A 72,089-nucleotide genomic window follows, 5' to 3' on the forward strand; every position below is an offset into this window, starting at 1 on the left:
TTTAATTTGTTCAAAAAACAAAACATTGGGGGCTGATTTTGGCCCGAAAAGCTGTTGCGCGAAGAACCTGTATTCGATAAAAAAAAAACAGATTTTGGATCAATTTTTTAGTCGTTTTTTATCAATTTGATTTGTATATTTTGATCATCAAGGCTTCATTTGTCCTATAAAATAGGTATGCTTATTTATTATTGAGTAAATATTTTTATATAATTTTTTTTCTTGCTCGATTTCACAGATCTGAATTTTTCACAATTTTTTCAATTAAATAAAATATAACGAATATTTTTTATTATGATTTTTGGTGTATTTGAAAAGATGTTCGAAGCCTTTACAGTAATTGTGTGTTGATTTGTTCGATTATCTGAATATTGATGGTTGTTTCTTGCTTGAAATGTTGCTCGATTTTAGAAGTTTTTACGAAATCGATTTTTTTAAAAAAATTATTTTGCTTAATGAAATTATTATTTTTGATAAATATTGAAGGTGTTTTTCTATTTTTCTTAATAAAATAATATTTTTGATAAATTTATTTATTTTTATAAAAATATGTTTTCATTAATATAAAACCTATATGTATCGGTCTCTCTACCTTGTGACATCTCGTCTTTTACCGATAAAATTCTAGATGGACATGTAAAAGTTGGTGGATCAATTTCTTTTTCATTATTTCTAATTGTGTTTAGCAATATCTTGAAGTATTGTAAAACTTGAAACTAGAGTGCGTAAATATATTAGTAATAAGCATAGACTAGTGTGATGTTCTGCAACACCTGAATATCTAGAGTCCATATTTACATAGGGGAAATACATTTGTGGTAAGGTTTTGTAAATGTATTATCAGACTTCATTCTAGAAAATAAAAAGATTTATGTGTCGTGCTTGATATCATGTACAAGACCATAGTATTCGACCATAGTATTTAAATATTAATTAATATAAAAAGTTGTTATATATATATATTTTTGTTAGAAAAATGTATGTAATAAGATATTATACACTTAATCTACATTTTTCTATTTCTTTAATTTTTATTTTATTTTTTTAGGGGTTTTTGACCTATTTTTTAAAAAATAAAATCTACTTGACTGGTTAGTTCGGTTAACAACACCGGTTAGTTCGATTCCAGTTCTAACCACTCCCAGCCCCATGTTCGATTAACCGTTTTGGTTCAATTTTGCGAACACTGGGTTGAATAATTCCCTAAACTACATAACCTTGTGTTTAAAAGCAGGAAATGAGAGATAGATTAGTATCGGGACATACTAGTCAAGAGAGAGAGAAGGAATATAGTAGCATTGTATTTAAAAATAGGAAATGAGAGGTAAAATAGTAGAGATTGTTTACAAAAAGACCATTTATCTTCTGTATAAGGAGGTCACAATTTTTATTGTTCTTTAGATTTCAAAATGGATAGTTGTAAGAGTGTCATTGATTAGACTGTTTTTTTAAAAACAAAAAATAAAAAACAAACTTGGATTTCTTAAGTGGGAATAGTTGCGACTTCCTTCTACAAAAGATAAATTATCCCTTTGTATACGATCCCAAAATAGTATGGGTGCTACTCGAGAAAGAGAGTATAGGATTGCTGATAGATAGTAGTAGACATATTCTTTAGTAAATATAAGAAAGAGAGAAGCTAAGAGACAATTTGTGATATTTTATGATTTGGTCGGATTTAATCGTAATTTACATCTAGGCAAACGGAAAATAATAAGACACACGAATGAGATTATTTAGGTGAAAGAGATGGAACCGAGTGTGAGAATATGAAAGAGATTGTTTACCAGAGTGGACCAGAGAATTGAAGGCTTTTCTTAATTTAAAAAATTATCTATTATTTAATGAGGGTGGTTTTCATAAATTTGTAACATTAAACAATCAAAGTAAGACACACCTACAGACTTTATCATAAGATGCAATTTTGTTGTTGAAAGTTCCTAAGGTACGATAATCTATTTTCATCGACAATTATAAAATTTTAAACTCCAAAAATGTTTCAAATCAAGCTGATATATAAACGGATCAAAATCTTGAAAATGGACGGTCTAGATAATTTGTTACAAAATGTACTATTTTTAGATTTGAAATCTTTCTTTTCTCCAGATCAATAATCTGGATGTCGAGATGATCAATTAGAATGTTTTTACAACATCAAAACATTATTTTTCGAAGGATTTTTGAGGTGCATCTTAATTCTACATTGTAAGGTGCCAACCTCATATAAACTTTTTCCTTATTTAATATGGTAACCTTTTTAGAACTATTCCAAGTTACAATATGTGGATTTTGATGGGCACCTCAAAATTAAATATAAAAAAGGTGTAAAAATGTTAAATAGTTAATCTCTTTGATGCATTTTGATAAAATTTCACTTTTGATATTAGAGAGATGATGAAGAATGAATGGCTGTGATTCTCTTGTATAGAACAAACAATGATTGGTTGTGATTCTCTTGTGTAGAACAAACACGCGTTCTAACACACACAAGATTCTCTCGTGTAGAACACGCAAGCATTCCAACACAAAAGTTTATGGGGACATTGCCTAAGTCCACAAAGGAAAATAATGAGAAATTTATCAAAGTCAAAAGATATTCTACGCCTTTGGAAGTATACTGCTCATTTATTCCCGGGCAAAATCGTATCTAGGATTAGTTTTGGGACCCCAAATTTTGGGAATAAAACCTCTTTAATACACATATTAACTTTTTCTTAATTCTACCTTCTAACCACTTGAAAAAAATAATGTCTCAATATTAAATACAAACTGTTCAATTTTTAGAGGGTGAGTTCTAAGTATTAGAAAACTCGAATTCCATTGTTTTTCTTTTTTAAGAATAATCATCTACTGCTTACCAAAATGTCAGATTGAAAAAATCCTTCTAAGTAGGTCATCTGACAGAGGGAGTAGAATTAAACTATGCTCCATCATATATGTGCTCTTTATCAAAATATAGATCACTTTTCAGCTATTTAACGTTTTATCTTTTTTCTCCTATTCCAACTCAAAATCTGGATATTTTGTAAAATTTTAAATAGTTAATAGCTTGAAAAATTTCTATAAAATAATTTTAGTGCGTGTACTATGTTCCCTTGGGAGCATAGCATACTCTTACTCCCTTGACCAAAATGACTATTTGGAAGTATTTCTAAAATTTTGGGATCCTATTAAAAATTAGTAGATAGTTATTTTCAAAACGAAAAGTTTTGATTTCAAGTTCTCAATACATAAATCTCACTCTTCAAAAATTGGATTTTTGCGTGTGTGCACATAGAGTGTGATTTGAGAATTTATTTCTTTCTTTTTATCTTTTCTTTTTTACTTTTTCTTTTATTTTATTTTTTTATGGAGATTAGTCACTAGATTGAAGAGGTTGCATCCCCAAATTTTAGGTCCTAAAAATAATCCTGGATTGGGTATTACCAGGGGGAATAACTGGACATTATACTCCCACTAAGTACTAGGGCCTGAAATATTTAGAAATATAGCATACCTAAATTCTGTGGTATAAGGTGAAAATTGATCACATGGAATGAAGAGGGCAATAAGGAGAAAGGGAAAGGAGAGAAAGAGGCAACAAACTTTCAAAATCTAATTGGAATGTTGGTTGACAAGCCTCCAATTGGAAGGGTAGATGAATTGAAAGAAACCCTAAATAAGTGTTCTTTTGGCTAGGCAACCCTATGACGGCTAGGCTTCTCAATAAAGAAAAATTTTAAAAAAATTAGTGAACTAATCCAATAGTTAATATGCCAAGGTGCAATACATGAGGCCCACTCACAAGAAAAAGATAACCTATTTTATGCAGGCTATCCCGTGATAGATAATTGGGCTTCGTTTTGTCCTCAAAAATTTCTTCATTGACCTTTCACTTGAAAATAAAACCCTGGCATTTCCATTCTTTCTCCAATTCTTCTCCCCAAATATTTGGTTGTCTCTTTTCGAACCAATATTGAAAAAAGAAAGAGAATGAAAAGGACAAAATTCATATATTGTTATTACTATTTGGAAAATCATAGTTCATATCAACATCTGACTTTTTTATTTTTGTGGATAATTCAGAGGTAGCGATCAAATTCGAGATGTAGCATTGCGAAAGCCAACCACTAACCCCTTGATCCCAAGTTCGATACCTAATATTTGTCTTTCAAAGAAATTAGTGAAGTTTTGTTCAAAACCTATAGTTGACCAAAAAAAATATGACATCCCAAGATTGAAAGAGACGTCCAATTTTTGGATTCTCGTATTAAAGTATTTAAGAACTCAAAATCCAATGTTTCATAAGGTCATTCGATAATTCTTACAAAGATTCCAAAATATTAAATTGAAACTGTCCTACTAACTAAGTATTTCAATCGAGGGAGTACGTGTACAATAATGCTCCCACGAGATTACACCATACATGCTCATTTTTTAAACCCCGTATCTCCTTCATTTCTAAAATTTGATTTAAATAGTATTTAATAACACCTTTTATATAAAGTACAAAAAAAGAAACGTAACATCAAGTTATTTGATTGCTTTCATGACAACTAAGAAGTCGTACAATAATTCACTGAAATAAGAGACCTTGGGCTATTCATTTGTGAGCTTGTGAGATCTGATGAAAACCCCTAAACTGTGTGGCTATAAAATGCATATCGGCTTGTGAAAGATGGTGTGCAAGAAAATTATTCGGCCCATCCCTTGAAAGACAATTGGGCCTTTAGAGATGGGAAGAAGGCCTTGCTACAGTAAGGAGGAGGGCCTCACCAAAGGAGCATGGACTGCCCAAGAAGATACGATCCTCACTCGATACATCAACACTCATGGGGAGGGCAAATGGAGAGCCCTCCCCAAAAGATCTGGTTCGCCCATCACCATAATTATCTCATATTCATCATTCATCACCACCATCACCATAAGTATCTCATACTCATCAGTCATGTAGACTTGGCGAGTCCAATTGGAAACGCTTGTGTTACTCGGACTCGGTAGGCTGCCGACTTCGAGATAAGAACCTTGGGAGCCAGTTGAGTCGAATCATCGTTATGCTGAAGCACCATAACAATCCATATCACAGTTCTTATGAGTCCACTGGGAACTCGGTCTTGACCGATTCGACCTCGCCTTAGTGGCCCTAAAAAATTGAAAAATTTTAAAAAAGATTTAAAAATTTGAAATAAATCTATAATTTTGATACTTTTGAGTATCATTTGGACTCTTTCATATTTTCTCCCATTTCTGAATATTTTAGAAACGTACTAGGTATAAATCGAACTTTTCAGTGGTCTACATTTTATAGTTTTTCATCTTCTTTAGACTTCTAATGGTTTCTATTCACTCTAAATACATTTCTTATTCTTTTATTAATTTTTAGAAATTTTTTAAGGTTTTTTTCGTTTTCTTACATTTTAAATAGGTGCTCGGCCATGTTACTCATGGCGAAGGGCTGAGTATAAACATTGCATAAGACAAATGATATCCATTGTCGTCATAATTATCAAAAGCAGTAAAAATTAGAATTTGATCTCTAAGCCCCCTTGTTAGGATCTCCTTTGATATAACCGAATTGTTTTGTAGGCCTCAAACGGTGTGGAAAGAGTTGCAGACTGAGATGGCTTAATTATCTGAGACCCAACATCAAAAGAGGCAACATCTCCTGTGAAGAGGAAGACCTTATAATTAGACTCCACAACCTTCTCGGCAACAGGTTCAACACGCACACACAAGAGAGAGAGAGAGTTCATCCCATACAAACATATAAAATCTCTTGAAGTGGGTCTCTTAAATTTTTCCTCATTTTCCATTTGTGCAGATGGTCTCTAATAGCAGGTAGACTGCCAGGCCGAACAGACAATGAAATCAAGAACTATTGGAACACAAATTTGGGCAAGAAGCATCAGAAAAACTCTACCAAGAATAGGCAAGGCAGTGCAAATGGGCAAGGATCAGTCTTAAAGGAGGAGGCCAAGCCCAACCCAGTTGTTGTGAGAACAAAGGCCTCGAGGTGCATTGGGATCACGGCCACAACGAGCCCAGTTGCACCAGAGGCTCCAACCATTGATCCTATGACGGAATCCACAGCTCACCACGACAAAACCGCATCTTCGAATGCTCCTCCAGCTCTATCAGTTCTCCCTACATTCATGGACGTTGACATTGGAGACCTTTGTATTGGCACTGAGTTTCTTCAATCATGTGAGAAGTTAGTGCTAGATAATAGTGAAGATGAGTTTGGCAGCATATCTCTCTGTTTCCAAAATAATTTCTCTCCAGATTGCAGAGATTGGATGGAAAATACTTTCCATGAGGGTCATTCTTCTCAAGAATCAGACTCCTTGGCCGCTTTCCTTTACTCCGAGGAGTAAAGCTTGGGTGCCGGCCTGGCCAGTTGGCAGCCCTAATCATCATCAAAGGCTACTCAAGATCATCCTGATTGTGTACAAAACAATAAATGGTACTCTCCAAGAGCCTATCATCAAAAATGAGTGCCACGACTGTCATGAATTGCACTATTGTTGATAAAATAACAGCTAGTGTGGATTATTTTGCAGAAAGATCACATTTGCTTCTTGTTCCCCTTGTATTTTGTCATTGCTAAGAGTAGAAATTCTCCAATACGGTTGCTCCCTTTGATTAGACTACTTTCATACATAGTTTGGGAAAATCATTTGTTTCGTGAATTTTCTACTGCATTTGTGCTTCCCTTCCCTCCCCCCGCCGGCCCCCCTCCAACTGCATTTCTACTGCATTGATGCTTCAACCGCCAACACTCCACACCAACTGCCCCCCCCCCCCCCCCCCCCCCACCAAACCCCACTGCCGGCACGACTCTGGAGTGTCCATTTTTTGGCAACAAGATCTGAATTTTAAGAGCTTGATATTGTTTCTTTTTATGTTGGAATTGATTGGAATTGATCTCAAGGTGAATCAAGTGCTGTTTGCAAATTTTCAGGTCCTATATGTCCTAATATGATTTTTAGAGAGTCCAAAGAAATAAACAAAATTTGCTCAGAGATTACCTGTTTCCTTTTAATTCTCATAAGCTAACACTGAAAATTGGAGAAGGAAAGAGATGGTCCATAACAGCAGTGATGGCTTTGAAAAGTATTTACCATAGGTGAAACTTATCCACATAAATGTTGAACTATTTAACATGGGCAAGCTTTCTATGCTTTCTTTACAACATAAAACTATATACTTCCCCTTATCCAACCGATCCATTATGAATGGAGAGCTAAAATTGTCCCAATCACAATGTCACGTCTCTACGCCATTTTATTTTTTAAGTTTTTTTCTATAAACTATTTTGACACCAAATTTTGTGCGTTCCATCCCCTATTAAACTCGCACCAGTGAAAAATATAAAATAAATATTTTCAAAAAATAAAATGATCAAAATACCCCTGAAAAATTCAAGGGGTATTTTGGTCATTATATTTTATCGCAAAATTATTTTTAATATTTTTTGTAGGTGTGCCCTAATGAGAAGATGACACTTACCACATTTCATATTCATACAATTTTCATAAAAAAAATTAAAAATAAAATACTTTGAGACATCGAAAATAAAATACTTTGAGTGGGAGCAAACTACTTGGATGCACCCTGTTATCGAAAATTGAAAGAGAAGTAGCTTCATTGAGGAAAATTAAAATGATAAGCTAATTAATGGACATTGCTTATAATCAGTATCCATAAAATTACCAATCTAGATAGGGATCGATGAACACCATGTCGATTCTCTTAAGCATATAATAGATATAATAAATTCCATGTATGCTGAACTATATTAGCTTAGTTGGCTAGCATACACCTTTTTAAATAAACCCCTTAAATTTTTTTCTTTTTTTTTTTCATGAAAGATCGCCTGTCTTGATCAACATTGATGAGTGGGCAATCCACCCCAATATTCCGTTTCTTAAAACACTGCTTATAATAAAGTGAAATGTGAAAGAATTGAAATCAAATATGATGGAAACGTTAAGAATCGAACATATGGAAATGATTGAAAGGGCACTCGGTCCTGTGGTGAGGTTTTGGTGCGTCAGCCGATTCATATGCTAATATGCATCCGCCATACAAAATGGTCAATCAATGCAAGTGTTTATATGCATTTCCCTTTTGAAATCCATCTTATAATGGAATTTGATTATAAAATTTTAGGGGTTGATAATCTCGATCATGGTTATCATGAATATGAAAGTTTAAATAAAGAGTAATGATCTTATGAGACCCTCCCACACTTATGTGTGTAGGGCCCTAAAGGATCACCATTGAATTTGGCACAGATTTTTAGAAAAGTTATCACATGGGTGTGGGACTTAATTTTTTTAGAGATTTGTGCCAAATTTAATGATGATGCTTTAGAATCCTACACACATGGGTGTGGGAGGATCTCATAGGATCATTACTCTTAAATAAATTGTTAAATTTAAAAATAAGATTTTTTAATTCTTTTTGCACCATCCATATTACTTCTTACATATCATCAAATATGCATCATTTTTGGAGAAATGAAAAACCTAGGTGGACTCCTGAGACGGAGTCTCATAGTAGACTTTCCCTTTAAGAATAGGTGAGGCTCCGAGGAGGTGGTTTACAAATTGTAAGCCAATGCTACTTGAAACTCATCCGGATCGAATTGAGAAAAATCAAAACTAAAAACTGTGAGAATGGAGGACTGGGGTTTGATTGGGCAGTCTACGCACCAATGTATCATCCTTCCACTGTCAAGAGCGAGAGGTAATCACTGCTTGATTATCATATAATATGTTTATGCTCATAATAATTGAATATTTTGAATAAAACGGCTTAAAAGACACAAGTTCCAACAAAAACCCTATCAAGTCGGGTTCCAATCCCGATTTTTAAACTTTGGTCCTCATAAAAATCCAGAGAAAATGATGAAAACCAGAGGTCCAAAACCACGGTCGTGGCCCATTGGAAACCTAGTGATTAGCAGCTCTTTCCATGTAACTAGGCCCCACTTTGGCTTGGTCACTATGGGGGCAGATAAACTTGGGACAGAGACATGATCTCTGCAATTTGCGCAAAAAGTATTTCTTGTTTCATTTAATAAAGAATAAACAAGGGCAACTACCATGGGTTTGGTAGCCATGGCCCTTTTCTTTAAAAGCTTTTAGTCTTGTTCCAGTCCCACCATTCGATGGCAAGCTTAGGAGTCATGGGAAGTCCAACCCTAGGCATAAGAATTTAATCCTTACAATTTCAAAAAACAAAATCCCTATTGAAATCTCCTATAAAGTTTGAATGAAGGATTGTCATTTGGTCCTTAAGATAATATGGGAGCACTTTGAACAATGTATTCCATGCTAAAAAATGAATAATAAAATCAAAATTATCCAAACACCTAGGAGAGATAAATTGTTTAAAATTCTGCTCATGTTTTTCAATTTTAAGTCAAAATACCATTTAAAAGGCATGTGATCATGGGGTGGAATAGTTTCAAATAGGTAAGATATTGCGTAGTTCATCTTTTATGGGTATTCCGATCATTCTCCCTCTGTCATACACGCACAGAGAATAGCACGTATAGGATGCTCCTACAAGAGCATACTGTACAACAAATCCCAAGGGCAAAAGAGCACTTGGAAGAACTTTTTAATCCAAAATTATGGGATCCATCCAAGTACCACCAAATGATTTTTTTTTTTAGGGTGTGGGCAAAAGAGCACTTGGAAGAACTTTTTAATCCAAAATTATGGGATCCATCCAAGTACCACCAAATGGTTTTTTTTTTTAGGGTGTGGGTGTGGGTGTGGGTGTGTGGGGGGGGGGGGGGGGGGGGGGGGGGGGGGGGGGAGAGGGGAAGAAACAGATTTTGAGTTATTGATGGATCCATCTAAGTATCACCAAAAATTTTGGGATCCATCTTAGTATCACCAAAAGTTGGATGGATCCTATTCACCTATTCAATCTTGGGATGTGTCAAGATCGGACAGGGACTGTCCAATTTTTTTAAAGGCAAGATCTAAGTTTTGAAGAACTTGATGCAATTCTTTTTTTTTTTTTTTTTGTGAAAATAATCATATGATGACTTTTAAGTTGATCCTAAAAGTACATAGATAAAATAAATAAATTTTTTTTTTAAAAAAAATCTCCCAAGTAGGCTTTTTCCTGAGGGTATTAATCTACAGTGTGTTCCCAAAAGAGATGCTACATGCGGTAAGCTATATATATATATATATATTCACTCTTTTCTTCTTTTGTCCATGTCATTAACTATTTGAAAAACGAGTGAGCTACTTTGGTTTTATTGGCAATAGGAAGAAATTGTTTTGTGTATGCAACATGCGCCTTTGTTGTATAGGCATATAACGCACAGTGTGAAGCAAAATGAACAGTTTTCAAACATTTGCAAGAATAAACACACCAACCCAAAAAACTACAAATAACTAGTGATATGCACGCATGTTTCACGTGGTCTGATATAGCTATAATTGGATAAATTTTTATTATTGAAATAACCGTTTAAAAAATACATCATTCAAATATCGAGGGAAAGAGAGGTCTCGTAGTATACAATCTTTTTATGAAAGATGAATGTACAATCTCAAAAAATTGAAACAATCTAACCAAGCGAGGTGATATTTCTATCTCTTTACCCCATTTTCAGGGATATGGGGCATAGCAAATTCTAGCGTTGAGGTCCAAGATATGGATCCCAGAGTAAGAAGTCATAGAACACGTCATTTTGATTGATTGGTCTTTAATTAATTCATTCAAATTAAGGAATTTCTAGGAGAACTTCTAATAAATTTGACTAAATACCTTATATTTTATTTATCTCACTTACAATATAGCCCATCATTCTTTTGATCAGATTTCAAATAGGAAAAATTGTTTCATGCGGGTTGGATCGGCATGACACATATGAGGTCCAAAAAGTGTAAAGCATTCATCTTAAAACAATGAATACTAACGGTCCAAATGTCTTCTTAATAGAACTATTATTTCTAGCTTTTAAAATTTACTTATTTTTTCATATTCATGATCTCCATGTTAGATATTATATGTCTTTAAAAATTAAATCCAAAAATCCATCTCAAAAATAGATTTGTTAATAGGCCCGCATTTCTACATATGCGAGTTTGGCTGCATAGAAACCGGGTCCTTCAAATAGACCATCATTCTTTTGATCAGATGCCAAATGGGAAAGGTTTCTATACTTCTCCTATAGCATAGAAGATCTATGTTTCCCCTACTATCCAGCCATCCAATTTTGATCCAGAGAGCCACTCACCGTTTGATTTTAGATCCGATGTCTTAAAGTATTTTATTTTTTATTTATTTTTATACAAATTGTATGAATATGAAATTTGGTAAGTGTCATCTTGTCATTAGGGCGCACCTACAAAAAATATTAAAAATAATTTTTGGATAAAATATAGTGATCAAAATACCCCTTGAATCGTTCAGGAGTATTTTGGTCATTTTATTTTTTTAGAAATATTTGTTTTATATTTTTCGCTAATGTGAGTTTAATAGAGGATTGGACGTATTCAAAGCACTAATATGTCAATTTATCATTATTTTTCTGTTTTTCTGTTTTGTTTGGTGATGTTAATATCGGATTTAGAATATTTTAACTATGTTTTTCAACCAACTTAAATAGATTTCCAAGTGTTGAAGAAGTATTCATGAAGATCGAAGAATTTCATGTGTTAGATCAAGACAAGTGATTGTGGAGCTGTTAGTGTCGGGGGATTATTTCAAAATTGTTACATGTTAAAATTCACGCAAAACACTCAGTAACTTCGGTTATTGTCACCAAGCTGCCCTTGACAAGTTTTCACCATGGTTATGGCAGGCGGGCAGCATTTTGACTATGGTAAAGTACAACTACTCCCACCAATCAGATTTTGACATGTCGGTCTTTTTAACCCTCTCACACTTGCTTCATTGTAGCTATAGTAGAACAACAGTAAAAATTAACCTTTATACTAGTTTTCATATTAAGGAGTATTATCATAACCAAAAGGGGTATTATTAATGGGTATTAAAAGGATTCAACCTTCTCATAGAAGTTCTATCTTCCCCTTGATCAAAACACAAGTAAAAATGAAACCCAAGACGTCACATTATGGCATATCTGTAGGAGTTTTTCCTACAATACGTTTGGGTCATAACACGTAAAAGGTCTATGCTGTCATTTTGTAATGTTTGGTTATGTATTGTAGCGCTCTTGGTCTTGTTTACTACATCCTAATAAAAAATTTACTGTCTTAACAAAATTTCAAGTAAATTAGAGACTATTAATAAAAAGTTAGTGTTAAATGCATATCTATGAATATTGGGTGGTCAAAAAGCAATATAGGCTTTGACAATGATAATGATGATATTTTGGTTATATGATTAAATTTATTCTAGATTGTTATATAATGACAATACTAGATTATATTTTGTATTGACAAAATTATTCATTATTGCTGCCCCTCAAGCTAATATGGTTGTGAGTTAAGCATCAACTTGTCCTTGAGAAAATCATGTCGCCTCCAAGAATTCGTGACGATTTTCAGTTCTATTCTCATATGGAAAGCAATGAAAACCTAGGGTTTATAAATTACACGTATTCTGGTTGGTACTGTAAACTAAGTGTATATCATTATATAATGGCGATATTAGCCAATGTTCTGTATATCCAATATTATCCATCATTAAAAGGATCGTCTGGCTTCTCAAGAACATTTTGAGGCTTCATGTAATTCATTGTGATAATTCTTTTGGGGGTGAATTAGTTCCATGTGGTCATTGACAGTTAGCCAAATGTTAAGTTCTTAAAGTTATTTATTGCTATAGATACCAAAACCATAATGAACAAAAATCAGTTGTTTAGTTGGCTGACTGGTGTGTCCACCTTTACTCGGCCAATTCCGAGTGGCCTCCGTAGAGTCGCAGAACAGTGGTTAAGGTAATTTATCACTATAGACACCAAAACAATAATGAACAAAAATCAGTTGGTTATTTGGCTGACTGGTGTGTCTATCTTGGTGAAGAATTTAGGACTTCAAACACATGTAAAATCATTGTAAGTCCATTTATTGCTCAAATTTAGGAATTGGGAGCTCCGAAAGTACTGCAGATATAATGATAATTGAGGAACTATAATAAATGGCATAAAAAAATACAAAAGGGAATTTTGGGGCACAAAATTCTCTTTTGTATTTGTTTCTTCATTTTATTCAAATTCATGATAATGGTGGTTTGGATGATCACCTGCAAAATAACGGACCCAAAATTCTTTATGAAGATAGATTCTGGGAGGCAGGACTCATTGTAATAAGTATATCCATGAATGCACGAAAATCCGACCGAAATAAGAAATGTCCCCAGTGTCAATAGTAAAACATTAGGCTAACGGTCTATAATCACAAGGGAAATTTGTCAAAATGCATCGGGATAATAATTATGTAACATTTTTTTTTATTTAATTTAAAAATACACATCAAAATAAACATGATTTTGAGTTGAAATAATAGAAAAAAAAAAAATTAGAATGCCATATATTGAAAAAAGAGATGTAATTTTATTGGGATATTACCCTACTCCTAGGGTGTCAAAATAAAAGGAAACATGTCGAAATAAAATATTTATTTCAAAATATCATATTGCAAAGCTTTTCACAAGCGTGCACGATGAATAGTAAGCCTAGATTAGCATAGCTTTGGGGTGAGTTTGGGGCCCAAAGGAATATGTCTTTTGGAATACACAGACTTTTAGGCCTACTGTATAATCATGCCCTTTGCGTAATAATGATTATACTGGATGATAAAAAAATGATTAATAAAAACAAAAAGACCATACTGTCGCTTCAAAATTATTTTTAAAGATGGATTTTGGATGGAAAAGTGTTTTTTGTTTGTCTCGAAATTGAATTCAAAATACTTTTTTAAGTTTTGACTTTTGAGACCTCGGAGTTTTGTTATTGACAATATCAATTTTACCCATGCAATTCTTGATAGGATATGGGACCCTTGCGTTTTTTAGGACATTGTTTCCGTGAGTGGTCGTATAGTAGTATAATGCAATCAATTTTCAAAATTATCTTAGAGGCATTTGTTAGACACGAATTTTTAAATATACATTCTTTTTATTTTGAAAAACAATCACAAAAGATAAAATTTTGAAAAATGCTTTGGAAAATTTTCATTCTAACCCAATTTATAAGCCATCCATTTTATTGAGATGGTTAGATATAGGCCTCAGAATGATTTTTTTATCCTCAAAATTTTTATATAGTGTTATTATCTTTAAATTAATAATTTTAAAAAAGGAAATATGATTATGAATTTGTTAAAGCCTAGATCTTGAAATTAACAAAATAATGGATGGTTGAGATTCATTGTTGGTTGGATACTAATTTCGACCATATCTAGGGTGGATTTTGAAATTTTCTTTTTCGTAGGATTGATTATGAGGATGAAGAGAATGTGTGTACAAAATTTGGGGTCATACAAATACTAAAAAGTGGTTTTATAAAGGTGTGGCTGCATTATACTACTATACAATCGTTGCATTAGATCATTTCCCTACAACAAATGACTTCAATCACAGGACCTATTAAGCTTGCCTGATATGATGAGGCCGAGAAAGGGTGAGCAATGGGTCAGGATCGAATACTATTTGGCTCTAAAATTTTGACCTTATTCAGACCCGTCGGGTTTTGAGTCTACCCATTGGGTCTCGGATCTGAGAGGATCCATTGCCACCTTATGATTATGAGCTTATTTTTTTCTTTTTTTTTTTTCCTTTTTTTTGACCATCATATATCTAATGATTATGAGCTTCTTCTTTTTTGCCAATATTACTGTAAATGTTGCCAATATTGTGACAATATGAATACCTAGCACGTACTTAAAGATACATAATTGGCCTCATAAACCTTATAACTACTGGTACAGGTTGGGTACAGATCGGCTCCGTCTGAACTCAAACATAAACCTGAATATTAATCAGGTCTAAAATTTAGACTCATACCTGACCCCGAGGTTGGGTACATCCATCGGGTCTAGTCAGTCCCCTTGCCACCCCTAAATAGAGAGAGTGGACATGACTAAGATGAAGTAATTGAAGTTGAAACAGGTCCTTAGCTTTTAGAGAGAGGGAGAGAGGGAGAGGGAGAGAGAGCTTACCTGATATGATGACGTAGGTAGTGAGAGAGGACATGACTGAGACTAAGTAACATACAAAATTTGAAGTTGAAACACGTCCTTAGCATTTAGAGAGAGAAATAGAGAGAGTGGACATGAATAACACGAAGTGATATTTAAAATATTGAAGAAACGTGGTTGAAACAATACTTATCAAGGCCGAACTCCAATCGGTCGAATTATCATGATTTTTGGCCAGTCAGGTCTAAAGTAAAACTGGATCTAGTTAAAAATCTCTCAAAACCAACATTGGACCACTTTTAGCTAGTCCAACAAGCGAGATTCAGCCATACGAACAAAATGGGCAATCTTTTTTGAATATGATATACATTTTAAATTATTATTTATATTTTTTTAATATTTTTAAAATCCGATCAAGTCGGTTTGATAGCAGTCCAATTGGTTTTGATTAGACCAGATCCCTCGATACCTCAGTAATCGATCCGATCTTGATAATACTGGCTAAAAGCTATCGGTGTAGGTTTCCATTCCCATTGAAGCATTTAAAAACCGTTAATTATTTCTAAAAAAAGATAGGGGACCGTATTCTCCACTGATTTACAAAAGATAAAAATAAAAAAATAAAAATGAATCCATCTGTTTTGGTAAGGATGAATCTATCTCTTTATCTATATAAAAAAAAAACACGTCCTTTAGAGAGAGAGAAGACATAAATAAATAAGATGAAGTAAATTCAGATTGTTGAAGAAAGGTGGTTAAGAGAGAGAGAGAAAGGACATTAATAAGATGAATTAAATTCAAAATATTGAAAAAACGTGGTTGAAAGTTGAAACACGTCCTTAATTACAAGAGGGCTGATTCAATATCGCTCCTTCATTAAGAAACCAATTCACAATACGTATTTTAAAATCTCAATTAGGCCTACTCAATTGTCCAATAATTGGTGCACTAAGTTCCAGTGATCTACGACTTAGAGACCTAGGAAAAGATAGTTCCTAAATAATTTTTAGGCTTGTTCTAAATTAAAGTTGCAAAATAAAAATAAAAATAAAATAAAGAAAAAAAGAACATTAGGGATCATTTAGTTCTTGATTATTTCTCGGAGGCCTAAAAAAGCATGTGATGTTTTTTAAAAAAGCTCTAGGGCTCAATTAATTATTGGTAATTTCTCAAAGACATATAAATGAATGCCACTAAAACATAAAATAAAAACCTTTGAGGCTGAATTAGTTGTTGATTATTACTCAAAGGCCTATAAAAGCATGTCATCAAAAAATTAAGGGTGTGGTATGTATTGGGTTGCAACCTTAAACAATCAAATTAAGGCGCATCTCTAAATTTTATCATAAATAAAAATTTTGGTGTAAAAAACTATTAGGATGGCTTGAGAATCAATTTTCATCTCTAATTATAAATTTTGAACTCTAAAAATAATTTAAATCAAGTAGATCTATAAATATTTGAAAATCTTGAAAATGGACGGTCCTAATAATGTGTTGTAAGATGCATTATTTTTAGATCTCGAAATCTTCTTCTTCTTTTTTTCTCATATTCATATATCTCGATGTCGAGATGATCAATTAGACGTTTTTCCAACATCAAAACAACTTTTTATGATAGATTTTTGATGTGAACCTTAATTGTACATTTTTAAAGTTGCGACCTTCTGTAAACTTTTCTTTAAAATAAAATAAAATAAAACCTTTGAGGCTCAATTAATTCTTGGTTATTTGTCAAACGATTAGAAAGGCATTTCATTAATAGCAAAAAAAAAAAAAAAAAACCACGTTTTTCCTCTTTTCATTTATTAATGGGTTGATAAGTCAAGCTGCTTAACTTTCAAATCACGTTTTTACTCTTTTCATTTGTTGACGGGTTGATAAGTCAAGCTGCTTAAACTTTCAAACCACGTTGTTCTTTCAAAAGAGAGAAAAAAAAAACAGTAACTTTGAAGAATATAGAATCAATTTTTACTGTGATTAGGTTTTAATGTCACATGGGAGGAATCAAGGGACCCTTTTTCCCTCCAGCCCCATGGGTCCAAATAACACAGAATCCGAGGCCGATATGCTATTCTCTCTCTCTCTCTCTCTCTAACATCTCTCTCATATGCTATTTTTATTTGGGTGTGGTTTGTTTAAGGCCGAGGCCCTAAACCATCAGAGTAAGGCTCGCTTTCAATAGTATCGAAAGATGTTTAAATACTGGAATTCTTTGTGATGGCTCAAAAATTTATTTTTATATCTAATTATAAATTTTAAAGCTTAAAAAATAGTACAGATCAAGTAGATCTATAAACACTTGAAAATCTTTGATTATTGACCGTCCAAAAATACATTTCAAGATGCATTATTTCCAAGACTTGAAATCCCTTTTTTTTTTTTTCATATATGTATATTTTGAGGTTGAAATGATCAATTTGAGGTTTTTTCAACATTGAAGCAATAGCTTCATAGTGAATTTTTGAAATGCGCTTTAATTTGATTGTTTAGGGCCTTGCCCTTATATTAGCTTTTTCCTTTTTATTTTAACACTCTCTTTCTTTGTATGCTATTATTTCCCTCTTTTGAGTGCTATTTTTATGTCGCCTTAGTTTTTTTTCTTAAAATTACTTTTCAGAAATAGTTTATAAACACTCAAATTAAGGCCCACCGTAAAAATTCACTAGAAAGGATTGTTTTAATGTTGAAAAACCATCAATTCGATTATCTCGACCTCAAAATATCTGGACATGAGAAAAAATAAATTTCAAATATTGAAAACAATGCATCTTGTAATATATTATCTAGACTGTCAATTTTCAAGATTTCCAAGTATTCATAGATGTACTCAATCTACACTATTTTTTAATCTTTAAATATTATAATTAAACATAAAAATAAATTTTCAGGTCATCAAAGGATTTATGATACAAGCCACACCCTTATTTTTCTTAACCAGCATTTTATTGAGGTAAATATTCTTTTGTTCCTTAATTATCCCCTCTCTCTACCTATTATCCTCCCTGTCATATGCTACTTTTATTTACAAATCTCTCTCTCACTCTCTCCTCCCCTCCTCTATCTCTCTCTCCATATGCCATTTTTATGGAATATCTCTCTCTACTTACGCAAAAATCTCTCTCTCTCTCTCTCTCTCTGAAGCAAAACACTAGACAATGCAATGAAGACCACGGCACAATCTAGCAGCTTGACAGCAACATAATTCAGTAAAATATTTCTTCAAGGATTGTCTTTATTTCATGTAAAGACTCCGAAGGTGAAGGAGCCTTAGATTTGGCCTATAAAACCCATGTTAGCTTCAGTGTTTCTCTTCACGTGTGTTTGTGAGAGCTCTTTCTCCTCATTTTTTTGTGTGTGTTGAAAGAATAGCAGGGCCTAAAAAGCCTTGGAGATGGGTAGATGTCCATGCTGCTCTAAAGAGGGTCTAAACAAAGGAGCATGGACTGCCCAAGAAGATAAAATCCTCACTGATTACATCAAAACTCATGGAGAAGGGAAATGGAGAACCCTCTCCCAAAGCACAGGTAAATGAAACCGCATCACCACCCTCATGGTCATCATCACATGCATCATCTTCATCTTCATCTTCATTGTATAAAGCATGAGTCCATGTCGTCAAACATCCAGTGTACAAAAACTCGAACGACACGAGTTACTCTGACTAAACAAGCTGCCGAGTCTGAAGGAAGTTCCTAGAATGGTACTCAATTATTATTATTATGACTCCAGAGTCTTTGACAAACTCGGCTGAGTTCTAAAATACTGTATCACCAAATCATTCCCCTCATCTAACTCTGGTTTTTTTTTTTTTGGGGAAACTTGTTTCAAATTTTAAATGCCTCATCATCCATATCATGATAGCTTCACATGCGTAGGTACATCACCGAAGTTATCATTAGAAATGATCTCTGATGTCAGACTCGCAGCCTGCTGGGTCCAAAAGAAAAACCATGGGACCCGGCTTATCCTCACAGGCTTCCTTGGTCTTAAGGTTAATCCGTTCTAGAATTGGCCGAGGGTTTGATGTTCAAGTCCATTTGTGTCATGGTCGAGCAGTCAATGGGTCATAATTATAATTTTAATTTGCATTTGTGGCATCACCATTGCAATTTTAGATCAATATCTTCATAACCATCGACTTTTTATTTATTTATTTATTTAGTTTTTGAGTAATTCAGTTCGAAAGACCAACCCCTACCTATTTTTTTCAATAGATTAGGAAGTTATATTTTTGGAGGTGTTCATTGAAAGTGTTAGCATTTATACCACAATGTGGTAACTGGGTGGGACAATGCTATACCACCACGAACAAAGCCCCTTTCCTAATCATCAAACTTCTTTATCATTATCATCGAAATCTTTCTCTCAATGAAAAATGAGTTAGAATCAATAGTGCACATCATCTCTTCCTTTAATTTCAGTAGAACTCTTTCTCTCACTTTCTATTTTCTCTCCAAAGCTCTCTCTCATTTCAAAAGTCGGTCTCATTCACTGTCTTCCATCTCTCTCTCTGTATCTTCTCCAAGAATTTTACATACTGAATTTTGTGGTATGCCTATTACACATTGGCTTTTTGTGGTATATGTATTATTTTCCTCTTACCCCACAAAATATGGTGTGTAGGTCTCAAACGATGTGGGAAGAGCTGTAGACTAAGGTGGCTCAACTATCTGAGACCCGACATCAAGAGAGGCAACTTCTCAGACCAAGAGGAGGACCTCATTATTAGACTCCATAAACTCCTCGGCAACAGGTTAAACAACAAATATAGATTCATAATTTCTTTCAATACTCTCTCTCTCTCACTCGCACACATTTACACACATCATATACATGCACACGACTGCACCATCACAGAACTGAGTGCAGGTTTTTGGGTGGGAGAGACAGAGAAACTCCTTTTTACTAAATCATTTGAAATTCCGGGTCTCTTAATATTAATTTTCCATTTGTACAGATGGAACGTGGTTTGCATAAGATTGTAAGCATAAATAATTAAAGTAAGGCGCACCTCCAAATTTTGGTATAAAAAATTGTTGGAATGGCTTGAGAATATATTTTCATATCTTATTATAAAGTTTTAAATTAGAAAAGTGGTTCAAATTAGAGTGATTTATGAACGAACCCTAAATGTTTTTCTAAAATACAAAATGCTTCATTTATAGTGAAAATTACAAATAAGGTCGATTGACCTGCTTTTTTTATTTTTTCAAAATTGCCGCTCGGTCCAAGGGCATCCTCGGACCAAATGTGATTTTATTTTTTTAGTTTTTCCGTTAGTAGGATATTGTCCTCAAGCTTGGGGCATTGCCCTACCAACAAAAAAAAAAGTCCTAAGGATATTGTCCTCAAGCTTGGGGCATTGCCCTACAACAAAAAAAAAAAAGTCCTAAAATTTGGACCTACGATTCCATCTTTAAACCGGGGGGCAATTTTGAAAAAAAAATAAAATAATGGGTTAATCGAATTTCTTTATAATTTATACCTATAAACATAGCATTTTGTATTTTAGAAAAAATTTTAGGATCCATATGTAAATCATTCTTCAAATTAAGTTGATCCATACCGTGATGCAACATGTACTATTGTTGAGGTGCACTTAATTAAGGTTGCAACAGAGAGAGAGAGAGAGAGAGTTCATCCCAAAGATATATATGGAATTTCTTAAAGTGGGTCTCTTAATATTGCCTCATTTTCAATTTGTGCAGATGGTCTCTAATAGCAGGTCGACTGCCAGGGCGAACAGACAATGAAATTAAAAACTATTGGAACACATATTTGGTCAAGAAATTTCAAGAGAGCTCAGCCAAAAACCAGAGAGCCAAGTCAATGAGGTCCGAAGAACCAGTCCTAGAAGAGAAGGCCAAGCCAAGCCCAGCTGAGGAATTCATCGTGGTGAGAACCAAGGCCTCAAGGCGCACAGGGCTTGTGGCCCCTCCCGCTCGAGCTGCGCCTGAGGCCCCAACTACCGAGCTCACTACTGAACCCATGGGTAACTATAACGAATCCATGGCTAATGACACCGAACCCACTTCTTTCAAAGCTCCAATTCTCATGGACTTCGACATGGAAGACTTCTCTATTGACAATGAGATTCTTAAATCATATGGGGAGTTTTTGTTACAGAACAAGGATGATGAGATTGATACTCTCTCTCTCTCCTCTCAAAAAACCCTCTCCTTTGATAGTGGCGAATGGGTGGGAGAGGAGTTTGAAGGGGAACATTTTTCTCAAGATTTGTACTCCTTGGGCTACTTTCTTTGATTCTTGAGGTGGGGTTCTACTTTTCATTCACATTTTCATTTGTGTCAAAAGCTCTTGGATTGGGGGCCTATTTAACCTTGTAGCGATTTTAGATGAATAAAAAGAAACAAAATAAGACCCTCAAGGGTCTACTACTTCCATAGTTATCAAGACCGGATTGGACGAGCTAGTCCAACTTCTAGCCTGTTGGGAAAGGAAGATGAACAACTCACAAAAATCGCAGCTTTAAGTGGGCGATGTCGTTGAACTACATATAAACGAGTGCCCAAGGTTTTTCCAAAATGATCGAGAATAGCTTTCTTTTTTTTTTGTTAATTTTTTCTCATGGCCATGAAACCTTATTTTAAGAAAGATTGGGGAGGCTGTTATCCAATATTACATTTTCTTTAATGAAATCCCTAAGAAGTGGCCATCAAATCTAAAAGATAAGGGAGTTATCCACTTACCTTAGGAAATATATTTTCTCACTCCAAAAATCCTTTTAAAGATAAATACTAAATAATATATACAAGATTTTTCAAAAAAATAATAATCAAGATAGATCAAATAAGTAAGTGCACATGTGTGGACTCCATAGCCATAAGAATACACTAACATCTCCCACTTGGTCATGAGGGCCAAATATAATAATATACTTTAAAGCATGCGTTGCTTAACGGATTTAATCTTTATGAGCTGATCATGAGGTTTTTCATGCTAGCGCAGTTTTACATCTCATGAATAAAAAATCAATCATAGGTATCATGAGATTTTCATGTTACTCTTCATCTCATGATTAAGACATGAAAAACATCCTTTAGGGGTGTTTCTGACTTAGATGTTACTAAGTCCCCTCAAAGCTACATGTTTTGAAAATATTTTAGCACTTAATCCCTTTGTCAAAGGTCTATGATTATATTAATTGATGGTAAATAACTTATAGTTATTTCATTCTTTACAATAATATCATAAATATAATGATATTCAATTTTAATGTGCTTTGCCTTAGAGCTATAGGCTTTATTTCTAATTAATAAGATGGCAGCCTGATTATCCCAAAAAAATTTAATTGGCCCATTGGCTATATCAAGCTTCACATACTTACATCCACCTTCAAAGAGAAATACATGTCATGAGGTTGATTTTTTGTTTAACTATTTTGGACAAACTGCTTTAGGATCTATATGGTTATATATTGTGGTTTAGCCTCACCGTTCAAGCTATTTTAGGATGACGATAACTGTTCTGGGCGGAAGCTCTAAATCGGATGGGTTGATTTTTGGCAAATAAATTATGAGAAAAATGAATCGACAAAAACAAGCAACAAGCAACAGACAACAAAAATAAAGCAGGAAATAAAGAATAGAAAAAGAACACCATGATTTACGTAATTAGCCACAAATATAACTACATCCATGGGCGAAGATGATCGATATTTTTCACTAAAACAAAAAAATATTATAAGGTTACTTGAGAGAACCAGGGACTCAATACCTTCTTTTCTACAATTTTCTCTCTCTATAAAACCCCCAAAAATTTCCCTCTAATTTTCTGGATCTTTTTCTCTGTCTAAATAACCCACCATATACAAAAAGGAAATCACGCAAAATAGGTGGTACGTGGGGCTCTTTCTTTTTCCATAACTTTTGGGCGTGTAAATTTATCTTTATCTAGTCATGTCTATCCTAACATAACTAGTACTAATCAAAAAAGATAAATTTTCTAAATAATAGGGACTACTAAAAAATACGAAATCTAAATAGAGGTCACGTGATGCCCTTATTTCCTACCAATTTAGGGATATCCAAAAAACATTCTCTTCTGAGTTTTGTAATGAGCAATAGGCAAGTTATAGACAATGCAATATTGTCAGGACCAAGTATATGAAATTATCTAGGTTTAAATTGCCTAAGAATTTAAGATATGCGTTTAACTTGAACCCTAGTTTTTTAAACTAGCTTTTAAGGCATCATAACTATTATAACCGTATTAAAATCAAGAGTGACTTTACACATGGATCTTAAATTTTTTTTAAAAATACGAAATGTTCCATTTATTGATGGAAATTATAAAGAAGGTGAGCCAATAAATTTTTTTTTTTTTTTTTCAAAATTTTCTTTCATTCTAAAGACATCCTCAGATTGAATTTTAGTTTTTTTGTTAGTAGGGCACTACCGTAAAGCTTGGGGCAGTGCCCTACTAAGGAAAAAACTAAAAAAATATGTTTAAAATTCGGGCTGAGGATTTCATCCTCAGACCGAAAGGTAGTTTTGAAAAAAATAAAAATAAAAATAAAAAATAAAAAATAAAAAAATAAAAAAAAAGTTGGTTGACCGTCCTAATTTCTGTCAATAAATGGAGCATTTCATAGTTTAAAAAACATTTAGGGTCTACATGTAAATCACTCTAAATCCAATTTAGGTGCATATATTTATTACTAACTAATTCACTTGTCAATCTTGTCAAAAAAATAATAATAATTCACTAGTCAAATTTGGAAGTTTCTCATTTATCATTACAAAGTTAGGTGGACATACCGACTAGAAGCACACGAAAATTGGTAGGAAAGACAATTAAGCGTAAGTATAAATAAATTTTATAGAATAAAGGTCATCTATATATAGCATGAAGATAACAAATTAGACACATGCGCAAGTATTCAAGAAACATACAAATCAATGAAGGCCAAAAGAGTGAAGTGCATTTTGGTTGTTCAAAAACTTGTCAGAGCCTTTTTCTTGTGGGAAATGATTTGGTGATCTGGCGAGACCACTATCAGCATGTGGTGTATTCCCTTAAACACATACTTATTATCTGAAAATTTTAGATCACATTTACTCATCCTTGGATCAACTTGAACAAATAAAATAAAAGTTTAATTAATTTGGAGCCCAATCAATGATCCAGATCAAGTCACTCTCAAAGACTTAGACTCTATTTGCGGGCTGCATATCTCCTATTTCAATGGCTGTAATTAAGTTTTTTTTTTTTGTTTGAAATTATTGACAAGGTGAATCAAAGATGACCTAAATCAGTTATGCCTTTTTTTCCTTTAGGTATTGATTTAGTTCACCTTTTTAAGTTTTCCTTATCACCTTATTAGTAGCGTAGCTTTTGTTTTTGCTTTGTTTCTTCCTTCAACTTATCAAAGAGGTGGGAATGAAATCCTTGACAGCATGTACTGGCTCCACTAGTTAGACCACCCAAGCCAATGGTCTATTCTGCTTAGCCCTTCTCAAAATAAAAACAAAGCTAGAATAATTTCCTATTCAGGATCCACTTTAAATGAAAAAGTGTTAATGATCAAAGGTCCCAACATTATTTTACACTAATTTTTAGGGAGTATGATATGAAAATAGGAATTTGCACTAGAACTTGAGGTCGTGGTGGTAGCATACCCATACCTCAGTTGTACGTTGTGACTTCCATTCCCACAACTGTTTCAAAAACCACTAAATAATTCAAAACGGTTGCATTTTAAACAATCCAATTAAGATTGACTTCCAAATTTTAATCATAACATGTAATTTTATTGTAAAAAAATCGTAGGATTATCTTAAAATCTATTTTCATATCTAATTAGAAAATTTTAAATTCCAAAAATGGTTAAAATCAAGGAGATCTATAAACATATGAAAATCTTGAAAATCAACATATGAAAATCAATTTGTAATTGAAAAGATGGAAAAATATTAAAATAAGCATTTATGGCCAAAATACTTTTCAATTTTTGCCAAAATGATAGGAAACATAAAAAACCCATGGTTTTGGTGAGTCAACCGACTCACCTATTACCATACAGTTCCTTGTCTATCTAATGTCCATCTCTATTGAAAAAGAAAAATACCAAATTTAGATCAATGTCATGGTTGAGATTATCAAAACCTAATATTTTGGATCGAAAATTCGTCTCTGACATATATTTTGTAGGAAGACCACAAGGAATCAGTATGAGTAAGCCAACTCGCCAAATACGTTTCCATCACAAATAAATTCTTTTTTTCTATGATATTTTTGAATTTTTTTATTATTCCCAAGTGGGACACCCAACTAAGGGTAAGTCGAGTTCATGCCCGAGTACATGGCCTGACTGCTCAGCACTCAGACCAAGTAGTCAAACGCCGTCTAGCCTACTATTTGTAGAATACATGGTCAATAGGGCTGCGTATATCTTGGTCAGACAGTTACTTGCACAGGCTTAGCCTAGCTAAACTTAAAGAAGGGCCATGAGAGCAGCCCTTCTAATGGGCCAAGCCAAGGCCAGGCCAGCCTTCAGCTAGGGACTTGGTTTGCCGAGACCCTATGGATGGCAATGTATCGGGTCGGGTCGAGTCCGGATTCAGTCTGACTCGGACCTGATTAGTATTCGGGTCCAAGTCTTGGACCCAAACCCAACTCACCAGATCAAATATTTGGACCCATACGCAAACCCGGCTCGGGTCTACCCCTCGGTCTGGGTCCATTGCGACCCCTACGAGCCCCTACCCGTCTAATCCTGGCCTATTGTCACCCCTACTATTACGTGATAGATGTAAGACATTGCCACCCTCATAAATATGAGTTGATCTTTCACAAATTAAGTTTCTTGTAGCTTGGACTACATGCTTTTCTTTTTATAATATTGTTCCATGGTGGAGGCAGCTTGCTTGTAAGACTAACTTTCTAGGCATATTTGATGTGTTAGGAGGCTGCTTGATATAAGTCATCGTAGAATAGAGAAAAATGACTATGGCATCGTTCCTAGATAAAGGAACACCACTACACAACTAAAGAAGGCGAGGGGACCACTATGACAAAAGAAAGTGAGAGGGAGACGTGGCACAAATCAGGTGATAGTTCATGTAAAAGAGTTTTATCAACTCGGGTAATTTTATATAGAGAAAAAGTTAACATAAGGTGTTAATCAAAGGTACGCCTCAAAAACCCACTCGAAAAGATTGTTTGCGACTACCAAACCTCAAAAGTATTTCAAGTATAAAAATAGTGGATCTTGTAATATATTTTCTCGACCGTTTATTTTTTAAGATTTTTAAGTATTTATAAATCTGCTTATTCTGCATCATGCCTGAAGCTTTTAAAATAGATTTTCAGTACATCACAGGATTGTTCGATACTAAAACTGCTACTTTCGGCATAACTTGAAGGTATGCCTTACTTTGATTGTTTAAGGTTGACACCTTATACAAACTGTTCGTGTGATAAGTGTAGTTTAAGAAATCCCAAAACAAGAGCTTCAACCCTTTGTTATAATATTTGTTTAAATTTCTAATTTACGGTATGATTCCCAATCCAAGTCCTAAAATTATGTTATTTTACTTGATTAGAATTCCAATTAATGGAGGGGAGATTCTTTGACATTTGTTTTACTACCAAAAAGATCATACAAGTCATGGGAATAAGGAATTGTATACTACTAGATCATTTATCATTATTACAAAGAGGTTGTAATTACTTGTAGTTATTACCTATCAAATTAGATGTCGTGAAGTTCGAAAAAATTTTTATTTTTGAATTAGAGTTATTATATAAATAATATTTAACATATATATCTATGATTTTTGGGTAGGTCCAATCAAGTTTGGGTCGGGGTTTAGGTCCAATCAGGACCGGGCCAGACCCGAACGGTTGCCAACGCTACCTTAGCTAACATGGTCCATTTAGAGGTCGCCTATAGCAAGTAGGGCACCAAATGGACGTTCAGTCGACACGTGTCCAGATACAAAAACCCATGACCTGGTTGTTAAGTACGCACCTCCTAAAGACCAGGAAATCGGAATGGCGATTCACGAGACGCAGAAAGTGTGGTCCGATCACCCAACGAGATACCCCATCATGCACATAAATGCTCCAGACGACGAGGTGCGGTTAGGACCGTCAGATCTACCACGTCAGATTAATAATTGACCGTGAAGGAGCCGTCCGTCCGTTCTGGCCGGCGTCACGTGTGTCCATTATTGGTACGTGGAGACATCTATGTCGTAACCCTTAGGGTGTATGAAAGGTCGTTCCCATGCATGGACCCTTTCTCTCTCTCTCCAAATAGAATCTTGGACTTTTGGTTCATTGGTTCTCTCTCAAAAATTCCTCTCCCTAGAAATAAAGGATGCGGAATCTGTTTTCTTGCACCAGGTGTTTTCTGACATTTGCAAATCTCGACCTTTCATTAAGGCTTTTTTTTATTTTTTATTATTATTTTTTATTATTTTGTTTTTTTGTTAAAAAAATTTGTTTCAAGCAAAGTTGGACTACATTTCTACCGTATGCCATCTAGAGATATAAATCATCCGTCTTAAAGATGGATGCAAATAGGTAGTCCATTTAAAAATAATTGTAACTAACGGTCCAAGTATTTTTTTATAATAATTACTATTTTTAGTTTTCAGGCTTTATTTATTTTTTCATATTTTTTATTTCTATGTTAAAGATTATATATTCTTTAAAAATTAGGATTAAATTATGTTTAAAAAATATATTTATTGCCCAACATACATACAACCTTAAAATGTAGAATTAAGGATGCACCTCAAAAATCCATCGGGAAATGTTGTTTTAATGTTGAAATCCCCTCTAATTGATCATCTCGACATCAAGATGCATAAATAAGAAAAAATAAATTGAAAAATTATTTTGAGTCCCAGAAATAATACGCCTTGCAACACATCATCTAGAACGTCCATTCTCAAGATTTTCATATAATTATAGATCTACTTGATTTTGATCATTTTTTTAGCTTAAAATTTTATAATTAGATATGAAAATTTTTAGTCTAAGGTGAATCGTCTCATAATAAATATAGTCCAAATTGAGGTCTCATTTATTTAGGAAGATACATTATAAAATGAAGTTATGAGAAGTACATGATTTAATAAATCTATTTACCTTTTATACAAGGAGGAAACACTCACCGAGAAATCAGTCTTGGAATGTGCCCATGACTAGACTCAAATTCCAACTGAAAATGATGGTTCTAAGGAGGTTAGTGACATAAATACTTGCAGTGAGGAAGATGCAAATGGAAGGTTGGAAAGCCCGAATGCAAATTAATGAAATATTGGTTGTAAAACATTTGAGGGTATGGAATTTTTATCTAAGGAAGAAGCAAAATTATTCTATGTTCAAGAGAAGGATTTCGTACAAGGAAAGTTGATAGTGGAAAACCTACTTGGATGGTACCAGACACAAGAGTTGTTTGCAAAGCATTGATGAAAATATCTAAGAAATATATTGACAAGTGGGTTGTTGTACGTTTTGAGAGAGCCTACAATCATGTATTTATGAGCCCATGTAAGGTGCATTGTCTCCATCACATCTGACTATTTCTAAATGTAATAGAAGTATTATCAATACCTTTCATAAAGTCGGGATTCCTACTGATAAGATTATGAATGTCTTTAGAGTAGAATCTGGTGGAGACTGTAATTTAAGCTTAATGGACCGTGATTGTAGAAATGAGCTTAGAAAGAAAAGCCTTGATGATGATACACAATTGCTCTTAAATTATTTAAAGCGCATGTAAAGTGAAAATCCTTCATTCTTTTATACAATTGATGTAACTGATGATGGTCATTTAGCAAATAGTTTTTGGGTTGATGCTAGGTCAAAGAATGCATATCAAAGTTTTAGGGATGTAGTGATTTTTTATACAACCTATACAACTAATAGGTTTAAAATGCCTTTTGCCCCCATTTACTGGAATCAACCACAATACAGATTCGACCTTATTTGGTTGTCCATTTTTAGGAGATGAAACCAAACCATCATTTGTTTGGCTATTTGAGACATGAATTTCGGCAATGTATAGCAAACATCCAATTACAATAATCACTTATGCAAGGAGATATTGCTTGTGTATTCCCAAACGGTGTCCACAGATTTTGCAAATGGCACATCTTAGAAAAGGTCAATGAGAAGATGGGTAGCTTTGATGCAAACATCCTACTTTTGTAAGGGAGTTCCTCAACTGTATTAACTAGACCGAAATTGAAGAGTTCGAGAATTCATGGGGATTAATCATTGATAAGTATAAGCTAAAGAAAAATAACTGGTTAGCATCGTTATATGATATTCGACATCAATGGATTCCAGTCTACTTACGTAGTACATTCTTTGCAAATTGCTCTACTACCCAATGAAGTGAAAGTATGAACTATTTTTTTCATGGGTTTTTAACTCTCAAACTTCCCTACAAGAATTTGTTTTGAAATATGAAGAGGCCCTTGATGACCGGTACAATGATGAATCCTGTTTGGATCATCTCACTTCTTACTCTACGCCAACTTTGAACACAAGACTACCTATGGAGAACCAAGCAGTAGATGCTTATACTATGACAATGTTTCTTAAGTTTCAAAAGGAATTGAATAAAGTGATATCAATTATGGTAAAAAAAATTGAGGAGGATGGGCCAATCAACACATACAAGTTGACCACATATGAAAAAAATAGCAAAGAATAAATAGCAATATTTGATGTCTCCAAAACTGAAGCAACTTATAGCTGTAAATTGTTTGAGTTCTCTAGGTACCTTTGTAGACATATGTTAGCCGTTTTGCATCGTGAGCATGTTCAAAAAATCCCATCACAATACATTTTGAGACGATGAACAAGGAGTACCAAAAAATGGGCTTTATTAAATGAGCATAAAAAAGGAGTGATGGGAAATTCTATGGATTCTCCATTCTCATGATTCAACTATTTAAGTCGCGAAGCAATTAACATTGTAGAGATTGGGGCAAAATCTATACATGTTTTTGATGTGGTGTTGTTAAGATTTGAAGAATTGAAGTAAAGAGCTATCCATGAGGAAAGTATTGAAAATGCAACACAAGTTTGCATTATGGGCAATGAAAGTAACATTGGAGTAGATACAGCAAGAAGTAAAATTAATCAATATTGTTTAGCAAGCAATGTTATATCAAGGAATCCATTGCTCACAATGACAAAGGGCCGCCCTGCGACCAAAAGATATAAAGCACCATCAAAGAAGACGTCGCAAAAGCCTGTTACATGTCATAAGTGCAACCAAATGGGACATAATTCACGTACTTGCTCATTGTCAAAAAGTAGTGGTTCACACATTGCTAGATAAAATGCTGATTGCTTTGTAAAATATTGATTACCTTATCTCTCTCTATCTACCACTTTTTTACTCTCACCACTTGTATGACAAGTTCTTATGTTTGTAACTTACTTTACCGATGTCAATGATAGATGCCATGCCCACTGATCAGTGATCTTTCTGTGAAGAACAGGGTCGTCGAGGTGAAAATCTATTTTTTAGCACACCAAAAAATGCTTGTATTACTTAGGAGAGCCCAACACAAGGAGAACACAAGAAAGCAAACGGGGGATTTTTTTTTTTTTGGCACCTTTTTTAGCACCTGGTCCCCCATTTTTTGTATAATAACTACTTGTAATGTAAATCATTTTTTGAGCCCCTTTACAGGTTTTTGTATAGAGCAACCTATTTGTGGGCTGCTTAACACTTCTTTTTTGCTTACTCTTTATATTAACACAACAATTAATAAATTAAAAAAAATTCGGGTATGTATCTTAACTTCAATGGTTTACTTGGCCATGGAATTTGTGGCATATTCATCCTAGCTTTTTGCGTTGCTCAGTGATGAAATTGCATCCTTTCAGTATGAGAATGAAAGCCACATGAGAGAGAAGAAACTGAGCTAATAGTTATAACTTGTCTATACAAAAAGAGAACTAACCCTACATGATGCTTCTCCATTCTTAGTGGATTTTCTCGAGATCAAATGAAGAATGGTAGAATGAAGGGTCTAAGGAGCAGTGGGGTTAAGATTAACAATTTACTTAGGAGGAGCCCTTCATAAGAAGTTGTATGTGAAATCTCCATTAATGTGCGTGTTTGTGTGTAAATTTTACTGACATGGGAGGCTTCTTGCCAGGGTGAAAATAGACATACATTGTGTTGCTTGTGAACCAGACGTTCTTATCATTTCTACCATACAAGAATTTGTATGGAATCGATTAATGTAAGGAATTGATTAATATACAATAGAAATTGGAAACATTGCATATCGAGAGAGAGAGAGAGAATGTTTTATAGCAGAACCCATCTTTAGACAAGCTTAAAAACCACATGGATAGAGCTAAATTGCATTATAAATGGATGCCATTAATTTGTATTCAAGGAACATATCAGAAAGCTTATAGATACCAGAAATACCTCAAAGACGCAAGAGTCCATACATTAACACAAGTACCTTTCCCATTGCTCATGTATCTCTCGCTTTTATATTTTGTTCAAAACGCAAACCTCATATTTTCCTCTCAAAACCAAGCCCTTCCAGTGTCTCCATAACCCAGAGAGTACCTACACAAAGGGCATGTATTGTGCCAGTAGTCAAGCCACTTGTCCATCAGAGAAATTATGGTATGTGGTATTAGCTTTTCTATTTTGGCCGATTAGCTCTTCAATGAAGGTTTTATATGTGGTATGCCAAGGCTTAATCTTTGTATTTTCTCAACCACCTTCTTAAGGAGAGTGAAAGCATCGCAATATGTATTCACTAGAAATTCAAGTGTGGAAGAACCTGTAATACCTTGTTTTTTTTGCCACCCAAAGGAAAATCTCTTATATGCCTTTTCTAAATCAGCAGCCTTACAATGCACAGAACTTACCCGGTTTTGAAAATTAACAAGTGCTTGCAATCCACTTGCACTTATGGCCTTCAAGATTTTATCGGCCACACTTAATTTACCAATATTAGCTAATGCTTTTAACAACCATCAACAGTAGATTTAGAGACAGAATGGCCCGAATCCTCAAATGCCTTAATAGCTCTAGGAAACAAATCCCAACCCTGTTCAATATTCAATGCTAGTGTCCTTAAAAGCATGTAAAAGTCATGAACTGAACTATTTGAGTGCATATTTTGGCATCAAATGAACTGGACTCAGGTTCCGAAACAAACAATTTCTCCAATCACATTCATTTTAATGAACTGCTTCATTAAAATTTTTCAAAATGACTTTGTAGGCTTCCTCTTCAATGTTCTGTCCTTCTTTTCTCATACTTTTGATCAAACACCAAAACTCAGTTGAATAACCCTTCTTACCCAAAATAACAATAATTGAATTGTATGCTTCAGAACTAAGCTTACCATCCATAGCCTCTGAAGCCCAATTGGAAAACCCAATTGCAAGACGAGGGTTATCCTTAAGATTTTTCAATACATGCATTACATGGCCTTCATTTAGTGAGAAATTCAGGGTTTTCTCTTTAGACCATTTGCCCCTCAATACAACTTTCAATTGGATATTCATAAGGACTTGATCTGTGATTTGAGGTGAACCCTAAAAAAAAAAACAGGTTTCTCTGGCTTTAGATCACTTAGCTGAAAATGGGAAGACAACTTCTGATATTTTTTAACAAGCAGTCTGGAAAATCTCTTAGAGATAATGAGCTTCCCAGAATTTCAGATAATGGTTTGGGGTTTTTTCTCAAGGGTTATCTTATGCTTTTCCATTTGATAAAGGGAGACGAGAAAGGCGCGAGAGCAGAGGGCTAGGAGGGTTTTGCATTTGATAATGGGAGAAGAGAGAGGGGCGAAAGCAGAGCGCTGGGCAGATCACCATTGGATATCGATCACCATTAAAGTTGAAGCCACAACATCTCTATCACCACCATTAAAGTTGAAGCATTAAGCAAAGCAGAGGAGTTCATAGAAAGTCCCAAACATTGAGTTATAGATATTCGAACCAGGAAATAGGGTTAGGGTTTCGAGCACTAAGAGAGGGGCGAGAGCAGAGAGAGGGAGGGAGGGAGAGAGATAAGCGCAAAGGAGGAGAGGGAGGGATGGGGGTTTAGAAAACCCGAAATATTGAAGTGGGAGAGACAGAAGAGAGAGATGCGTCAGGGCGTAGGGGGAGATTAGGAATGAGAAAGAGAGGGAGTTGTATTTTTAAAAAATTCAAAAAAAAGGAAAGGAAAGGAAAGGCAAGATTTAAATCGAAATCGATGGTGATGAGTTAAGGTTCTTGTAGGTGTGGGAATATATATATATATGGATTTTGTTAGGCTACACCACTTGTAGTGTATAGCAAATCTTCAACATTTTTATACACTTAAATACTCATTATAATAGGAAATTTTTTAAGTTGAGGTATTTTTGATCATTTAGAAAAGTAGAATGGATATTTTTATAAAAAAAATAGTGACATTCTATTAATAATTAAAAAACAATTAATGCATCTTGAAGGTGATGTCAGACACCATGTCGGTGATGTCATTGTCCACTATTGCTGATAAATATTTTTGTTTCTATTAAAAAAATTTATTTTATTTTAGATTAATTACTTAAAAATTAAAACATCCCTAAACAAAAAGTTACTAAACTAAAAAAAAAGAGTATCTATATATCCAAAAATATTGAGTATTCATATACACCCCTAACAAAACTATATATATATATAAGGTAAAGCTTCAATCAGATCATGACTCGTTTTTCACATTGAGGACCATTGAAAAGGGAAAATCATTAGACCATCAAGTATGGAAATCATTTTTAATGAAAGCAAGTGGTAGTATAATATAATGGCTACTAGAAAAGGAGTGAGAAAACACGAAGGAAAGGAGAGGAGACGTTTACAGTGCACATTGTAATGCCTCGCATTAGAGGGGCAAGAGTTGGTCCTTTGCATCAGTAAAGTCACTTTAGCATGTGTGATGTTGACTTAAGCTCTTGTTTTTGGCCTGGTTTGACAGCACAGTGAGAAGTCGATGACGAAAATGACAATCTCTCTCTTTCTCTCTCAAATAATATTCATCTCTCTCTCCAAAATAACAATCATGTGTATATCTCTCTCTCTAAAATAACAATCATCTCTCTCTCTCCCCTCCCCCAAAGTTTAAGGTCCATTAAAGCAACCTAAAAGTAAATGTTAGTACTCTCTCTGCTCTGTAAAGTTTAAGGTGCATTGCACCCTTGGAGAAAGCAACCTACCTCGGGGTGGCCATTGATCGGATTGGGTACCAGGTCTACCCAAGGGATTTCGGGTATTGTGGATCCATTGCCACCTGATGATTATAACTTTTTACTTTTTTTTGTCTTTTTTAGCAATGATATATCATCGTATGGCTATGAGCTTTTTTTGTTTTTTTGCCAATATTGAACACCTAACACGCCTAAAGACACATGATTATCGTCACATATATCCTAAGACTACGATTACATATTGGGTATCGATCAAGTTCGACTGAACCCAGACTCAAACCTAAATAGTATTCAGGTCCAAAATTTGAATTCATACCCAAATCCAAAAGTCGGATCTATCCGTCGGTCGGGTTCATTGCCACCACAAAACCTACCGATTTCTCTCACTCTGGCTCTCTCTAAATACGGTTGCGTTCAACTTTAACCAAAATTCAATGCAAAATGTCTACATGTTTTGATTGAAACTGCTAAGGTGACTACATCAAACAATCTCCGTCGTGACTAAGATCAAACAATCTCCGTTATGGCATCGAAAAGCGACACTTCAACTAGTCTTATTTTATAAAGGGTGAGGTTTCTATGAGGTTGCAATCTTAAACAATCTAATTAAGGCGCACTTCTTAAGATTTTATCATAACATGTAAAAAGTCTTTAGTATTATCTTAAAATCTATTTTCATACCTAATTAGAAAATTTTAAATTCTAAAAATAGTTAAAATCAAGTAGATCTATAAATATATGAAAATCTTGAAAATGGACGGTCTAGATAATGTGTTGTAAGATGAACTATTTTCGAGACTCAAATTTTTTTTTTCTTCCATATTCATATATCACGATGTCGAGATGTTCGATTAGAGGGTTTATTCAACATTAAAACAACATTTGCGATAGATTTTTGAGGTGCATATGTGATTCTAAATTTTAAAATTACAACCTTATATAAACTTTTACCTTTTATAAAAGTCAAAGGTAAAAACCTAACACGTGAGGGCAACACGCATGGTATGTATTGCTTTATATTTTTTTATATTGCAAAGATTCGAATTTTAATAAACAAAAATGGCAACACTCGCAAAATAAATCATTGGGTTTCTTCCATTTAACTAGGAAACCTCATCTTTTTCATTTTCACAAAAGAAAAAAAAGTGATTTCAGTTTTGATCATTCTTTCAAGTATTACATGAGATTATTTATTTTGGTACAAATAGGTCATAATCACTTTTAGCCTTTTTATGTGAAATCCAATAGATGAAAATGTGTCACAACATTTGAAAAATTTTATTTTAGATTTTGTGCCTAAAAATTTTATTTTGGACTTTGTGTCCAAACAATGACACATCCTTGAATACCTAATTTCAAATCCAACCACTAATAATCGTTGACACCCCCTTATATAAAAAATAAGTGTTTTGTTCCTTCTTTTAATTATTGGAAAAGTATTTTATGCATCCAGGATGCAATGCTAAATTTCCATCCCTCAGCACATAAAACATCAATCTTAAATATAGATGTAAATTAGTGGTCACTCAAAAAAATTGAAGCCAATGGTTTAAAAATTTTCTTCAAAAAGTTATCATTTTTTGTTTTATTTTTTTATATTAATGATCCCCATGTTAGAAATTATATATATCTCAAAAATACGTCTAAAACCCATCTAAAAAATGGATCATGAAGATGTGTCACATATGAGTAAGCAGACTCATAATAAAAACCATGTCCTCAATTATTTGAGAGGCAAAAGCCATTCAAGGCTGGATTAAAATTTTACAAAAGAACAAAATGATGAAATCCAAATACACATAGGCATTTTAATATATTTGCAATGCCTAGACCTAGCACATGGCATTCGCCATGTATATAGCAAAACAATTTGTTTACCAATAATTCTATTATTACCTGAAGGTGCAACATACATTGTGGGACTTTTATTTGTGGGTAGCTTTCTGCATGTCGCTACTTATAGGATGGCTGGGTACGAGCCGATAACAATGTTATAGATGGTCTAAGTTATTTTTACCATATCATAATTAATACGTGACATTATTATCTGCGGAATTATTTTATTAAGATAAGATGATTGTGGGTCCCAAGAATCTACATACTTTATTGTTGCATACACATACAAAGGTACTCCTTGATGTTTTCATCCCATAGTAGCAATAAGTTTTCTTTGAAAGCGGACAACCTCTCTATGATGTCCATGATCTAATAATTTCTTGAGGAAATATAAGTGATTATATCTTGTCACAAATTTTAAAGAAGAGGACAAAAGCAATAATTCTTTGTGTTAATTTTAAAAAATAAGGGCACAAAACTAATAGTAAATTTACCAAAATACACGACTTATCAACTATTTAATATTTTATCCATTTTCAGCTATTTTAACTCCTGTCTTTTTTTTTGGACTTTTCGAAATTAAATTGAAAGAAATTGGTAAAACTAAATAGGTCATCTCTTAAGTTCATTTTGGTAAATTTCCCAAAAGTAATTGTTCTCCATGTTGCTGGGTAGAGGACATGTTGGATTTTCCCTCCAATACATTTCAGTAATAATCCCAAAGATTGTTATGTACATTTAGGGGGAAAAGGGGATTAAAAAAAAAAAAAAAAGCAAACAAACCTAGTGAACCTATATCTTGTGTATTAGTCTGTTGTTCTACTTAGTACTCTGTTTTTTGAGTAGCAAGAAAATGTAAAAAAGAATTAATACAGTGAAATACGACAAAGACGTTAAGAATGTCCACTTTTTATTCACCGTACATAGTTTCAAGTGGTCGACGTTAATAACTACATTTCCGATGGTAATAACTACAATTTCCAACAGTCATTTCTGAAGTTTACAAAGGGTAAGTAATTTATTCAGTGAGCCAATCCTCCTCGGAGTCAAGGAATGCGGCCAAGGATTGAAACTCATGCGAAGCATTCCCCTCTTCAAACTCCTCTTCCATCCATTCTCCACCATCTAGAGAGAGGTTTTGTTGAGGAGAGAGAGATAGTCTATCAAACTCATCTTCTTTTCTCTCTAACATCAACTCCCCACATGACTGAATAAACTGAGTGTCAATGCAGAGGTCTCCTAAGTCGAAATCCATGAAGGTTGAAGGGAAAGATGGAGTTTTTGGAGCTGTACAATGAGTGGGTTCACTTTCGTGAGCCATAGGTTCGGTCATGGAAACAGTTGGGACGATGGGTGTAAGTAGGTGTGGCGGGGCCTTGAGCCTGGTGCACCTTGAGGCTTTGGTTCGAACCACTCGAGCCTCGACTGGGTCAGATCTCTCATCCTCTTTCTTCGCCATGGATTCCCACCTCTTCAAAGTTGGGCTTGGCCCCTTTGTTGAGCCCTGCTGAACTTTCTTGCCCAAATTTGTATTCCAATAGTTCTTGATTTCATTGTCTGTTCGCCCTGGCAGTCTACCTGCTATTAGAGACCACCTGCACAAGTAGAAAATGAGGAACCTTTGAGACACCCACTTCAAGAAGTCTCCTATATTTCAATATGATCTCTCTCTCTCCCCTGTTTTTAGTAAGAGAGCTTCATGGACCTGTTGCCGAGGAGTTTGTGGAGTCTAATGATAAGATCCTCCTCTTCATCAGAGATGTTGCCTCTTTTGATATCAGGCCTCAGATAATTGAGCCACCTTAGCCTGCAGCTCTTTCCACACCTTTTGAGACCTGCAAAACCCATTTAAATTTTTTATGAAAAATGGGGTCCCATGAATCACTTGAGAATAAGTTGGGTGCCATGATTTTCAGACACAGAGATGATAAAATGGGCACCAAGAATTATTAGAGAACGAGGTGATGACATGGGTTCCACGAAACCAAGAGAATATCCTTCACAAGAGCCAATACTTTTATGATAATGGTGAGGTTTGTGGCCATGGTACTATGATTATCATGATGTGATGATGAATGAAGACTTAAAAAGTTGCAATCAATGTCATAATTTCAGACAGCTCATTTCTCCCGTGCTAATCTAAGGCTGCTCATTTCTCCATAACTACTGACTCGGACACTGACTTGGCTGAGTTACTCGGACTCGGCTAACCAACTCCAGAACCAAACCTCCGGAAAGGGCGAGTCTGGCTGGTTCTCACAATTTCATTACTATTTCCCTTAGGACTCAAGGCGAGTGTCTCACCGACACTGCTGAGTCCATCAGACATGACTTCGGGCTCAGGACCCTAGCAATCCCAGACCCTTAGTCCTTGTTATGGACAACTGAGTGCGGCGATTACGGTGACCACTAATGATGGTGATGATGGCAAAGAAGATGCATGATAGCTAGGATGAAAGAAAGAAAGAAGAAGCTCAATGGTGGTGATGATGATGGTGGTGGTGTTGATAGGAGAACCTGCTTTCTTGGGGAGTGTCCTCCATTTGCCTTCTCCATGAGTGTTGATGTAATCAGTGAGGATTTTATCTTCTTGGGTAGTCCATGCTCCCCTGTTGAGGCCCTCTTTAGAGCAGCATGGACTTCTACCCATTTCTAAAACCTTGATCCTCTCCTGTGAAGGTTCTATGAGGCTCTTGGCCTCTGTCTTTTGCCTTCTAATTCTCCCTCCTACACAAACAAGAAACATGTTGAATGAAACATTTTATAACCAAAAATGTAATGGACCCCTACCCACCCTGCCTTTCTCTTGTCTCAAATGATAACAAAAAATCTTGAAATATAATATTTTATTATGTCACCGTACCGTATTCTACTTATATTATATCAGGCCATCAAGAAAGTAATTTGATACCAAACTTTCATTGCTTTTGGTTACTGCCATTTAGTGCGATGTTAAGATCATCATAATATTATTACAGTAAGGGGCAGAGAGAGAGAGAGAGAGAGAGAGAGAGGAAATGCAAATTGACCATGGAATTGGGGCATAGTTGGGTGCATGTGCAATGACAATAGAATGGACAATAGATTTCCCCATGTGATCATGTAACCTTCCCAACTTTTAGCAAACATAAGGCTCGATTTGCTGAGAAAATATCCATCATGCCCCTTGAGGTTGTGAAAGTAACCGTTATAGCCCTTCCCATATCCTGTCCTTTCAAAAACATTCACAATTCCGATCTTTGGTCAGCCCGGTGGTGGCAGTTTCCGACATGAGTGTCCGAATATGGAGCAAACCACAAAAATTTCCGATCTTTTTTTGCCTTTTTATTTCCTTCTTCGAGCTCTACCTCTATAGTTTTTGGATCTGTAGCTTGCAGCTCTTCCTCACAACCCTTTATCATCATCAAAACCATTTTTCAACTAATTGGAGTCGGCTACATGAATCCTGATCTATTATACTACTTTATTAAGAGTTATACCCTAAGTGAGGTCATAAGTCCCCATATCTTATGTCCTTTTGGACCTACCCCCTTGCCCTTTTGAGCCTTCCACATGAACTATCTCGCACCTGCAGGAGTTGTACTGGGTCTACCACACATGGTTAGGCTACCTCAATCTACTCTCTCTTATCTTATTGTCTATTGGTACCACACCTCAATTTTCTCAAATATATTCATTTCGAATTCTATCCTTTCTTGTCTTGCCACTTATCCATCTCAACATCCTCATCTCCACTACACTCATTCAATGGGTACATTATTTTTTGACCGCTCAACGTTCCGTCCCATAGAGCAAAGCTCGTCTCACAGTTGTCCTATAGAACTTGCTCTTCCTCTCAACCCCTAAGCATTAGAAATCCATGGCCTCGCCTATATGAAAATCTAAATAGAAGATAATGGGGAAGGCTTCAATGGGTATTTTTGTCACCGGTAACACTCTTTAAGATCATTAAAAGTAACCAATGATACAACGAATCCATCAAGAAATCGCACATGGTACATAGCCTAGATTTTCAACTTTGGGTTAATAAAGCTAAGTTAACAGTAATATGTTGTATCAATAAGTAGACAATTAACCCAATGTATTTGAATTTCATACTGTTTATCTTTTTCTACATTAGGAAGCCTATGGACCGCAAGGGTTGCTTTCAATTCATCTACCCGTCTCAAGTTAAGGCATGGCAACCACCCTTCAATCTTTTTGAACGTTTGTTGTGTCTCTCTCTCTCAAGTCTTTAGTCTTCATCTTACATCATGGTAACTCTAAATCGGTCTATTTATAGTTTACCTCTCTTTCTCACCATTCCAAGAGAGGAGGGCGTATTGCATGTTCAAGCTGGAGCCCACTGTACATCAACTCCCTCAGGGAAAAAAGCTACTAGGGAGGATATTTGAAATTTTGGAATTCACCCAAGATTTACCATATGATTATTTTCATAAAAAGAAAAAAATATTGAGTTCTTCAAAACTTAAATCTTGCCTCCAAAAACATTCGACAATCCCTGTTCAAGCTTGGGATGTATTTTTCTTCACGCACACAGAATGTGTAATTTCAATTTTTTTAAAGGTTGGTTGCTAGGTTCAAGAGGTTACATCCCCAACATTCAAGCTCCTAAAATATTTGTAGATTGAATTTTACCCAATGGAGCGAAATGAATAGTATGCTCTCAAGAGAGCAATATATCTTTTTCAACAAAGGGTAAAAAGTGTCTACTCATGGGCATCATCAATGTTTCCAAATTACTACCATTTACCTTTGATACAAGGTAGTCACAATTACTTACAATCATTGGATGTGAAGTTTGATAGCTTGGATGTGACAAAAAGTTCGAAAAAATTTCTTTTAAAGTTTGAGCTTGATCAATGGAATAATTGCAGCCACCTAATTTCACATCCCATGGTCAAGATTAATGTCTCACCTTGTACCAAACATAAATGATCTCATTTTATATTTTTTCCGTACTTACAATGTTATTTCACCACTCATTTTCATACTTTGAAAGGGAAAATTAACTCTCAATGTTATTTCACCACTCATTTTCATACTTTTAAAGGGAAAATTAACTCTTTTTTAGGGAAGTTGGTAACTATCATTGCCGTAATTGAAGGCTACCTCTTACTCCTGTAACCATGTGAAACCATGGGCAAAGGTCATTGTACTGATCATATATGAGAATGCCATAAGGACGTTGACACGTGGCAGAAATTCCTAAAATAGAGGAACGGTCATGATGAGATTGAAGGATGTATAAATTGATAGGCCATTTTACTGAACTTTTTGCCCTTTCCTTTTGTATAAGGGAGTTGGGATGGATTTGGTTAGATGGGTTAGGTATTACGATATTTATGTTTGTTGACATAAGTGATAAGATGTACATTCATGTGTAATTAAATTTAGATTCCAAAAAAGCGAAATTAAAATTTTCCCATTTCTAAATGATCAAATGGGATTCCAAAAAAGTGAAATTAAATTTTCCCATTACTAAATGACCATGACCAAGACAGTACAGATTTCTGGCTGACTATGGGTGCGCTAGATCATATGCAATAAGGTCTTGATGTGCATATAGGTACTTGCATTAATAATCAGTACAACTATATTAGGCAAATATTTAGGGACCATATTTCCCACCAAATATTACGAGACAGTCCATATTTTCAATAAATTTACACGGAGACCAATCCTCAGCTGCGCCCCCCGTCCGGATGAAATATTACTATTTTTGGTTATTGAGGGTATAGCCAATATCAAAAACACCGTCTATGGGGTTATTTGATATGTGCTGTGTTGGACAACCCTAAAAGTGAAGCCCGTGGGGTGTGTGACATTAGCAACATAGGACATCTCCAAAACCTTGTCTTATGTTGCCAAGGTCATGCACCACCCTATATGCGGCTTGTTTTATATATCAACCTATCTGATATTGTGATACCAGACATATTCAAAATTGGGCTTTAAACCCAGACCCGCTACCCATGGTTATTTTTTCTCAACTTTTCTTTTTCTCTCTATCCGGCACTGGCTTTCTCCTTCTACCTCCATTAGTAGCCCAAAGGTCCAAGATCCACGCCCATTTACATTATTACAGGTAAGCTACAGGACAACTTCTTGGATTCCAATATCTAAGTCCAAGGAACTGTTTGGTGTTAAGAACACCAGATACCTCATCCATCTGCGAGTGGCTTTTCTGGTGTGTCTAATATCGGCCAGCTTCCTGGATTTGAAGTTCTGAATATAGGGAGTTGTCCTATAGGCAGATGGTTGTGGATCTGGTACCTTCGGATGATTGATAGAGGTCGAGAAAAGAAAGTGCAAGCCAGATAAAGAAAAAGAGAGAGAGAGGATAGAGAGAGAACGCTTGAGGAATACTAATGGAGAGCGAGAGCGGGCCTAATTTTTAAAGCCCTAATTCAAATAGGTCTGGTACCACAAATGTGAAAAGTCTCAGGTTTTTTTGAAGAGACTGAGTATCCATTAATTGTATGAATATACATACTTGTCGTTTATAGACAAATTACAAATCATAAAATATAAAAATAAATCACATGTTCCTATACTATACCCAGCCTTACCATAAAAATAAAATATTGTATTTACCCATCCCAAATATACAAATTACAATATAAACCTTTTATATTAACCTGATGACAATATTTATTTTCCTTACACACTCCACTCAAATTCAAGATGATATGAGAGAGAGTATCTGGAGTTTAAACACTAATTTCAAAAGCGAATAGTTGGATCTTCAGGTGTGTAACATGACCAGGAGATGCAGTGGTTGTCATGTTTAGATTGCTTGATCAAAGAGTCGAAAACGACTCGGCAGATAGACAGATTAAAGAGTTGAAATACAACTCGACAGATAGGACAGATCAAAGAGTCGAAACACGACTCGACAGAAGTTGCACCGACTGAGTGAGCAATAGAACTGATCATCAAAATCAACGACAATACTTCAAGGACGAGGAATTGACACAAGTAAGATAAATCTGGCTTTGATACTATGTGAAGAATCTCAAGTTTCTCTGAATAGACTCAATGTCCATTAATTGATATGAATATACATATTTGTCTTTTTTAGACAAATTACATATGACACTATTAAAAACTAAATCATAGATACCTAAACTATACCTAGACTTACCATAAAATACAGGGCACAATATCTTACATTTCCCATATTTACTTATTACAATATACACCTCCTATATAACCTGATATACAATATGTACTTCTTTTTCCCAACAAAAACGCAAACAGCTTGAGACTTAAAAAACGCTACACATACACCGGACAATGATTTGGAGATGTCTGATACTACTATCGTAACACCCCACGGGCTTGACTTTTAGGACTTTCTTACATAGTGAATATCAAACAACCCAATAGGTAGGGCTTTATAGTGTTTCTTATATGCTCCGTACCTTGAATAAACCTAGACAAAATGGCCAAGGAAAGAGGATTGTCGTCTGTGTATATTCGAGGAAAATATAGACCATTTTGTACTATTAGACAGGAAATATGGTCCGAATGTAATTTTGCCATGATTTTATCTCAATGGGGTCTATTTCACCTTTTGTAAACTTTAATTTGCATGAGAGAGAGGGGGGAGGGTGGGGGAGGGGAGAGAGTCAAAATTGAAATGATTTACATAGAGACACCATTAGAGAGATCGATAAATGGTGTGAAATTTCTTTGTTTTTTTCCATGTGAAATTTTTTTGTGTTTTGTTTTCCATTTGGGTCAATAATGATTGATGCACAAATGTATCGAGGAAACTTTTTTTTTTTCCTTTTCTTCTTTTGGCTGTGAAATTCCCAAAGTGGTGTGAGAATTTGAATGTGATATAAAATGAGGATATTTGGAAACAAGTTTGAAAAGAGAGTGTAGATCCAAGAAAAAAATGTGTCTAAATGTCCCTATAGCCATATTTTTCAAACTACCCTGTGTAGTACTAATGTCATTGTAGGAAGCTCCAATCTAGAAGCAAATATGAAAGTGAAAGGCTTCCACATTTGAGAATTCCTATTCTTGGGAGAGAGAGATGAAAAGATGGACCACCAATAGAGATATATGGTACTAACCAAAACACCAGGAAGAAAATAATAGCATCACCACTTGAGAATTTCAAATCTTGAAAAAGGAACTAGAGTAGAGCTACAAATACTGAGAAAATGTTCACAACTGTGAGAGATTCATGCCCATTTATTTGATGATGATATGTTTGACGTGAAGGTAGGTCATTTCATTCTAATCTCTATGAAATATATGTAAATAATTCAGAGAAGGGAACAAAAAATAGTGTCTGACTCTGGACTCGCCGAGTCGAACTAGATTGGTAGCCTATCACAATTCTGAACTGATCTGATAATTCCGGTCTATTTTGGGCTGAAAAAGCTTCGAGTCACTTGAGTCTCTTAGGTTTTTTTTCTTTTTGAGTAATTCAATGCAGAAGACAGGCCCCTACGTTTTTTTCATATAGATTAGGGAGTTAGTTTTTTTGAAAGTGTAAGTGGATGATTTAGCAAAATTGGAAACCACAACATAGTAACTAAGAATGTGGGTGCTACCACCATAACCCAGCCCCTTTCCTAAGAGAATAAGTCGGTGGGGATTTGGGCTCTTTCCCTTTGGTAATGTGTCTAAGATTTCATCATAGGACTCAGTAGTACTACCGTCAAGGTTTCAACAAAGCCCCAACATGATAATTAGGAATGTGAGAGATTTCATCATAGGGCTCAGTGGTACTACCGCTAAAGCCCCAATATGGTAACTAGGAATGTGGGTGCTACCACTATAACCCAATCATTTTCCTAAAAGAATAAATCGGTGGGGATTTGGGCCTTTTCCCTTTAGTAATGTGCTTAAGATTTCATCATAAGTCTCAGTGATACTACCGCCAAAACCCCGACTCATTTTCTTAATTTTTTATAAAACAAATTAGTTTTCTTATTAAAATTCCCTTATCAGACTAGCGACTTCGGCGAGCAAGAATAATTGGGATTCGGGTTGTCAGGTGTATGAGTTGGCACGTAATTTTTTAATTTGAAGCCCCGATCTTTGAATTTCTAAAATGGAGCATAGCCAACCAATGTTGATAGCATGAAGTTAACAAGAAGTCTAATCTTGATTTCTCCCCAAATTCAAGAATTATGAAATGCCTAAGTGGAAGGGCTGGTTTGTTTTACACGAATGAGTATAGTTATGAATATCAAACACAAGAGATATCATATTTCATTGAGAAAATAACTTCCAAGGAAATATAGTTTAAGGTTATTTGCTATCAAAACAATTCGTAAAACCTATGGGAGTAGGCGAATGTTCCATTTAGGGATGAGAATCTTTCGTATTGGGTTCGAATCTGCCCAGATCTGGATTCGGATCAAGAAATACATGGAATTTGGATCCAAATCCGTTCGGATCCAGAATGTTTGGATCGGGATCCAGATCTGAAAACTATACATGGGATCGGATCTGAAACTATACAAGGGATCTGGATTAGATATTCTAAAAGTTTAAGAAATTACATAAATTATATACAAAATTATTAAATATATAGAACTATAGGAAAAAGCTAATAAACACTTAGCAGCTATATTAAATAATAATATAGATAGAATCTCAATCGTTAGATCTTCATTGAGTAGTTCAAAATACATATCACTATTTACATTTAAAATTTTTTCTAGAAATCAGATCCGATCCAAATTACTATTTAGATCTAAATATTGGATCCAGATCCAAATGTTGGATCCATACATGGATCCAAATAGGATTCAAATTTTGGGTTTTGGATCCAGAACAGGTAAATTCCCAGCCCTAGTTCTATTAAAGTAATATTTAGTATATAAAAGAGATAGTATAAGTCATTGTGACTAGAAAGGGTTTGTTCAATTTCAAATTTTGCATGCATGTATACCTCAAAAAAAACAAAATAAATAAATAAATAAATAAAACAAACTAAACTAACTAATGAAAGCACAAAAAAATTAGAAAAATGGGTCCGCTGTTTCCAAGGAATACAGACCGCCAATTTGGTGAATCATGAATTTAGGCCTTCAAGAATTCAAAATAAAAATTTTAAATGACTTGTGTTTTAAACTAAAGATGTACAGAATTTCAAGAGAAATTGTGAGCTGGTCTTTTTATGTAGCTACTATAAGTCCATTGGCTTATACAATCATTTGTCGTTATAATATGTTTTCATCATCGTTAGATTTGATGGTTAGACAAACTTCCTTTTTAAGTATATAAAACAATCAAAAGAAACAGTATCTGAGCTTTTGAGATGGGGACAAAGTAGGGAAATAATAAGCTACTTTTAATTTTTCTTGTTAAAATGAATTTTGACAGTTTGCAACACATGAATCAGATGTTGCTATCAAGCCCCTGCCCCAGCTGATTCAAGCCCAAAGAAGGCAAAGTGGGAAAAAAGAGACTTGAAAGACAAGTCTGAATTTTTTAATGAGTTATTCTCAATTATTTATGCACATGTAAGGGTGGCAAAGGGCCCCGACCGGGCCAGGCCATATGGGCCCTGGCTCTGGCCCGACCCTACTATTTGGCTAAGTGGTCCGGCCTGGTTCAGCTTTATCAATGGGGCTGGATGGGGTTGAGCTGGGGTTTAGCGGATTTTAGTTTTTGTTTTTATAAATTCATAAAAAGAAAAACAAGAAAAGCAAGGCAGGGTAGGGCCAATCCTTGTCCCTGGCCCAAGCCTGGCGTGGCCTGGGCACTGGGCCTAGATTTTGGGCCTAAGCCTATCCATCAGGAAAAATTTAGTGGCTTGGGCCATGCTATTCAAGGTCAAGCGACCCCGGCCATTGCCACCCCTAACATTCAAGGTATAAAATTAGTTTAAAACATTTTTATTGAAATTTTATGCTTTTAGATGTCATGCACGTAACAGCTTTTATAATATAAACATTAAGTATTTATTTAATACAAAAAAAATTTAAAAAATTTATGATAAGTGTTTAAAAAATGGTAACAAATAATAAATTATTGTTAACTTTTTAGTTTTTTGACTAGTTTTTTAAAAAATGGTAACAAATAATAAATTATTGTTAACTTTTCTTCTTAATTATAACATCTTCTCCATGTTATTGTAGTTGAAAAAATTTTATTATCAAAAGGGTGATTCGTGATTAATCAAATTCCTGACTAATAGATTTCTTTAATCATTGAATATTTAGTCAATGAACTACAAGTCATTGCATATGTGCAATCCACGCATTTCAACTAGTAATTGGAAAAGGCTAATTAATATATGGTCTCAATTTATACTATTGAAATAATGTGCATCTCAAAAATCCCCTAGAAGAGAGTATTCGGATGTTAGAAAACCTTTGAATTTGATGATCTCAACTCAAGATGTATGTATATGAAAAAAAAAAAAATTTCAAGTCCTAAAGTAGTACATCTTGTAACAAAATATCTAGACTGTTTTATTTTCAAGATTTTCAAATCTTTATAGATCCGCTCGATATGTACCATTTATAAAATTTTAAATTTCATAACTACAGATAAATATAATTTTCCAATCCATCATAAGGTTTCCGATGTTGGTATTACATCTCTAAACAAAATTAAAGGTACACGTTACTTTTCTAGTATATGCAAACCTCACCCTGTATAATTTATTTGTGTCGAGGACAGACAGCCATCCAATCAAGATGGAGTGTTATTAGTGAGTTGACAGTAATGGCACAATTTAGAAGCAATTAATATGCGTCACCAATGCTTGGAATATAGAATTGGGGCATGAATTTGTGCCTTGCAAAACTAACTAGGATTGCTTATTTCGACCCGGATCGCCCAATTTTGACCGACTTCGTTGAAAATGATGAACAGGAAAAAAAGCCACATTTAAATTATCCAAATAAAAAACATATTGGAAATCATTGAATTGGTTTAAATAAAAAAATTGATTCAAAATTAGTCAAATCAATCCAAATTTCTTTTCTTATCAAAACACATTGGTTGAAAGTGGTGAGTGTATATCAAATGTTTAAAACCCATTCGAGACTCAAGCGATTTCTAAAAGATCATTTGAAAACGATTTTTCTTTTTCTTTTTTGAAAACGATTTTTCTATATCAACATGCTATCAAAAATCTCAAAAGCAAGGAAATTTGACCTTTTTTTATTTTATTTTTTTGTACTAATCGTTTTAACTTTCAAAAGTTCAAAGCCTCTACCCTATCCTGTTCTTGGTCTTGATCCAAAATTTTATTCGTTGAATGGTAGAGAATTGAGAAACACACAAAATGCCTTAAATTCACTGAAATTGGATGACAAACAAGAGAGAATGGGGCAACATGGTGGATCGGACTTGATAAAATGGGGTAAAGGCCCAATATTTTCTGTTTCTTTTCTTTTCGTTTTTTTTTTTTTTTGTAGTTCAGTGGGATGAGATCCTGCTCATAATAGAAATAGAATTCAAGACATCACGTTGTGGCTTCTTACCACCTTGACTACCTAGTCTAAGCCATTCCTCAATATTTGTATTTCTAATTTGTTAAACTTCTTGTTTTAATCCACCTATATTTCGTAAGCATTTGATGGAAAAGTTAAATACAAACAAAATTCCTCAAACATCCCGAAAATTAGCTAAAGGATGAGCTGAAAAGGCTGAAAGCTCATTAGGGGTACTTTCTCTCCCACAAAGCTACGTTCTTTGACCGAATCGGCTTATTCTCTACGGAACTTAGCCATTTTATGAATAGACTGCTACTCCTTATCGATGTTATGATGGAATTGGCCATCAAAGAGTCTGGTCTGGTTAAAATCGATTCAATCACCAATAAAATAGGTTTGATCAGATTTAAAAAATATTTAAAAAAAATTAATATTATTTAAATATATTAAAAAAAAATTGCCCAATTTTATTTGGCCAACCGTAGCAATTGGAACTCATACTTAATTGAAACAAAAAATCTAAACAAATGAAAGTGTATTGCTCTGTCCTTAGAGGAGAATGAGAGAAGATAAGAAACTGTATATTGCATGTAATAGATAAGAAAGTATATATTATACCATTGTATCACTGTTATATATACCATGAAAGAACCACTACAAAATTGTGTAGGGCACAATTATTTTTTAATAAAAGTTCATTTCTCTCTCTAAAATACTATATGATATCATAGCATGGATCTCATTCCATTTTTCTTTTTCCAATCACATCTCCAAGTAAGTTTCTCTCTCTCTCGTTTACATGATCAATAGTTCGCATGATCTCCAAGTACGTTTCTCTCTCTCGTTAAAATGTTCAATTGTTTGTATGATCAATATTTTGCATGAAGTTTACATGATATCTCTCTCGTTTGCATAATCACTATTTTTCCTTGAACCACCTCCCCATGATATCAGTTTTCACATGAACTCATCTCTCTTTGGAAGCCTAGTTTTCACGATCTCATCAATCTCTATCTCAATATTTCACTTATTTCACCCCTTCTCGTAAAGCCCGTAGAAATCAATAAATTTATCCTGCATAAGCCCATCCTTGCATTCCATTATTATTTTATCAAGCCCGTCATCTTTCCTTTACTCCATCATCTAAAATATCCGAGCCATCATCTTCCCACTCCATTGTTTTTGTCTCTAAATTTGTGATTGGTATTTGATCTTTGCAATCCAATGGGTACTCTATCATCAATATCTAATTATCCATATCCCTCCATCCTTAACATAGGAAATTTTGTGTCAATTAAATTGACACATAACAACTATCTATTATGGGAAATTCAAATACTATCATTGATTGAGAGTCAAGAACTTTTTGGATTTATTAATAGTGATAGCTCTCCACCAAGTCAAAAGATTTGCTCTCCTGATGGTAAAAGTGAAATCGAAAACCTAGACTACAAATTAAGGCTAAAGTCCAACTGGCTTCGTAGAGCCTGGATCACAAGGACACTAACTAAAGAGTATCTCAGTCTTGTGGTTGGCCTTAAGACTTCTATAGAAGTATGGAAAGTTCTGAAGAATGCCTATACAGGTTATTAACAAGCTAGGGAGTTCCAACCATTGTTTGCAAAATCGTCCGATCTAACCGCTAACCGCCAAGTTAGATTGGCCGATTCCGGTTTGGGCGGTTAGGGTGATCGACCGGTATTTTAAAAATAAAAAAATAAAAATGTGTATAATTTCTAAAAATAAGGAATTTGATTTATAATGCATTTTTAAATATTCTTTACATTGTAGTACAGATTAAAAATTATTTTGGTCATTAATACTCACTTTTAAATTTTCCTATCTTTTTAGAAAATTTTAAAAATAGCCATTGAAAAATATAAAATGGGTTAAAATCCATTTTTTTCACTAATTTTCAGCTTCATTGGAATGTGTTTTGTTTTAATAATTCTTTATCTGCTTTTCGTGTTTTAATAGATTTTTTTTTGTCTTTTTTTATTTTTTCTAACACTTTTTTGACCAGTTAAAGCGGTTGAATGGGCCAGTTTACCGGTTCAGGCCCATGTTCGGTTAATCGTCCGGTTCGATTTTGCGAACAGTGGTTCCAACTTACCTAGCAACTCCAACTCTGCAAGAAAGGGAATTCAACCCTATCAGAATACGTATGTAGATTCAAGAGTATTTGTGATGATTTAGCTACTATAAGCAAACCTATATTAAATGAAAGTAATGCATTTTGGCTTCTTAATGGACTTGATACAAAACATGAGAGTGTTGCTGCCACTATGCTTAACCGCCAATTCTTTTTTATTCTGAAATTATACCACTTCATCAATCTCATGTATTTGAAGAACACTTACATCCAAGTTAGAATGTGGCTCTTACTAGACAACAGAGAAATTTTGGACCTAACAGATGTACTAGAAATTACAAAGGTAGAGGCATATACAACTTTGGTGGTCAATAGTTTTTCAAACCTTGGGGACGTGGATTTGCTAAAATATGCCAGAACAATAATGAGGCATACAATCTACCTTAGAGATGTTAAGATTTGTGAGAGCATACATGCACAGACATTGAATGAGGAGAGAAGAAGACAAAACACAACATTTACATGGTTCGGGCCGAAGCCTTATGTCCATTGATCCAAAACTCTAACGGGGTTACATCTTCACTTATTTTTTGATAAATGTTAATATCAATAAGCACCTCTATATATAGAGGACAATCGTACAATTATAGGAAACTAATATGGTATGATTCTTGGATATATAAGTAAATAGTAAGAGGTCTTATAAAATATTTCAAAAATTTCAAAAAAAAAAAAAAAAAAAAAAAGAAAAGAAAGGAAGAAAGAAAAAAACTTTTAATAAGTGATGATCTATATGAACATGATGGTCCTTAGGGACTATCACTATTTTCAAAATCTTTTGGTTAAGTTTCTTTTGTTTGCTCCTGCCTTGCCACGTCAATTGGACGTGGGCTTTAAGCATACAAGGGGTAATGTAACCGGTTACACCTCGTGTAAGAGGTGTAACTTAATAAAATATTATAATAAGGTGTCGTAAGAGTTTAAATAAGAGAGGTGAGGACTCCCACCTTAAAAAACTTATGAGATTTTTCTCTCTGGTCAAAACACAGTGAACTCGTCTCTCTAGCCGAATTTTAATCCGAAGCTCCCTCTTAAATATTTGTGTGTAAATGACATCGTCTTCCTGAAAAATAGTATGTTTTTAATAAATAGTGATATTTCCGTCCAGGATCTTTATTTTATAAGTTTTGTGTGTAAGTGATTTCATTATCTTAAAAAATAATCCGCTCTTTTTAAAAATGAAATGAAATAATTATTTTTGCTTACTATCATGAATTTTAGGCGCAATAAATTTTATGCGCACGCGACCTCATTATTTTGAAACATAACCTTTTTAATAAAAATTGTGATATTTTATCTATGTTAGAAATTTTAAATGCTGTAAATTATTAGAAATAAACTTATTTATTTTTCTTGTCTATTGTTAGAAAATTTTAGATACTGTAAAATTATTAGAAATAAATGTGATATTTCTGCTTTTAGTAAAATTGTGATATTTCTTTCTACTGTTTTTTAATATTTAGACATTCTAAAATTCAAGTGCAAATGACTGCCTTATTACTTAAAAATTGATATTTTTGCAATTGATTATAGCATTGTTGTGAAATGCTCATTTGTAAATTGATATCCCATAAATTGTGATAATTCCGTATTACTGAAATTCTATGAGAGTTTTTCTATACATATTAAACGGGAAATTATGCTAGAATGTCTTTACAAACTGCTACCTTTCTAAATTTGAGCCCAAAATATTTGATTGGTTATTTTTTTAATGTTATTGAAAGTGACTGTTATTAATGGTATCAGTGAAATTCATATTAATGATTTCAGTGATATGTGAGTACATGATAATTACTGCTTTCGAATGTTTAAAGAGATTTAGAAATAATTTAAGTATGCAAGTGGACTCATCCGGTTCGCCGGTGAGGTATAAGTGGACATATCCGGGACGCCGGTAGGGATTAAGTGGACTCATACGGTACGCCGGTGAGGTATAAGTGGACCTGCAGGGATTAAGTGGACCTATCTGGGACGCCGATACAGATTAAGTGGACCCATCAGGTCGCTGATGGGGTATATAGGTGACCTACTTGGGACGCCAGTAGGATATTTTGTGAAATCCTTAAAATTATGCACTGCGGTTAAAATATTATATGTATTTCAATTATTCGGATTATACTTAATTATGTATTTTTGGAAGTGAAACTGTTAATGCATTTCTGTTAATAGATCTCCTTTTTGGAAATATTGATATCTTTCAACCATGATTATTTTTAGGATTATGATGATCACTTACAGAGTAGCCAAACTCATCAAACTATAGTAAACATTCTTCAGGATAACTGCGGTTCCATATGAGTCCTCGTCAAGATCAACTTTGGGAAAATATTGTAGTTTTGCTTAAACTTTCTTTTGTTACTTTGTAAGAATTCGCCATTATATTTCTCCTATCAAGCAATGTATATATGTTTTGTCAGTCACATCTCAGTAATATAAGCATCATAAATTCTTGGGGTGTGACAAAAATGGTATCAGAGCAATAGGTTTAAAATTCTTAAGATATTTTTTTAAACAAAGCACTTAAAATAATAATGAAGTTGAAAGAATATGAGAAAAAATATATATATACATCCCTATCTTTTTCAGTAATCAGGTACACAAATTTAAAAGACTAAATTTCCTTAAGGGGGGAAGAATGTAATAATTCTCAAATTTCGAAAAAAAAAAAAAAAATAATAATAAAAAAAAAAAATAATAATAAAAAAAAAAAAAAAAAAAAAAAAAGAAAGAAACTTTTAATTAGTGATGATCTATATGAGTAAGATGGTCCTTAGGGACTATCACTATTTTCAAAATCTTTTGGTTAAGTTTCTTTTGTTTGCTTTTGCCCTGCCACATTAAGTGGACGTGGGCTTTAAGCATACAAGGGGTATTGTAACCGGTTACACCTCGTGTAAGAGGTGTAACTTAATAAAATATTATAATAAGGTGTCGTAAGAGTTTAAATAAGAGAGGTGAGGACTCTTACCTTAGAAAACTTATGAGATTTTTCTCTCTGGTCGAAACACAGTGAACTCGTCTCTCTAGCCGAATTTTAATCGGAAGTTCCCTCTCAAATATTTGTGTGTAAGTGACATCGTCTTCCTGAAAAATAGTATGTTTTTAATAAATAGTGATATTTCCGTCCAGGATCTTTATTTTATAAGTTTTGTGTGTAAGTGATTTCATTATCTTGAAAAATAATCCGTTCTTTTTAAAAATGAAATGAAATAATTATTTCTGCTTATTATCATGAATTTTAGGCGCAATAAATTTTATGCGCACGCGACCTCATTATTTTGAAACATAACCTTTTTAATAAAAATTGAGATATTTTATCTATGTTAGAAATTTTGAATGCTGTAAATTATTAGAAATAAACTCATTTATTTTTCTTGTCTATTGTTAGAAAATTTTAGATACTGTAAAATTATTAGAAGTAAATGTGATATTTCTGCTTTTAGTAAAATTAGGCTATTTCTTTCTACTGTTTTTTAATAATTAGACATTCTAAAATTCAAGTGCAAATGACTGCCTTATTACTTAAAAATTGATATTTTTGCAATTGATTATAGCATTGTTGTGAAATGTTCATTTGTAAATTGATATCCCATAAATTGTGATAATTCCGTATTATTGAAATTCTATGAGAGTTTTTCTATACATATTAAATTGGAAATTATGCTAGAATGTCTTTACAAACTGCTACCTTTCTAAATTTGAGCCCAAAATATTTGATTGGTTATTTTTTTAATGTTATTGAAAGTGACTGTTATTAATGGTATCAGTGAAATTCATATTAATTATTTCAGAGATATGTGAGTACATGATAATTGCTTCTTTCGAATGTTTAAAAAGATCTAGAAATAATTTAAGTATGCAAGTGGACTCATCCGGTTAGCCAGTGAGATATAAGTGAACCTATCCGGGACGCCGATAGGGATTAAGTGGACTCATCCGGTACGCCGGTGAAGTATAAGTGGACCTGCAGGGATTAAGTGGACCTATCTGGGACGCCGATACAGATTAAGTGGACCCATCAGGACGCTGATGGGGTATATAGGTGACCTACTTGGGACGCCAGTAGGATATTTTGTGAAATCCTTAAAATTATGCACTGCGGTTAAAATATTATATGTATTTCAATTATTCGAATTATACTTAATTATGCATTTTTGGAAGTGAAACTGTTAATGCATTTCTCTTAATAGATCTCCTTTTTGGAAATATTGATATCTTTCGACCATGATTATTTTTAGGATTATGATGATCACTTATTGAGTAGCCAAACTCATCAAACTATGGTAAACATTTTTCAAGATAACTGCGGTTCCATTTGAGTCCTCGTCAAGTTCAACTTTGGGAAGATATTGTAATTTTGCTTAAACTTTCTTTTGTTACTTTGTAAGAATTCGCCACTGTATAATTTTCCTATCAAGCAATGTATATATGTTTTGTCAGTCACATCTCAGGAATATCAGTATCATAAATTCCTGGGGTGTGACAAATATGGTATCAGAGCAATAGGTTTAAGATTCTTAAGAAATTTTTTTTAAAAAAGTACTTAAAATAATAATGAAGTTGAAAGAATATGAGAAAATATATATATATATATATATATATATATCCCTATCTTTTTCAGTAATCAGGTACACAAAATTTAGAGGACTAAATTTCTTTAAGCGGGGAAGAATGTAATAATTCTAAAATTTCAAAAAATAAAAATAAAAAATAAAAAATAAAAGAAAGAAAGAAAGAAACTTTAATAAGTGATGATCTATATGAGCATGATGGTCCTTAAGGACTATCACTATTTTCAAAATCTTTTGGTTGAGTTTCTTTTGTTTGCTTGTGCCTTGCCACGTCAAGTGGACGTGGGCTTTAAGCATACAAGGGGTATTGGAACCGGTTACACCTCGTGAATGAGGTGTAACTTAATAAAATATTTTAATAAGGTGTCGTAAGAGTTTAAATAAGAGAGGTGAGGACTCCTACCTTAGAAAACTTATGAGATTTTTCTCTCTGGTCGAAATACAATGAACTCGTCTCTCTTGCCGAACTTTAATCGGAAGCTCCATCTCAAATATTTGTGTGTAAGTGACATCGTTTTCATGAAAAATAGTATGTTTTTAATAAATAATGATATTTCCTTCCAGGACCTTTATTTTATAAGTTTTGTGTGTAAGTGATTTCATTATCTTGAAAAATAATCCGTTCTTTTTAAAAATGAAATGAAACAATTATTTCTGCTTATTATCATGAATTTTAGGCGCAATAACTTTTATGCGTACGCGACCTCATTATTTTGAAACATAACCTTTTTAATAAAAATTGTGATATTTTATCTATGTTAGAAATTTTAAATGCTGTAAATTATTAGAAATAAACTTATTTATTTTTCTTGTCTATTGTTAGAAAGTTTTAGAAACTGTAAAATTATTAGAAATAAATGTGATATTTCGGCTTTTTGTAAAATTGTGATATTTCTTTCTACTGTTTTTTAATATTTAGACATTGTAAAATTCATGTGCAAATGACTGCCTTATTACTTAAAAATTGATATTTTTGAAATTGATTATAGCATTGTTGTGAAATGTTCATTTGTTAATTGATATCCCATAAATTGTGATAATTCCGTATTACTGAAATTCTATGAGAGTTTTTCTATACATTTAAATTGGAAATTATGCTAGAATGTCTTTACAAATTTCTACCTTTCAAAATTTGAGCCAAAAATATTTGATTGGTTATTTTTTTAATGTTATTGAAAGTGACAGTTATTAATGGTATCCGTGAAATTCATATTAATGATTTCAGTGATATGTGAGTACATGATAATTGCTGCTTTCGAATGTTTAAAGAGATTTAGAAATAATTTAAGTATGCTAGTGGACTCATCCGGTTCGCCGGTGAGGTATAAGTGGACCTATTCGGGACGCCGGTAGGGATCAAGTGGACTCATCCGGTACGCCGGTGAGGTATAAGTGGACCTGCAAGGATTAAGTGGACCTATCTGGAACTCCGATAGAGATTAAGTGGACCCATTAGGACGCTGATGGGGAATATAGGTGACCTACTTGGGATGCCAGTAGGGTATTTTGTGAAATCCTTTGAATTATGCACTGCGGTTCAAATGTTATATGTATTTCAATTATTCGGATTATACTTAATTATGCATTTTTTGAAGTGAAACTATTAATGCATTTCCGTTAATAGATCTCTTTTTGGAAATATTGATATCTTTCAACCATGATTATTTTTAGGATTATGATGATCACTTACTGAGTAGCCAAACTCATCAAACTACGGTAAACATTTTTCAGGATAACTGCGGTTTCATTTGAGTCCTCGTCAAGATCAACTTTGGGAAGATATTGTAGTTTTGCTTAAACTTTCTTTTGTTACTTTGTAGGATTTCGCCACTGTATATTTTTCCTATCAAGCAATGTATATATGTTTTGTCAGTCACATCTCAGAAATATCAGTATCATAAATTCTTGGGGTGTGACAAATATGGTATCAGAGCAATAGGTTTAAGATTCTTAAGAATTTTTTTTTAAAAAAGTACTTAAAATAATAATGAAGTTGAAAGAATATGAGAAAAAAAATATTTATATTTCTCTATCTTTTTCAGTAATCAGGTACACAAATTTAAAGGACTCAATTTCTTTAAGGGGGAAAGAATGTAATAATTCTAAAAATTCAAAAAAAAAAAAAAAGAAAGAAAAAAAAATAGAAAAGAAAGAAAGAAATAAACATTTATTAAGTGATGATCTATTGAGCATGATGGTCCTTAGGGACTATCATTATTTTAAAAATCTTTTGGTAAAGTTTCTTTTGTATGCTCTTGCCTTGCCACGTCAAGTGGACGTGGCCTTTAAGCATACAAGGGGTATTGTAAACGGTTACACCTCTTGTATGAGGTGTAACTTAATAAAATATTATAATAAAGTGTCGTAAGAGTTTAAATAAGAGAGGTGAGGACTCCTACCTTAGAAAACTTATGAGATTTTTCTCTCTGGTCGAAACACAGTGAACTCGTCTCGCTAGCCAAATTTTTATCGGAAGTTCCCTCTCAAATATTTGTATGTAAGTGACATCGTCTTCCTAAAAAATAGTATGTTTTTAATAAATAGTGATATTTCCGTCCAGGATCTTTATTTTATAAGTTATTTGTGTAAGTGATTTCATTATCTTGAAAAATAATCCGTTTTTTTTAAAAATGAAATGAAATAATTATTTCTGCTTATTATCATGAATTTTAGGCGCAATAACATTTATGCGCACGCGACCTCATTATTTTGAAACATAACCTTTTTAATAAAAATTCTGATAATTTATCTATGTTAGAAATTTTGAATGCTGTAAATTATTAGAAATAAACTTATTTATTTTTCTTTTCTATTGTTAGAAAATTTTAGATACTGTAAAATTATTAGAAATAAATGTGATATTTCTGCTTTTAGTAAAGTTGTGATATTTCTTTCTACTGTTTCTTAATATTTAGACATTGTAAAATTCATGTGCAAATGACTGCCTTATTACTGAAAAATTGATATTTTTGCAATTGATTATAGCATTGTTGTGAAATGTTCATTTGTAAATTGATATCCCATAAATTGTGATAATTCCGTATTACTGAAATTCTATGAGAGTTTTTCTATACTTATTAAATTGGAAATTATGCTATAATGTCTTTACAAACTGCTATCTTTCTAAATTTGAGCCCAAAATATTTGATTGGTTATTTTTTTAATGTTATTGAAAGTGACTGTTATTAATGGTATCAGTGAAATTCATATTAATGATTTCAGTGATATGTGAGTACATGATAATTGCTGCTTTCGAATGTTTAAATAGATTTAGAAATAATTTAAGTATGCAAGTGGACTCATCCGGTTCACCGATGAGGTATAAGTGGACCTATCCGGGACGCCGGTAGGGATTAAGTGGACTCATCCGGTACGCCGGTGAGGTATAAGTGGATCTGCAACGATTAAGTGGATTTATCGGGGACGCCGATAGAGATTAAGTGGACCCATCAGGACGCTGATGGGGTATATAGGTGACCTCCTTGGGACGCTAGTAGGGTATTTTTTGAAATCCTTTGAATTATGCACTGCGGTTAAAATGTTATATGTATTTCAATTATTCGGATTATACTTAATTATGCATTTTTTGAAATAAAACTGTTAATGCATTTCTGTAAATAGATCTTCTTTTTTGAAATATTGATATCTTTCAACCATGATTATTTTTAGGATTATGGTGATCAGTGATCACTTACTGAGTAGCCAAACTCATCAAACTATGGTAAACATTTTTCAGGATAACTGCGATTTCTTTTGAGTCCTCGTCAAGATCAACTTTGGGAAGATATTGTAGTTTTGCTTAAACTTTCTTTTGTTACTTTGTAAGAATTCGCCACTGTATATTTTTCCTATCAAGCAATGTATATACGTTTTGTCAGTCACATCGAAGGAATATCAGTCTCATAAATTCTTGAGGTGTGACAAATATGGTATAAGAGCAATAGGTTTAAGATTCTTAAGAAATTTTTTTAAAAAAAGTACTTAAAATAATAATGAAGTTGAAAGAATATGAGAAAAATATATATATATATCCCTATCTTTTTCAGTAATCAGGTACACAAATTTAGAGGACTAAATTTTTTTAAGGGGGGAAGAATGTAATAATTCTCAAATTTCAAAAAAAAAAAAAAAAAAAAAAAAAAAAAAAAAAAAGAAGAAAGAAAAGAAAAGAAAAAAGAAAAAAACTTTTAATAAGTGATGATCTATATGAGCATGATGGTCCTCAGGGATTATCATTGTTTTCAAAATCTTTCGTAAAGTTTCTTTTGTTTGCTCCTGCCTTGCCACGTCAAGTGGACGTGGGCTTCAAGCATGCAAGGGGTATTGTAAACGGTTACACGATGTGTATGAGGTCTAACTTAATAAAATATTATAATAAAGTGTCATTAGAGTTTAAATAAGAGAGGTGAGGACTCCTACCTTAGAAAACTTATGAGATTTTTCTCTCTGGTCGAAACACAGTGAACTCGTCTCTCTAGCCGAATTTTTATCGGAAGCTCCCTCTCAAATAGTTGTGTGTAAGTGACATCGTCTTCCTGAAAAATAGTATGTTTTTAATAAATAGTGATATTTCCGTCCAGGATCTTTATTTTATAAGTTTTGTGTGTAAGTGATTTCATTAACTTGAAAAATAATCCATTCTTTTTAAAAATGAAATGAAATAATTATTTCTGCTTATTATCATGAATTTTAGGCGCAATAAATTTTATGCGTACGCGACCTCATTATTTTGAAACATAACCTTTTTAATAAAAATTCTGATATTTTATCTATGTTAGAAATTTTGCTGTAAATTATTAAAAATAAATTTATTTATTTTTCTTGTCTATTGTTAGAAAATTTTAGATACTGTAAAATTATTAGAAATAAATGTGATATTTCTGCTTTTAGTAAAATTGTGATATTTCTTTCTACTGTTTTTTAATATTTAGACATTGTAAAATTCATGTGCAAATGACTGCCTTATTACTGAAAAATTGATATTTTTGCAATTGATTATAACATTGTTGTGAAATATTCATTTGTAAATTGATATCCCATAAATTGTGATAATTCCGTATTACTGAAATTCTATGAGAGTTTTTCTATACATATTAAATTGGAAATTATGCTATAATGTCTTTACAAACTGCTACCTTTCTAAATTTGAGCCCAAAATATTTGATTGGTTATTTTTTTAATGTTATTGAAAGTGACTGTTATTAATGGTATCAGTGAAATTCATATTAATGGTTCAGTGATATGTTAGTACATGATAATTGCTGTTTTCGAATGTTTAAAGAGATTTAGAAATAATTTAAGTATGCAAGTGGAGTCATCCAGTTTGCCGGTGAGGTATAAGTGGATCTATCAGGGACGTCGGTAGGGATTAAGTGGACTCATCCGGTACGCCGGTGAAGTATAAGTGGACTTGCAGGGATTAAGTGGACCTATCTGGGACGCCGTTAGAGATTAAGTGGACCCATCAGGACGCTGATGGGGTATATAGGTGACCTACTTGGGACGCCAGTAGGGTATTTTGTGAAATCTTTAGAATTATGCCCTGCGGTTAAAATGTTATGTGTATTTCAATTATTCGGATTATACTTAATTATGCATTTTTGGAAGTGAAACTGTTAATGCATTTCTGTTAATAGATCTCCTTTTTGGAAATACTGATATCTTTCAACCATGATTATTTTTAGGATTATGATGATCACTTACTGAGTAGCCAAACTCATCAAACTATGGTAAATATTTTTCAGGATAACTGCGGTTTCATTTGAGTCCTCGTCAAGATCAACTTTGGGAAGATATTGTAGTTTTGCTTAAACTTTCTTTTGTTACTTTGTAAGAATTCGCCACTGTATATTTTTCCTATCAAGCAATGTATATATGTTTTGTCAGTCACATCTCAGGAATATCAGTATCATAAATTCTTTGGGTGTGACATCTTATAATCAAACTAACTTGATGACCTAGTAACTTTTACTTGGTCTCTTCTTATCTTTAACACTCCCCCTGAAGTTGGTGCATGGAGATGTGAAACGAAGTGCCTAACTTGCCATACTAAAACTGGAGTCTTGAAACCAAAAAACTTGCCAAAAAACTTGCACTGCTCTCACTGGAGTGCTTGGATAGTATGCAAGAGCGAAGAGATGTAATTCAGGACACGTGATCACCAATAAAAGTGCTACAAAGGCACAACAAAGACGGCTCTACGACAAATAAAGTGGCAACGAATACTGAAGATTGGTGAAAAATCCGCTAATCATGAATGTGCTCCCCCTAGCGATGTCACTACAACAATGGTGTGACGAAGTCCTCTACTACATGACGAGGTGCTAGGAGCTAAAAACGCACGAGACAACTGAAAAATGTACGAATACCGACAAGAACTGATGTTCTTATCCACAAAGCGGTTACATTAGAGATGTTCACTTCATCTCTACTCATCTCATCTCCATATCTCCTATACTCTCTCCCTCAAATTGGGTGTGGATACAAATAAACACCCAACTTATAAAATACTTTTTTTTTTTTTTTAAGTACAATGATATAAAAAAAAAATGCCAATGACATTGGGCTTCTGGACAATAGCCCACCTCTTAAAAAAAAGTACCACTCATTTTTCTTTTCCTTTCCACTTCTTCATTTTTTTTTTTTTTTGGGACTTCTAATTGCCAAAGGGCTCTAAAGAGAGAAGGGAGAAAGTTGAAGGGATGATTCCTCCTGATTGGTTCTAGAGAGAGAAGCAACGGTAACATCTGCCCTTGTTGAGAGAGAAAAAAAGTAAAGGAGATTATTTCTCCTGCCTAGTTTTGGCGAGAGAAAAAGAGTAGGCTTTTGCATTCATGTAAAAAGCGAACAGAGAAAAATGGAGTTGGAGATTGAGAAGGTGGGGGTCAAGGCGACAATGAGAATAGCGGAGATAGAGGGTCAGAGCAACGATGAAAACAGCAGAGATGGAGGGTCTGAGCAAGATGGAACCTTAAAAAAAATCAAGACCAAAGATAAAGTGGTGAGAGAAAGCATGATCTGAGCTGAGAAGTCTAATTCTCTGATACCATGTTAGAAACTCAAAATACTGCGGAGAACTCTCTTTATTAATTAATCAAGAATATACAAGACCCGGTATAAATATACGGCCACTAACAATTAAAGATAAATACCAACGGTTATGGATAATTATTAACTAATCTTATTATAATCAAGAGACACCTAATTAAGAGATATATAGCCATACAAATACATATCTGTATTGATATGTATTCATAATGATGTATATATATACTAACAAGATATCCATATGCTAACAGTTTTTTGGACGAAGATGAGAGCTAAAGTTTTTCTGCTTTAGAATCGAAAGGATCAATAGAAGAAGCTTGGTTGTCCCACAGGTTTTGAGTATGATTTTGTTGGGGTAAACAAAGAGGCTTGACTCGGAGAGGACATAGGAGTTGAGGAATTCATTAGAGACAGAGTTGACAATTGAATAATCGACAATTGCACACCGTGCATAATCAAGGATCTCTTCGATTTGTGCCCGAGATAGGGCACGAAGGCCAGGACCTTTGGGGTCAGCAAAGACCGAGGGATCCGAGAATATGTTCTCAAACAGCTTCTCAAACCCCTCAAAGCCAATGGGGGTATCAAGGGCCTTTCTTATACAATGCACATTCAAAGTGCAAGGGAACATAATGCATATTGAACGGAAGCAAAGGTTTTCCATATAGATGGTGCAAGCTCTCTTGTGCTCCTTTGGGAAGGAGGGGATTAGATTGCTAGTGTAGTGTTGGGCCAAAAGAGGGCGAGAGCAGGCAATGCAATTCGATGCAAACCGATGACGAGAGTAAGCAATGCAAGTCGATGCAAAATAATGACAAGAGCATATGGCTTTTTGGAAAAATAGTCTCATAAAATTTACCGACCTCAAATCTGAGGTCGTCATCCTCATATCTGAGGTCGACAAGCCCAGATCTTAGGTTGAAGTGTCTAGAGCTTTGATACCATGTTAAGATTCGTGAGAGCATACACACACAAACATTGAATGGGGACAACAGAAGAGAGAACACAATATTTACATGGTTCAGGCTGAAGCCTTACGTCTATGGATCCAAAGGCCCAACGGGCTACATCTTCACTGATTTTTGGATGAATGTTTACATCAATAAATATTTCTATATATATATGACTATTATTCAATTATAGGAGACAAATATGGTATGATTTTTTGAGATAGAGGTAAATAGTAAGTCTTATAACCAAACTAACTTGATGATTAAGTAACTTTGACTTGGTCTCTTCTTATCTTTAATAAGAGACACCAAGAAAGTGGTGGTACACCTGTACAATATGTGAATCAAAGGTTCCAACAAGATTCACAAATACAACAATTAGCTCAGACACCCCTAGAAAAGTGTCAAATTTATGAGACATTTGGACAGACTGCATTTAAGTTTTGGCACCAATTCAAGCATATGTACCAAGAAAAAGACATTCATCTTGCTCTTGTTACGGTGACTATAGCAAATCCTCAAAACTCAAAATGACTCCCAGACATTGGTGCTTCAACTCATATGAAAGGAGACCCAGGTAAACTGTATAAACTTCGCTCTTATAGTGGTAGAGATACAGTCATGGTTGACAATGGTAAACAATTGACTATTTCACATATTGGTAGTGCAAATATTGATGTTGGGTCTGAAAATTTTAATATTTCTAATGTTCTTTTGGTGTCAGAGATGAAAAAAAATTTATGCTCTATTAGCCAATTTACAAAAGAGTTTTCTTGTATTTTTAAGTTCTCATCAAAAGGTTTTTAGATTAAGGAAAGGAGTATAGGGAAAACTTTAACTAACGGGAGTAGAAAGGGCGGACTTTATATACTTGAGGATGTGAAGAAAGCTTTATTTTTTAATCGAAAGAAGATAACATCTAAAGATATATGGCATCAACGACTCAGACATCCTCAAAATAAAGTAGTTAGTTACTTAGAATTTAAATAATTGATTGATGCTGATGCAAGGAATAAATAGTTGTCAGATGCCAATAATTTGTTAACTCCTATTTAGTAGTACTAATAAGACATCTACAGAACCTTTATTTAAGATTCATTCAGATTTCTGGGATCCTGCTCCAGTTATCCAATCAAAGTTATCCCTTTTATGTGGTGTTTGTAGATTATTACACTCGTTTTTCTTGGATTTATCATTTGACAAGAAAATTTGGTTTTTTCTTTGCATTTGTGAAATTTCATCATATGGTTGAAAGAAGATTGAGAAACGAGTTCGAATTTTTCAATGTGATAGAGGTGGTGAATTTGCAAAGAAAGAATTCATTGCTCTTCTTACTGAGACTGGAATTCTGCAACAGACATCATGTTTGGTAACCCCTGAACAAAATGCAATAGCAGAAAGAAAACATAGAAATATTGTTGGGTCTTACAATGACGTTTCATGCTTGAATTGCCAAACGATTTTGGGTTTAAGATTTCCATAACATAGTCTTTGTAATAAACATGATTCCCTCAGCTAATTTGAAAATGGATTCGCCATATTCTTTATTGTTTGGTCACCTACCAGATTATTCTTCACTTCAAGTTTTTGGTTGTCAGTGTTTTCTGTATCTTCGAGACTATGCTGCAGCTAAATTCTGTCCTCATTCTCTTCCATGTGTATTTTTATATTACAATATTCAAAATAAGGGCTACAGTTATCTAATCCACCCACATGACGAGTCGACAACTCTGGACATGTTGTATTTGATAAAAATATTTATCCTTATGCTAACACCTATTATTTGTTTGATAGTGCTCATGTTTAGGGAGAACTATCCATTTATGCAGAATGATCAGAATGTTATGAACTTGACATAAAGACTCCTTCCTCTTCTGATTCATCACCACCACATAGACCACCCATACAGGACATCCTTGATGTATATTGTCCCTCGGGACTTGCTTTTCCCATCAACAATGATAGCTCTCCAACTTCACTAGTAAAGGAAGATGTCACCACTATAACAGTAATGTTGACATGCAAGAAACCAACCAATCTAATTTTTACCAAGCCCCTAAACATCATCGTCATCACATGGTCACAAGAACTCAAGATAATACTCAAATACCTCGAGTTCTCTCATCTATGGCAGCATCTCAAGTGCTTCTACTTTTGAAGTTATCCATTTTGAACCTAATTCCATTCAGTATGGTTTGGGTCATCCAAGTTGGTATCGTGTAATGGAAGAAGAAATTGAAGCCCTACATATTAATTCAACTTGGGAACTAGTTCCACATATTTCAAATATAAAAGTTGTTGGTTGTCGGGTCTATAAAACTAAATTAAAGTTTGATGACAGTCTAGAGAGACTTAAGGCCAGACTAGTTGCTAAAAGATATAATCAAGTTACTGAAATTGATTTCTCTGAAACATTCAGTCACGTTATTAAGCATGCTAGTACTCGGATTGTGTTCACCTTAGTTATTGTGCTCCATTGGCCTATCAAACAGCTTGATGTGAAAAATGCTTTCCTACATGGCTTTCTTAAAGAAACAGTATTTGTGGAACAACCTCTTGGATTTGTGAGTTTAAGCTATTCAAATCATGTCTGCAAATTAAAAAGAGCTTTATATAATCTCAAGCAAGAACATCAGGCCTGGTTTGATCGATTTAGTGTCTATTTATTATCTTTGAGGTTTTATTGCAGTATAACTTATTCATCTTTATTTATTTCTAGCACTACTCAACTCACTATTATTCTTCTCTTTTATTTTGATGATATTATTATTACTGGTGATAATTCAAATATTATATAATGGTTCATTTCCCAACTTGGAAAGAAATTTGCAATAAAAGATCTTGAACCTCTGCACTACTTTCTTGACATAGAGGTATCTTATTTTTCATGTAGAATTTTTCTATCATAAAGGAAATATGCCCGGGATCTTCTTGCTCATACTCATATGCTTGGTGCCAAACGTATTTCAATACCAATGGAAATGAAGAATAAGATATGGAAATTCTAATCAACTTCTTGATCCATCCCTTTATCGGAGCATGGTTGGTTGACTTCAATACATTACCATAACATGGCCTGACCTTTTCCATAGTGTTAATACAATGTGTCAATTTATGCATGCCCTACAATTGCACATTTTCATTCAGTTAAGCGGATTCTTCGTTATCTTAGCGGTATACAGTCCTGTCGTATAATAATTTTATCTACTAGTTCCCTTGAATTATATGCTTTCTCTGGTGCAGACTAGGCTGGGTGTCCAAACACTCGTCATTCGACCACTAGTTTCTGCACTTATCATGGTTCCAACTGCATATCTTGGAGTGCCAAGAAACAGTCGACTGTGGCTTGTTCAAGTGCTGAAGCGGAATGCCGATCTATGACATCCACTGCTGCAGAATTGGCATGGCTTTCTTTTATTCTTCGGGATATTGGGGTGCCGCTTTTTTAACCACCAGCACTTTTTTGTGACAATATTAGTACTCTCGACATGATAGTTAATCCTGTTTTTTATGCCCAAAAAAAACATATTGAGTTAGACGATCATTTTGTGCTTGAAAATGATGCTCTTGGATTACTTATCACTCAATTTGTTTCCTCTCACAATCAAGTAGCAGATATCTTTACCAAGCATTGCCACGAGATGTTTTTTGAGATTTGTGTTTCAAACTCAGACTTCAAATGCCTCCTCAACCAAGTTTGAGGAGGAGCAATGGAAACAAAAAATCCAAATAAGATAGGAAAGTGTATTGCTTTTTCCTTATGAGAGGAGAATAAGACAAGATAAGAAAGTGTATATTGTATGCAACAAAATAGGAAAGTATATATTATATCATTGTATTACTATTATATATATAATAAAAGAACCACCACAAAATTGTGTGGGACACAATTATTTTTTTATAAAATTCATATCTCTCTCTAAAGTTTTTTAAGACCAACCAAAATTAATCAAACACTAGTTTTGTCTAGATTTTTTCAAGCATGATTTAACTTTGAACTAGGCTGACCAAGACACCATCAACCGATCACATGGTCGGTCCAGTCCACCTCGGGCTTTATCATAATATTAGTAAGGAATGTAAATAATAGACTTTGAAAGTGATGGAAATTGTTGAAAACCAAGATATTGCACAAAAGAATCTTGCTGGGCAGAAATCGCTTTCCAAGAAAGCCATACAAAAAGGGGAAAAAAAAATATTGTTTGTTGAATGATAACGGTTTGCTAGCTCAAAAAAATAAAAGCAAAAAGATAAGATAAAAACAACCAAACAATCATATACATGCTCTCTCTCTCTCTTTGGAAGTTTTCTTTTTTAAAACAAAAATGTTGCACAAAAGCAATATAACTTCACTTGTAGACCAAGGTTTGCTCAACCGTTTTCGACGGGTGTGTAGGGTTTCACTCAAGGATTAAACAAATAGGTGAATCGGATCTGAAACGGCTTGTTCAGATTGGGAAAGGGTGGGGCCGGTTCGATTCCACCGTAATATCGAGAACCAGCTAATTCCCTTTATGAACCAGTCAGTTCTTGTCAGCTCTATGATAGAACCAACTTTAAAATACCAATCAAAACCGGCCCCACTTTTATTTTAAATTTTTTTTATTTTTTTAATTAACAGGTTCACTCAACAAGACAGCCAATCCCCTTAACCATATTACTTTTTCGGATGGGTGATCAGGGTTGGCGATCTATTTTTCTTAAACCTTGGTTTCACTAGACACCCCTAAAATAGTAAAAGAGAAATTGTTTCTTCAAGAAAAAAGAAAGACTAAAGAACAAAATTTTGTTGATGCAAGGAATATTCTAAAGAAATTTGTGTGGCCATGAATTGGAGTATGGGGGAATGCAACAAGCCATTAATTATAACTAATTATAATTAATTGCACCAACAAATCCACTGGCAACCAAATTACTGCATTATAATACCACACATCAAATACATTGGCACATTTAAACTTATACATCTATCAAAAATAAGAGGCTTTCTATATAATTTTTATTTAGTTATAAAAAATAGCAAATGAAGACACATGATTCTTTATTAAAAAGGCTAAAAATAAAAGGGGGAAACTTTGCATAATCGAAACATGATATGACTTTAATGAGAACATGAAGCATAAAATACTAATGAGCACTATTCATGCATACATTATCACATGGTTTCTGTCAGCCTAAAAATTTGTTTGGTTTTGAAAGTAGTGAGAGAGTTAGTATGAGAGTTGGTCCCCCCATGTGGTTAAGAAGACCAATCGAGTTCTTTTATACAAGTAAGCATGTTTTTGGGGATCGGATTGTACAACTACTCCTTCTGGGTCAAATTAAGAACACCATTCGAGTTCTTTTATACAAGTAACCATGTTTTTGGGGATCGGATTGTACAACTACTCCTTCCGGGTAAAAGGCCTCGTTACGAGTAATTGTATAATTTGAAATTGAAATCCATTTCAAAATCATCATATAGGTATTTATAAAAAGAAAAAAGATTTTGAGTTTCTGAACACGTAGATCTAACTATTCAAAATTCAGAAAGTCTCCATTCAAACCTTAGGGTATTATTTTTAGAGAAATATGATAATATATTATTTATTGTTGGTACAAAGAGGTCACAATCACTATTATCCCTCAAATTTCAAATTGGGTGATCGTAAGAGTGTCCTTGACTAGATTCAAAGTTAAAATAAAATAGTTTCTCAAGCTTTGTGACTCACCCCAAACCGTCTAATTTCACATTTAATGGTTAAGACTAATTTAGAGCATCTTGTGATAAAGATAAAAGTAATTACGAGCACATTATAATAAAAATAAGGGATTGTCTACAAAGTGACCATTTATTTTTTGACATGGTTTATATGAGTCCATGTAGAAATGAGTCACCACTTAAAAATCTATATTTGAGATTGATTTTTTGGACCTAATTTTTAAGGACATAAAATCTCTAAAATGGAGATCATGAATATGAAAAAATAAATAAATTTTAGAAACTAAAATAATAATTAAATTAAGAAAACATTTGGATCGTTAGTTTCAATCATTTTTAGGTACGCTGCAAATGTAGAAATGTGATCCCCACTACATGTAATAATTTTTCTTTATCTTTTGTACATAGAGGTTGCAATCATTCTTATCCCTTAAATGATTGTCACCTCATAAATGGTTTCTTCATATACAATATGGTCTCACATTACACGTGCCCCTTTTTTTTCTTTTTCTTTTTTTTTCATTAGAGACATAAAACGTGCATGAATTGTAGTTTTTCCTTTTTAAGGTTGGTAGCTAGGTTTTTTTAAGGTTGGTAGCTAGGTTTGAGGCTTTCATGAGAGGAAGCATATAAACCTGCAGGAACATATAATCTTTTGACTTTTTATATCTGAGGCACTGGATTCATATAGTTCAATTAGCGTAGCAAATATGATAATTGATGGTGTCATCCTTCCCTAAGCCATCTTAAACATGCCTCAATAGCATTAGATTGAATTAAATAAAAAATTAAAAAATTAAAAAAAATCAAAAGAAAGATAAGATACCCTTGGAATTATTTTTCATGGGGAATCTCTCTCTCTCTTTCTCTCTCTCTAGAGAGAGATGTGGGCCATACCCTACTTACTCAGCTACGAGTAGGTCCCTTAAACAAAAATAAAGCACCATCAATATGCTATATAGTTCCTTATATATAATCATTAATTAAAAAGTTTTCCATTAAGGTGTCATGCACCCTCACCTAAAAGAAATAACCCCACCAAAAAGTTTTGGGGCCCTCAGTCCTTAAGGGTCACACTCATTTGTCGCCCACTAAAGGGTAGATTTTTGTGCGTCAGCTCAGGCACCTTTTCAAATGTGTCCACTTTTCATAATCTATGGTATGTATATCGGATCCAAAGTTTAACACATTCATGACCTCTAAACCACCATATTTATCACTAATTACGGATTTAAAAAATTATTTAAAACCCCTATAAATATTTTATTTGGGAAAATTATGGATACCCTTTGGACCATACTTTTTAGGCATGCTCGAACTTAATATTTTTTAAACTACACCACTAACCCGAATGCTATTTGTGACCTCCTCCTCCCCTCCCCCTAAGCAAGGCTAAAAAGAAAAGGCCAAATGAAAAAGTATTTTTTTTAAGATGAAAATATCTGCATTTAAGATAGTTTTTTTTAAAAACTTGGAACTTGAAATTTTAGAGAGAAATTATTTCAAAATTTTTAAAGAAAAAATATATCGAATGTCAAATTTTTACCGTCAATCTTAATTATGACGACATCCATGGGTACAACAAATCGAAATCCATGATACCAATCAAAGTTACATCCTAGATTTTAAGATATATAGTTATCTCTCTAACCGTTGATAAAACTAGTTGACCAAACCCTTTTAAACCTGCTTTCCCGATCGGCACGAGCCGCCGATCTTTCATCTCCATTCCACAACTAAACCAATGTTCAAGAAGAGACCCATATCTATTCCACAACTAAACCGTTGTCTAGGAAGAGACACTTGAGAGCAACTAAGATTTTCTCTCACTAAAAAGAGAAACCACCCAAATTTTCATGGGAACCACTCTCTACAATAAACCAGCCTCTAAATCTATATGAGGCACAATATGGAGTTTCTCTCCATAGGAAGTTCTCTTCTCTCTAAAGAGGCCTCTGCCTTTCTCTCTAGAGGAAGCCACCTTTCCTATATGGTGACCCAAATAGAGTACACAAATTTTGTGATCTTGCATCTCATATATATAAGGTTAAGAGTCCATATCAAATAGAAAACTTGCTATATATATTACATATATCTCAAGAACCAAGTGCTATATCCCAGAGTCCTAATGTTTTTTTATTTCTATTTTCTCTAAAAAACTTATTAATATCAATTCTAATCCCACATAATATGGGATTTTCTAATGTATAGGATTTTGAATATCACCATATCCAACAGTAGTGTCTAGAGACATTTTTCTTTTCCAACACCCGCCAAATCAAATTAGATTGAAAAACTCTAAATATTTGAAAGCCTCGAGAGAGAGTGAAGGGCTAGGGAAAAACGTGAGTTTATATTCTTGGGGGTTATTTTTATCCTAAGAAAACTACTTTTTTACTTTGAGATTAGGCGTGTGGTTTTAAAAATATCGGTGTGGGGCATGCAGAAAATACAATCCAGGTGGTAACTATAAATTTTCCAATTTATTTTGTTTTTTATTGGCTATCCACATATCATCAGATGTGCATTAATTTTTAGAAACTGCATATACATAGATTCAAGAATATTCATAATGATCTAAGATGTGTTTTACATCCTAAATCCTTGAACAAAGGTGGACTCATGGGTCCACTAATGCATAATAGTCTTTTCCCTCATTAAATAAATCAAATTTGGTGTATAACTCAACCTAAAGTTAGGCTATGTAAAGGAACAGGATCACGAACACCATCACGTAAGAACCACACAATCTCTTTTCATTTTTTTTTTTAAAAATATTTTATTGTCTATGAATTGCACCTCGCCCCTAAACTAGAACAAATTACATACGAAAACTATTAGGAGGTCAATTATCAAATAAGTACCCGTTCACCTGAAATTATGAGAACCACCCCAACCCCAGGTAGTTTTTTTTCTAGATTATCCCCTGTCTGACAATACAAATACCGAGATAGAGGGATCCATTTAAACTTAAGTGAATTTGCCATCTGTTGTTTGAAATAATAGATAATTATTTGACTTTCTAAAACTTGTGAGCCCCATTTCCTAAACTCACTCTCTATTTTCTCTTTTCCCTCT

The 72,089-nt window shown here is 33.9% G+C and overlaps 3 protein-coding genes across 3 annotated transcripts; 2 read left to right on the top strand and 1 right to left on the bottom strand.

The window, feature by feature from the left end:
* Positions 1 to 4,658: 4,658 nt before the first annotated feature.
* LOC18439415 (transcription factor MYB1) lies at positions 4,659 to 6,603 on the top strand. The gene is made up of 3 exons (XM_006849580.4): positions 4,659 to 4,850; positions 5,566 to 5,695; positions 5,801 to 6,603. The coding sequence occupies exons 1-3, from the start codon at positions 4,715 to 4,717 to the stop codon at positions 6,351 to 6,353; spliced, it is 819 nt and encodes a 272-aa protein (XP_006849643.1). The 5' UTR covers positions 4,659 to 4,714; the 3' UTR covers positions 6,354 to 6,603.
* An 11,854-nt stretch (positions 6,604 to 18,457) lies between these two features.
* On the top strand, positions 18,458 to 21,523 carry LOC18439414 (transcription factor MYB1). Its single transcript, XM_006849579.2, has 3 exons — positions 18,458 to 18,645; positions 19,745 to 19,874; positions 20,830 to 21,523. Exons 1-3 carry the CDS (start codon positions 18,513 to 18,515, stop codon positions 21,383 to 21,385), a joined length of 819 nt encoding a protein of 272 aa, XP_006849642.1. The 5' UTR covers positions 18,458 to 18,512; the 3' UTR covers positions 21,386 to 21,523.
* Positions 21,524 to 37,061: 15,538 nt separating this feature from the next.
* LOC18439413 (transcription factor MYB1) lies at positions 37,062 to 38,882 on the bottom strand. Its single transcript, XM_006849578.4, has 3 exons — positions 38,686 to 38,882; positions 37,874 to 38,003; positions 37,062 to 37,763 (listed from the first exon to the last, which is right to left on the bottom strand). The coding sequence occupies exons 1-3, from the start codon at positions 38,816 to 38,818 to the stop codon at positions 37,187 to 37,189; spliced, it is 840 nt and encodes a 279-aa protein (XP_006849641.4). The 5' UTR covers positions 38,819 to 38,882; the 3' UTR covers positions 37,062 to 37,186.
* Between the last annotated feature and the right edge of the window lie 33,207 nt (positions 38,883 to 72,089).

The sequence above is a fragment of the Amborella trichopoda genome, chromosome 4 (assembly GCF_054954075.1).
Source record: "Amborella trichopoda isolate Santa Cruz 75 chromosome 4, AtrichopodaSantaCruz75HAP2 v2.0, whole genome shotgun sequence".
Lineage (NCBI taxonomy): Eukaryota > Viridiplantae > Streptophyta > Magnoliopsida > Amborellales > Amborellaceae > Amborella > Amborella trichopoda.

Coding starts and splice junctions, on each gene's coding strand:
- LOC18439413 (XM_006849578.4), bottom strand. CDS start 38,818: ATGGGTAGAAGTCCATGCTGCTCTAAAGAGGGCCTCAACAGGGGAGCA. Junction 38,004..38,685: donor GACACTCCCCAAGAAAGCAG/GTTCTCCTATCA, acceptor TGGGTTTTGCAG/GTCTCAAAAGGTGTGGAAAG. Junction 37,764..37,873: donor CACAAACTCCTCGGCAACAG/GTCCATGAAGCT, acceptor CTACTTGTGCAG/GTGGTCTCTAATAGCAGGTA.
- LOC18439415 (XM_006849580.4), top strand. CDS start 4,715: ATGGGAAGAAGGCCTTGCTACAGTAAGGAGGAGGGCCTCACCAAAGGA. Junction 4,851..5,565: donor AGCCCTCCCCAAAAGATCTG/GTTCGCCCATCA, acceptor ATTGTTTTGTAG/GCCTCAAACGGTGTGGAAAG. Junction 5,696..5,800: donor CACAACCTTCTCGGCAACAG/GTTCAACACGCA, acceptor CCATTTGTGCAG/ATGGTCTCTAATAGCAGGTA.
- LOC18439414 (XM_006849579.2), top strand. CDS start 18,513: ATGGGTAGATGTCCATGCTGCTCTAAAGAGGGTCTAAACAAAGGAGCA. Junction 18,646..19,744: donor AACCCTCTCCCAAAGCACAG/GTAAATGAAACC, acceptor TATGGTGTGTAG/GTCTCAAACGATGTGGGAAG. Junction 19,875..20,829: donor CATAAACTCCTCGGCAACAG/GTTAAACAACAA, acceptor CAATTTGTGCAG/ATGGTCTCTAATAGCAGGTC.